This window comes from Topomyia yanbarensis, chromosome 3, assembly GCF_030247195.1.
Source record: "Topomyia yanbarensis strain Yona2022 chromosome 3, ASM3024719v1, whole genome shotgun sequence".
NCBI classification, from domain to species: Eukaryota; Metazoa; Arthropoda; class Insecta; order Diptera; family Culicidae; genus Topomyia; species Topomyia yanbarensis.
The window spans coordinates 4,320,647-4,380,767 of NC_080672.1; the positions used below are offsets into that span (position 1 = coordinate 4,320,647).

A 60,121-nucleotide genomic window follows, 5' to 3' on the forward strand; every position below is an offset into this window, starting at 1 on the left:
CTGTGGATGTGTTAATATGAGCCAACCGGAGAATAATAGAAACCACGGACCCACGAGTTTCTCATAGCTGACGAGGTACTAACTCATGCTAAACTAGAGGGCTTCGATTTAAAAGGGCCCGGCAGTAATACAAGGCTTGGGGCCCGACGCAGCTCTCGACGGCCCTGTGACTGAGTTGTGATTAAGTCTATCCTCGCTGTCTCCCTCTTAAAAGGCACGAAGGCCTCTTCCACTGCTCTACGATCGATTCCGATTACATCAATATCGTCCGCAAAACCAAGGAGCATATGCGACCCTTGTGATGATAGTTCCGTTCCTGTGCACGCCAGCTCTCCTGATAGCTTCTTCAAGTGCAATATTGAACAACAAATTTGCATCGCCTTGCTTCAGTCCATCTAAGGTCACAAATGAGGTGGAGATCTCATCTACAATCCGAATATTTGATTTTGAACCGTCGAACGCCGCACGTATCAGTCTAATCGATTTCGCCGGAAACCCATGTTCTGACATAATCTGCTACAGCTCATTTCTTTTCACTGAGTCGTACGCCGCCTTAAAATCAATGAACAGATGGTGGGTCTGCAAGTTGTACTCCCGGAATTTGTCTAGGATCTGATCCGTCGTTGATCGGCCCTCACGAAAACCAGCCTGGAATTCACCGACAAAAGACTCCTCAGGCGATCTTTGTCTGCTAAACAAGATACGCGACAGTATTTTGTACGCTGAGTTCAGGTGAGATATCCCCTTGTTATTAGCGCACTCCAGTCTGTGCCTTTTCTTGGAGATAGGGCAAATTAATCCACCGCTCTTCGTCGCCGATGTTTAGGTTTTTCTCTTCCTTCGTTGTCTGTTTCAGGTCGGCCATGACCGTAGCGGAGTTCGATATCCCGTTTCGAGTTCCAAACCCAGCTTGCTCGTGAATCTTCAGTGTTTTTTCCTCTGTTTTCCTTCTCATGAGCATATCATTAACCTTCCGGTAGTCGCGCTTTTGCACTCAGTGCACGCTGCTTTGAAAATCTAGCCTAATCGTCTTAGGGCCGATTTCTTCATCCTCACTTAACTTTTAAACCAGGTTCACCAGTTCGTTTAAACCTGGCTTAAGCGTTTAGCGAGGGTGATGAAATCGGCCCTTAGGGCATCATCGGGTGCTCACTCAGCAAGCCATTTGCGCGACTTCCGGAGGGTTAACGTAGTGTTGCTTGATTATTGCGTCGACCACCTCTTGATGGTCCTGCTCGAAACGTCTTGCGTTGCGTTCTTGGCGTGTTATGCAGTGCTCGGTGAACAACATGCACTGAACGTCATCACCTGAACGACGTAGATACTGGGCTCCGTCTCGTTAGTACCTTTCCAGAAGAAGTGCTGGCAATGTTGGTCTTCGTCTCTCATCCGCACTTGGTGAAACATCTCTCCGCATACCGCCACTCGGCACACACGGAAACGGATCAGCACCGACAACAGGGATGTTAGCTGATCGGGGCCTTTCAGGAGGACTGGGTTTAAAGAAACACCATAGACGGTGGCAGCTGCGTCCCACACTAGGCGAAACTTGCCCGGCTTATTTGGGTTCACCACAACGAATATAGGTAAGTACTAAATACGCGCACGCTTTTCTAGAAGTTCTTCGAGAGTCAGCTTTCTCACGTAACTCTTCTTGACATGTTCTTGGATTTTCTGCTCAAGAGCTTCAGCTAGTACTTGATCCTTGCTCAAACGGTTTTCGAGGCATTTCTATCGGTTGAAAGTAACTGTCCGGAAGTCGAACGTAATCGTGGCTCCACAGCCGGCTGGATTCGAAATACTATTGCCGTAAATCGTCCACCCCAAGCGGATCTTGACTGCGATCGGGTCGTTTCGCCTTCCTTCATGACTTTTGATTCCGTGCCCGAGATTGGTGTAGACCAGGCCAATTAGAAGTCTTGGACTGATATCGCGGCGATTTTCGAGTGGTAGTCCAGCCAGGTACTTATTCGTCTCCTGCAAACTAGAAACCAGTAAAGTTTGTGGTCGCATATGATGCGAAGAGGTAGTGTGGAGGTCCCCGAAAGTTTGTACTTTTTTTAGCTTTGTACTCCGGCGATACGAACGCTGATCTGCTGCGACCTTCCGCGTGTCACAAGTTCACTTTAAGCACAAGGGCTTCCTACATCCTTCGACGCCAAGTTCATCAGGGTTAGTTCGGACTCATCGTCGATAAAGACATAGGTCTTCACTTCTTTCTACGGTCCATGTAGAGCTACTGGCACAATCCGGAATAGCACTGCCGACTGCCCTTGATGTAAATTGCAGCTTCGTTCCGGGTGATTTGGTACTCAGAAGAAGAGGAAACGGTAGGTTTCGATGTCGATGGCTTAGTGTGTTGGGAGTCAGGGTTGTAAAGTAGAGGATGATGCAGGACATGTACTGCCCATAAACGCATAAGAGTCCCATGTGGATTTATGTCGAAAATGAGTTATCCGTTGGATTGTATTCTGCATCACCACTGAATAACACTGCACAAATAAGATTACCGGGTTTGTTCAGAAAATATCAAAAAAAATACCAAAACATGGTTGTCCCATCCATTTGGCTCAATGGATGGGACAATCTTGAACAGCGTTTTTCTCGGCTTGCTGTTTTTCAACATGGGACTCTTATGCTGTTATGGGCAGTGTACACCCGTTTATTCCACAGGGTCTTTGCTGCTCACAGGTTTGTGTTTGCGTATAGACATTTGCGGAATAGCTAACACACTTTTACTGCGGTCCACTTCGAGACATAGCTAAGAAAAAGGAAGCGTAGGGATACTAAACGTAAGTTAGTAACTAACTACACACTACGCATTGTACTTACTGAAACACTTATACAGGAAGTTTTAATCGCGTCCAATATACGGATTATATACTCGAAAACTCCTCTTATTACTCATTGATTTTTGTCAACATTTATATTATTCTTGGATAAATATATCAAATATGCAAATTAGTGGTGGGTATAGCATAGTTCATACCCATTTCACTTGTGTTTTAATTCCAACCCAAGGTTAGAGAGGCGAATGACACAAAGGTTAAAACCTATATTATCGAAACATAAAAAACAATTTGAATTGGCATCCAAAATTGTATTTTCACTGTTTAACGTAATTAAAATTATTGTCATTGTAAGAAACTAGCGAAGTATGTAATTTGTAATTTTATTAGTATTCATGATAACCGAAGTGTACATTAGTATGCTACTATGCCACTGTTAGGTGAGGCTTATTGTAAATGAATATTTCTTTAGACTATTATTGACGTATATACCGAAAATCCATCGAAATAATTTTGGCCACATTTTTACATAGCATATGTGCATCGACAAAATAACGCGCCCGGCTACTTCGATCAGCGCGCGCGTTTGGTTGGATGACGTTCGTTCGTACGTACAAGAAAAAACCGGCCGCACGCGTGGGTGTCCGCGGCAAAGAAATACAGATATTAAATTTTGTTCAAGGACAATTTGGCTGAGGACGGTGGTTCTGCGGGAAATCTTGACACTTTTGATTCGACTGCGACGTCCCGGTGTCTGTCAGGTTCGAATGAAGATGAATGGTTGCCGGTGACGACAAACACAAGCAACCGACTACAGAGGGAAAGGCTTCATGAAATTGTGAATATATATGAGAATTTCCTGTGATCGCATGTATTCTAATGATGAATCCACAAATTTCACATTAGTTTCAGAAGTGTCCTGCCATAATTCATAATCATTGACTAGCTCGAAAGTCAAATGAAATCAATCGGTCATTGCTATGGGACCAACCTTCTAAAACACTTTGGGCGTCGAGTCCCCCATTTTCGGAGGTTGGTCGGCATTCCTTGCTCTCATATCAAACAGAAATTAGCTCGGTCGCAGAAGACAGCGATTCAGAACGACAATATGACCTATAATTCGCTGCGATCCGTAAAAACACAACCGCTTAATTCAATGGTTTCTCTTGTCAAAACTCATTTTCTTCAAAGCGACAACTGACAAGAGCTGAAACGTTTTACGCAGAAATTTTCAAAATAACCAAGACGCGAAAACAACAGAACTGTGACAGAGTTTGATCTGTGAACGAAAACGTCTTCTCTAACTGCGACAAACCGTGTGAGGTCCCAGTTGCGACATCCGACAAAAAATTGAGCCGATCATATTAAACACAAAACACAATTTTTTTTGCGCTATTGCGCTCATGCTATCGGACACAGACAAGAAAATATAACGTAGTTATCATTTGAAATTGTTACATATCTTGTATTTTTTTTCTTCTCCCCTTGGGAATATTTCACTTTTTTATATAAAAAGATACTGATGTGCTAAATTTAGTTTGTGGCTATGTGGTAGCACTGATTTCTTAACAAGGAAAAGACTATTTTTAAACAAATAGAACAAAATTGAGATAAACTACCCTCTCATTCAATATTAATGAACTGCAGCGTAAGGAAACATCTAGTCACACCTCATAAACGCCCTTTTTGTTCACTCCGTTGCTTGTTTTTTTGTCATTCGAAAACACATCCTGCACCTCACTCCGGCATCTTTTGCTAAACGATAGCTTTACCAAAACAATTACCCTTTATCACAGATCGCGGCATCGGATGAAACTGTTCATCCTCCATGAAGGGTGGAAATAAACAGAACATGATCCCCGGGTTGCAGAATGTAATCGGTTTCACCCTGTCGGAAAGTAGAAAATAAGGACAACATTAACAAAGGTTTGCTTTTGTTGAATAAACAATCGTATAACAACTGACCATGAGATCCCAATCGGTGTCGTTTATCATCACCAGTATGCCGGGCCTTACGGTGTTATCCTGGAGGAACAGGGCAGGATCGCCGGTTAATAAATTGTCTCGCAGCCATCGAAGCATTTCCTCAAGTAGCACTGCAAAGAAAGTTCAAAATAACGATTTAGTCATTGAGAAAAGTTGTTTTCATGTATAAATTTAAAATTTTACTCGCGTTGTTGTGCAAGTTGTTTATGGAGGAATGACAAAATCAAAGGTTGCTGTGATTGTCGTAGTAACAAAAACATTACTTCGGAGAAGGTTCTCGAGTAACATATGATTAGGGCGTTAAAGCCAACTGTTGAAACAAGTTTCAAGCAAAAATTCCTATAAAAATATTTCAATAGTTTTTATGCGATATGGAAAAATTCCTATAAACCTCATTATATATGTTATTTCTTAAAGTCGTTTGGAAGATTGCATTTAGATGTTTTCTTTTTAAAACAAAATCGTTAGATCAATTGAATTATATGCGAATATTATAATTCTTTCACCCCCTGAGCTCAAACTGTGTCAATTAACGAACGGATTATGCATTTTTTCGATATAAACGAAGCAGAAATTAATGGAAAAATAGTGTAATTTGAAATACTTGTTTTCCAAGGATGAAAACATAACATTCGAATCACATCAATTAAGTAAAGCGGATTGTCCTATACCTAGCAACTTTGACAGACATTAAATAAAAATCTCGACAAAACTCACCAATCTTCGAACCATCCAATGGGACCTCGTGTTCCTTTACTCCGCCAAACAGCATCTCGGCGCCACCGCTACATAGCGCCAACCACAAAACATTCAGAACAAAAGGTAGTTTAGATTAAAATAGAAAAAAGGTTTTTCATTTCACAACCACACTCCAGCCTACTATTGCAGTCACACATTAATTATGTATTTTTGTACTTTTCGTAAAAAACGCCTACTTGTCTTTTTCTTCAAAATATGCATCCCGAACGACAGCGCATTCACTCTCTCGCACGAAATTACGCGAGACACACACACGCACACGGTAGTGATAAAAATGGCTCACCTAAACTCCACCGTGATGGTTGCGCCGGCCGAGATCACTTCCTCGTCGAACGAATCATCCATGGTGTTGTTGCTGCTGCTGCTGCTGCGGTAACGATTCACTAGGACAGCCAGGGTGATAGAGCAGAAAAAAAACGGACTGTTGATATAATGTTAATATGATGACTGAACAACGGTTGATTTTTCTCGCGTCGATCCGGTTCCTCCCTTCGTCTGTTGCGAGGAGGCCAAGAATCACTTTGCACGTTTCGAGAAAGACTGTGGATCAAAGTGTGGCTAAGGTGCTTTTTAAGTTTTCACGATCACGTTCACGAGTTTTGCCGAAGGTGGTACAGTTCGTGTTCTCTCTATTTCTCGCTATACGCAATGATGCGGTCGAATCGTGCCGCGATCGGTGTCGGTTTGGTTCGCGTATCCATAAGACGTGTATTTAAATTTAGGATTGTTTACAATTTACTCCATGGATCTTTTATCGGGTCGATTCGGTATCCTAATTCGAGTGTGTAGTATGTAAGCACATCTTATTGTATCATTAGAGGAGCCGGTAATTACAGTGCTTCATAAAAATTAACATCAAAATATCGCGAAACATTTTTTAATTCTATATTTAGACCAATATCCTCCAAAACAGTCCTGGTTTAGTTTGAGTTTTACATGTTATTGGCCAAATTGCTTCAGATGATCTAAGAACACATTGTATGCTAGCCGCAGGTGCTCTACTGAAATGTAATTTAATTAATTGAGGACATTTTTCAAAGCTTCGGCGCTCTCAAGTTTGTCCAAAAAAAATTCATACACAACAATTCGTCAAATTATGATAAATTCAAAACAAAAATTGTTAACCACTATTACACTACATAGTCCTTTCCCTAAATGAAGCAATCGTTGTACAACGTCTTTTGTTTTGTATACAATTTGTATACAAAACCTATGTAGTTAACCTGGTGCAGTAGTCGAGTGCCATGGTTCTGAAGAGATGAAGTCGAAATACACCCCTAGACTTATGTAGTTAAACAGAACTTCTTTTCCTACTACAGGACATCGTAAATTAGGAGTCGTTTAGTGAGTTCACAAGTAGTTTTTCCAATATCGGACCAGCGTCAGCCTGATGCAGTAATCAAGTGCTATGGTTCTGAAGAGATGAAGTCGAAACGCAAACCCCTGGACGGCCTTATTCTGTTTGATTTTGTTGTCGTTATTGAGAATACAAATCAAATTCGTTCCAGAAAGCGATCCGTTGTAACGGACTTGTGCAATTAATTAAAAAATAAACGAGAAGGGAATGACCCACCCTGTTGGATTTTGTGTTAAATATTAATAAATATTTAAACGGTTAGCGCCCTCTAGTAATTAACGTTTTGTATCGCAATCGAAATTACGAAACGAAGATTGATGTGCGGGGGCGTTTAGTCAGCTGCTTCGACCTACAATTTGAAGTTAGTAAGTTCGGTAAACAGTGATGTTTGTCTTCAAATCAATGCAATCTGATGATTTGGCATTGGAAACCGCTTACTTAGATTTTTTTTCGAAGTGCAATGTCTGTTTGCCTGTGGATATTATTCATCAATATAAACCAGATAAAATGCTTCTAGTCTGCTTGTTTTTCTAAGGTGACGCAAAATGTACCTGTAACACTACTTCAAAGTTTACCTTTTTTCCAATCGATAATTAACTTTCACGTGAAACTAAGAACAGAAATACAACAGAAAAAAACGCTTTTAGTTCTAACAAAAGGAGCTAATCGCTGATCCGGAATGTGCCATTCCAACTGTCAGTTAATAATCAGCTGTGCATCGAGGGGTCTACACAAGTATGGCTGACAACGCGGTGCCGGTAATAAATTTTACACTGGATTAAATCAACGTTATTTAAACCGATTCTCTTCTGGAGAATATCCCGGATAGAATTTTACAATAGCATTTACCCTACAAACAATCATAAAACAATAATTTTTTATTTTTTTTCATAAAACGTTTATTTGACACGGCATTTGCAAAAGCTAGGTTACGCCAGGTTTTTTTACATAACATGTTACAAAAGTACTTAAGACTATCACGTTATAATAAAAATTCACTTTCTAATGCTAACACTGAGGATAATTATCATTTTGAATATTTTTATTCACATTCTATTTTCTTGAATTTCATTGTAAACCTCTTGATGATTTTTCTGTAATCCTTGTTTATTTTTTCTTTCGTTATTTATATCGTTTTATCTAACTTAACTAACTGCGAAGAAATCTAAATTGTTTGTGGGTAGCAAGGGAAAAAAAACTAGAAACATTGTGGGGATAATTATATTTGAATATTTATTGTTTCCAGGAAATAATAAATATGGCCCATGTATGTAAGATCTCGTAAAGCGAGGATATCACGAACAGGTACATAGGGTGGTTTTCTTCTGGCTCGTAAGGAGTCTATTAATTGGGATCTGGCTTCACGATATTCAGTGCAAGACCAAACAACTTGTTCAATGTCTTCGTAACCCTCTCCGCAAGCACATTGATTATCTTCTGCGATCCCAATACGGCGAAGATGCGCATTCAAGGTATAATGGTTGGACATGAGCCCAGACATCACACGAATGAAGTTTCAACTTACCTCCAACCCTTTGAACCATGCCTTCGTTGATACTTTAGGGATAATTGAGTGCAACCACCGTCCCAGATCTCCATTGTCCCATGATGATTGCCAACTAGTAAGCGTCCTCTGACGAGAAGCGATATAAAATTCATTGAAGGCAATAGGTCTTTCATAGATGTCACCGTCCAGCGCCCCTATTTTGGCTAAATTGTCCGCTCTCTCATTACCCGGTATGGAGCAATGAGCGGGAATGCACACTAAGGTAATTTGATAAGATTTATTTGTTAATTTAGTTAAGTATTCTCGTATCTTCAAAAAGAACGGAGCGTGATTATCAAGCTTCAATGAGCGTAGTGCCTTAATTGTGCTGAGACTATCTGTGAGGATGAAATAATTGCTCGGAAGTAAAGTATCAATGATTTCCAGACTGTAGTGAACTGCTGCTAGTTCTGATGTGTAAACAGAGGCAGGTTCTGCAAGCTTGAAAGAGATCGAGGTGTTATTGTTGAAAATACCGAAGCCAGTGGCCTCATTGATTCGTGACCCACCAGTGTAGAACATTTTATGGCAGTCAATGTGTTGGTATTTACTTATGAATATTTTAGGGATCTCCAGAGAGCGCAGGTGATCCGGGATTCCACGAGTTTCCTCTTGCATGGACGTATCGAAAAATAAAGTGGAATCGAGAGTATCTAGTATATTAACACATGTCATAACATAACTAGAAGGCGCTATTTCTTGTGACATGTGATTGAAGTACACTGTCATGAATCTGGTTTGAGATTGAAGCTCGACAAGTCTTTAAAAATTTTCAATTACCAGTGGATTCATAACCTCACATCGTATAAGTAAACGAGAGGAGATATCCCAGAATCGATCTTTTAAGGGAAGAACTCCCGCTAGTACTTCAAGACTCATCGTATGTGTCGATTGCATGGAACCTAAGGTGATTCGTAAACAACGATACTGTATTCGTTCCAATTTAATAATGTGAGTGCAGCTGAACCGAAACCATATTCCATTACTGAAAGTATCGTTGTTTGATACAATCTTATCACGTCACTTGGACGAGCACCCCACCAAGATCCGGTTATTGTTCGGAGAAAATTTATCCTTTGTTGCCACTTCTTTATCAGATACCTAATGTAGCCTCCCCATGTACCTTTAGAATCGAACCAAATTCCGAGATATTTAAAGGTTATGACTTGGGCTATCGTTCTACCAACCAACTGAAGCTGAGCTGGATCACGCTTCCTTGAAAAAACAACCAACTCTGTTTTCTCCGTAGAGAAATCGATGCCTAGCTTCAAAGCCCAACTTGATAAATTATCCAAACTATCTTGCAGTGGTTGTTGTAAATTTATGGCTTTTGGTCCTGTAACAGAAACCACGCCATCATCTGCAAGTTGCCTTAGAGTGCATGGGCTGACAATACAATTATCAATGTCATTCACGTAAAAATTGTAGAGAAGGGGGCTTAAACAAGAACCTTGTGGAAGGCCATGTAACTTATTCTGAATATTGCCAAATCGCCATATGAAAAATGCATGTGCTTTTCTGACAATAAGTTGTATAAATAATTATTTAATATTGGTGAAAGACCACATTGATGTAGTTTCTCTGAGAGAACATCAATGGAAACAGAGTCGAATGCTCCTTTTATGTCTAAGAACACAGACGCCATTTGTTCTTTAACAATAAATATTAGTTATTACTGTTTCAACATTGTTCGATGCCAAGTTCTCACAGTAGATTTACAATAAAATTTCATGTAACAATAAATTTCACTGTTCAGCAAAAAACTGATACAGTGCATTCACATTAAATTTTACTGTTTTCGAGAAAAAAAAATGTATGGAGAAAAATTGATTTTTTAATGTTAAGATACATAACCACGCCCCTTTTTCACTGTAAAAGTCTATTTTAAATTGAAATTTACTGTAAAATCGTTAAAGTTTATTGTTTTTGTATTGTAGCATAACACTAAAACTTACTGTAAATTATTGTAAAATTACTGTACTGTCACAGTGAAAATCATGGTTTTGTTACTGTACATTTCTATTCAGGATGGTAAAAGAGGTATTTTGGCTCACTTTAGGATATAGTTTTAAAAGTTTGCGAATAAGGGCCGATTGGCAGGAGAATCGGTGAAATCAATTGTTTTAAATGTGGAAATGCACTACATCTTTTTCATACGAAAGTCATGGGGAAAGTTCATACTTTACAATTCAATAGCATGGCAATGAACATTCAATGGATAAATATTCTGGTTGCACTTGAAAATTGAAATATTGAACTTGCGCCTTTCGCTTTTTTTCCCTATTTGCAGAGTGGGCAACTAATGCGCATCTTGTGTACATGTTAGAGAATCAACTTGCGCATCATCTACACCAGTTGCGCTTTAGTTGTACAAGCTGAAAATAGGAGAAAAACTGAAAGGCGCAAGTTTACTATTTCGATTTTCAACTGAAACTAGAATATGTCGTACTTACGTGAAGTTCGTTTTAATTTTATTTGGAATACCACATGAAATGCTTTTTAATGGATTTTCATGTAAAATTCAAAGGGTAAGTAAAATTTTCAATGTGTGCAAGAAATGAAACTGTCGTTTTGAAATGACACCAGCAATTAGCACTAGTCGGCGCTACGATCGGTCAGCAAACGCTATAAGGGCGTTGCGTGCAAACTTGGATACAATAGTGGTTCATGTATGTGAACCTGTACGCGATGCTGATTTTCAACGTATTTTCATTTAAATGTTCACACAGGTTTTACGGGAATGTTTGTTCTAGCTTATATATCTGTTCTCTGTGTTGTTAACAAGCAAAGCGATTTTAGCTTCCGATCCGATCGAGATGAAAAAGTAAGCTGATTAGGTATTGAATTGACCCTGAAGATGTACCATTACCACCAGCTCGAGAGAGCGCTCAACGAAGCTAGAGCTGTTTCGCAATTTTCTTTTTAATGGAATTTATTTCTAGTAAATCGAAAAAAATGCCACTAGGAAGAGAAGAAGCAGAGTCACCAAAACGATGATGTGTCTTCTCAGAGGTACCAAAAGGAATTCTTCGGGTCCCGCACGCAGAAAAAATTAGTAAAAATAAACAAATTTTGGTTGTAGATAACAATTTTCCCGTTTGATATAGTGATAAACAAGATTCGGGTTCAATTCAATCAATGCTGTTGCTTCAAATTATCACCAAATTCAATTGTTGGCTTTTCAATAGTTTCAACAAATATTTCGATTGGAACAACAAAATCATGATAAGTTTAACCAAATACAAATTAAATACGCCAAGGTTCCATACAAAAGGGTGATCATTTTTTGACTCACCGAAAACTAGATTTAAAGAACCCTATGCATGATTTTTGGTTGACAAGTCGCAAATACTGAAGAACGCAACGAAATGGCAACACGTTTTGATAGATCCGATCAAAGCATGTCGTTGTTAGGTCTATTTTTTGACAACACATGTTTACATTTTTGTGAAAAATTTGGTTCCATTCTATGAAACTGCTGCCGGCAACCAGCATAAGTTGTAGGTGAACTCGATGCAAGTCATAAGATAACAAATATTTTCTGTGAAATTTCCAGCAAAACTTGATAGCAATAACATAACCGTACTCTTATTCCAGTAGATATTGATGGGGCAGCTAGGCCGACCACTCCACTTTGCATTAATAGGCATACCAAAACCATTTTGCTACTGGGACCGTTATTCCTTCGCCCTAGCGAATGCTGCTCAAAAAGTTCAATGCTGTGTTCACAGATTATCCCGTTGAACTTGGGTTCATTGATTTGCAAAATATCGCGTATTCATCGACATTCTATTTAATCTGGTACATGGAATCTGGCTTATTTGAGAAAAAATATGGACGATAAATTGAGAACACAGCGATAACTTACATTAATGATTAGGCTACTGGACAAGTCGATCAAGAATTGTGCTGTCGAATGGATGTTTACCCGTTTGTCATGATGATCGAAGCTTCGGAGTAGTGGCTCTTAAGAGGATATTCCAAGTTGAAATCGAACACGTGAATCCAGTGTCTGTCTAAATAAACGAACGCGTCGAATTGTCGTTGGAATTACGCACAAAGTATCTGTGCTGGTAGTTACTTCGTTCAATCCGGCTTTCATTTTATTTTATTTTAGAGATTTTTGTCTATTTTACAGCATAAAGAATTTAGAGTTCGTTGACAGATTATTGTGAAGAAAATCAGTTTATAAGATGGTAGCTGAACGAACTTCCTTTTCAGACGTGTCTAGTCCGAGACACCGACAGAACACGTCTGATAAGTACGATCTTACGAAAATACCTTTAACGAGCACCTCATTTCGTCCTGTGCACAGCCCAGTATAGTCTACAAAAGTAAGAATCAATAATTGTAGTTGCTAGTAATACTCAGAATAGTTGTCTCACTATTACATATGATAGTTATCTAAATTTGACTTTGATTGCCGTGGGAACACTCATTCAAAGTATTGCACTGCAATCTGGTTAAGTGAGATAAACTTTAAAATAAGTGGAACAGCAGCCCTTTACATATTCTAAAGACCATCTTCTATATCCACAGATGTGCATTCAGCTTGTTGATTGCTTGATTTTTTTTTGCTTGCCGAGATAGTCCTATTAACATTTCCATTGTAAATATGACTCCAAGAATGACAGTCAGTCTAGGTGTCAGTATACTATGTGTAAGAACCATTCCAATTATTTTCAAACTACGAGCACATTTGACCGGTTCACCGGCAAAATGTAAAAAAATGCAAAAATCTCGACCCGAGCGTTTAGGTATTAATGATTAATGAATACAGCGTCATATTGTAAATTTATACAAGGAAACTTATTCTTATATGACACTCTCCAACCCGGAGAAGAAAATAAAGTACTAAAAGATACAAATGCAAATTTATCAGTAAATGCTATAGGTCAGGTCCACTATAGTTCAGAGACATTCAAGGTCACTAGCAGCCAAATAACTGCAAACAGCCGCGTTGGATAATACTCTGCGCTTCCTGAGGTTCTTTATGAAGTTCCGCTTTGTTGCTCAGGTACGTTAGATGGTGGGTTAGACGATTAATTGTCTATACTAGTTCTATTATTCCCGAAGATGGATCATCTACCATAGGTAAGGTAGGGCATCAAATCAAGACTGAGGTGGTTATCGACTCCAGTATCTGCCCGGAAACTCATCGACAAAACGATAACCTGCAACCTGTTTTTATAGTATAGTATAGTTACGGGATCAGTCGAACGAAGTAGTAAGACAATACCATTCACCAAAATCATTAATGGATAGCTCTAGCAGTCGAAAGAATGCCCACTAACTAATTAAACTCTTTTCGGTAGAATACCCTTCATTTGGTTTCGGTTATGACTTGGCATGTGGTTGATGTGATGCGGTAGTTTGAGGCATATCGGGAAATTGCACACTTGCACAAGAGGTACCGTACTTTGATTCCGACCTCGCCATAGATCTCCCTCACCAGAATGCAAAGCTAATACAATTTCGATTATCTATCTTATCCGTTTTACTTACTTCAAGTTCACATTCGATTCCGTTGCATTTTTTTTCTGATTACCAAAACAATAAACAGTTTCCATGGTTTTCCCAGTTTTCAGCAATGCCAGTTTTCTAGAAAATTCATCAAGGTACACTGTCACTTTGACACTGTACCTTTCAAGGTACAGGGTTGCGTAAAACGTGTCCTCGAAAAATTGCAAGAGCATTCCGTATTAACATATTTGTATTTGGTTTAACCGAACAAACAAGTTCGAAGAAACAAAAACAAATCTTTTGTATTAACCAAAGGAGAAAACAACTCAAATTTAGTTGAAATCAAACAAAGATTCGGTTGGTTTTTAACAAAGGGATCAGTAGGATCTAACAAATTTTATTTTGATTCAACAATGTTTCTATTTGAAATGCAAATAGAACTGTTTGTTAAACTAAACCATGCTTTCGAAAAACGCCTATTTCAGTTTGAAACAGTCATTTGTCACGTTTTAGATTCAAGAAAACGTTTTGTTGATTCAAAAAGGCCTGATTTTTCTGCGTGCGGGTTGAAAATTGATTTAAGCTATGGTAAACAGCGTTCCCTCGACATCTATTGCGACCAGAGTTTGGTCCACAACTGGAATTGGTTCGATTGGTTCTGTTGCTGAATTTCCTTACAAATGGACTACAGTACATTGATATGCTACGTACATACGGACACCTCTTTCTCTTTTCAATTTCCATGTAAGAAAAGGAAGGGGAACCAGGCTGTACGCTCACCCTATGGAACAAATAAACACAAGAGATTTGATGATGTAATCAAGTTTATGGGATAAAACTGCATTAAGTTTGCTGTTGTATCGTAACAAAAATTGAATCAATTGGGCTATTAAACCATATACTGTTTTTGATTTTTTCTTTAGCAGCTGAAGTTGAAGAAGTCGAGATTTTTTTTACGCAAAATAACAAATATTATTATTAAATAAAATATATTCAATTATTACGACCACACCTTCCATTGAACTATCTTGATCCCTATCCTTTTGCTGGTATGGCTGTCAAAAATGCTAATCCATGTGACTAAATTCACTGTCGAGGAAGACTGATAGTGTCAAATAAGGATTTGTTCAACTAAAATTATTCTAAGGTTTTAAGGGTAGAGCATATATGCTGTTATATTTAGAAAGTTGAGTTCTATCGGTTTATGTAACAAAAGAGGAATTCTATTCTTCATCTAATGACCCAATTGGGATCTGTTTGCGATAACTGCCACAATATCGCATCCCAGTAAATGAAAATGCGACCAGGCAGGTTTAAATAGACGGTGGCGACCGGTAGGCTATTGAAACTTTACTCTAACCCGGTCAAATCAATCGGAATTTGATTCGAAATTCTGGATGGAGTCAGTTTGGAATCAAGTTGAAATGCAACGACCGATTGTGTGGGAATCGATTGCATTTGAACTGGACTCCATACTATATCCATTCAGAATTCCGAAATGGGTTTTACTAGGAAGCTGCATGCCCTAACTTAACGTATGCTGTAAAAATGGTGTGCGATGCTTGAGGCAAATCTAGGGCAGATCACTTCAACGGCCAATTTCTTCACTTTTTCGGATTACTGGTGGCCAATTAGCCGAAAACCGGTTTTCAATGAAAACCGGTTTTCAAGCAAGTGAAGAAATTGGCCGTAAGAATGTGTAACAACTTTGCAATTATTTTGAAAAAATGCATTTAATTTCCATTTTTGCAGTAATTGCACTCTCTCCCATAAAATTTTGTTCAACAAAGGATCCACTTCGTTCGCTGTATAGTTGGATGTAGTGCTAATGCTTCTTGCAGGGTTTTGACGTCTTAAACGCAAAATACATTATAAATTTCAATTTTGATGAAAAGAAAATACATTTAATTTTGTTGATTTCGAAAAATGCATCACAAGTGATCTGCGCCTTGGTGCGATGGCTTCGAAACTCCGCATAAAACAGATTTCAGAGTACATTGGAAACATGTTAATATTACTCAATTACAGAGTATTTGACGCGTGTGTGTAGTCCTGTGTATGAAATTGCTGAAGGGCTGTGACGTAAACAAAAACAAACGTGCAGTTGGATGGCTGGTTTCTTGTAATCTATTAATTTTTAATTATTTATTGTAATTGTAATTAATGCAGAAATTTTCAATCAATTTGTTATAAATAAAAGTATTTTGTTAAGAATAAAATCATGGCATTTATCATAAGGTTTGCCAAAGGCGTTCGAAATAATTGGAAAAAGTCGACGTTTTTGGTTGGCGCTGCAGCATACGGTATTTCCTACTCCCGGGAAAAGTATGAGTAAGTACCGGTCTCCCATCATTCGTAAAAATTGAAAGAATTTCCACGTTTTCTGTTAAAGAATCAAGCAGTTGATGCGACACTACTCCACCGAAGCATCGAAATACGGTGATATTCAGATTGCTGCTAATCAACGGCTACAAAAAGTGCTGGTTCTACTCAATCCAGCCGCCAATAGAAAATCGTCCGAGGAAGATGTGAGATTTCGATTCAATTGTTAATATTTTGCTAAAGTAATTTTCAATTATTTTTATTAACAGTTCCACGATTATTGCGAACCAATTCTGCACTTGGCTGGCTTCGAGGTGGATATTGTCAAAACCGATTCCGAAGGTCACGCACGTCGGTATGTCGAGGAGTTGGCATCGCTCCCGGACGCTATTCTGGTAGCCGGTGGTGACGGCACCGTTTCGGAAACCATTTCCGGATTGAAAAGGCGTCCCGATGGGGCTCAGTGTCCCATTGGAGTGCTACCGGTAGGAAGGACAAATAACCTGGCCAGCGCGCTGTTCCGAAACAGTCCAGAACGTACGACGCTGGAAGATGTTCGAGCAATGGCAAATGCTGCCTATGCGGTAGTGGCAGGAAAGAAGCAAAAAATGGACGTTATGAGGATTGAGGTGCTGCCCAACGAGGTGGATGAAAAGGTTCCGGAGAAACCGGTTTATGCCGTTGGTAGTTTGCATTGGGGAGCGTTTCGAGATATTTTGACACTTAGAGATAAGTACTGGTATACTGGATCGCTGCGAGAGTACGTAGCGTTTCTGTTCTATGCTTTTGATCGAGAGCCCACGTGGAGTTGTAAGGCAAAGGTGACAATTACGGAACCTTGCTCCGGTTGTAGTAAGTGCTACCAAGATAGTCAACAAAAGCAGCCGAAACAGGAGCAATCAAGCAGATGGTGGTCGGTATTTTTACCGAAGGCCAAGGCGATCACACAAACAGTCAACTATTCCAAAATAGTGAATGATAAGTGTTCTGTTCCGATTGAGATAGAAGTTGATCCATCGGAACTGATACTGCAAACTTCTAACGCTGATCAGGAAAGAGAACAAGATAAACCGAAGTTGTCCCTAACGATCAGTCCGTCTGTAGATTCTGGCTTTAGTTTTCTAAAGGAGAGTTGGTCGCGATTATGGAACAGACGATACGTCGAATGTCCCGCTGAGAAGCACATTGAAGTTCGAACGGTAGAATTGATTCCTGCAAGGCTGAAGACATCGGAGAACGACAAAGAACTGTTTTATTCCATCGATAACGAAGCTTATGAAGTAAGGCCAGTGCGAGTTACGCTTGTTCCCAAGGCTGTCGAAGTTTATACGTTTTGAACCTGTTAATAGTTGGTAATAAAAGTTGAAATTTCAAAATAAGTCTCTTTACTACTATGTCAAATGATGGCAGCAAATACAATGTTATAACTTTATGCGCACAAAACGATTCTTTGGTAAATTAAACTCCATACTCCGGTCCTGAAATCTTTTCATCGGTCATGTATGAGATTAGCCAAATACAGCTCTCCTGATCAAACCAAATTAAGGAAATTAAAAACGCATTAAACAGTCCCACTGCGATTCCCGCTAGAACATCCAGAATGTGGTGTCTGAATAACAGCAAACGGGATAGGCACAACGCCACGCACCAAGCCAGCAATGGAGGCCAAAGAAGAAAGCTAACTGGATCCAACCAGGTCAGAAAGGTTACGATGAACACACCCCTGGAAACGTGTCCCGACGGGAAGCTGAACTTGTCCGGTCCGATGCAGAATGGATCATCATTGACAGCTGGACGACGGCGTCTTGTGGCAGCTTTGATTAGGGCCACCATGACAATATCAGTGATGAGTCCTATAAACAGATTGACTTGCATCTGATACCATGACGGCTTATCAATCATCCAGCAGAACGCAAGCCAACCAGACAGCCAGGCAATTCCATGGCAAGAGTACTAGAATAAAGAACTTTTATAAACTGCTATTTGTAACGACGGTAGCATCTACTTACCTCCAAAACTTTACAGTGAGTGCGTAATGAACGGAAAGGAACAAAATTCAGCATAAAACTAACGAATCGTTTCGTGATAAGAACATCCCACTCTAAAAGTTGCTTCAATGCCGGTGGAAGAACTCGGTCCTCTTCCATTCGTGTTTTGGAGTCGATCTATTGAAAAAAATGTCATCTAATCATATCATGACGCATCAGAAAATTCTCTGATCAACTTACATTCTCCTGTTGCTGTCGATTGCGCTTCATCGTTGCTTGCGAAAGTGATATGACGTTATAAATCAAACTTCCTATCGATTGCTGGAAGGCGCTTATCTACAAGCAAATAAATTAGCGACATTTATCAATTTTCCTGCAGCACGTTGTGGAATTCGGCAATTATATTCAACCTCTATTTTGAAGAAAAATCCAGAGCTCACCACATGAAAGTTGGGTAATAAAAATTACTAAACCTCCATGAGCAAAATCGCGACCTTAAAAATGTTCCGACACGGACAACAACAGAATCATTCAAAACTTTGCTGCTGATATGTTGACATTGACAGCTCGTCGATAGTGATCCCTTTGGAAATATAGATTGAGGGGTGAGCAAATGTTCATACGTGTATTCTTTGGTAATTTGCATATTTTTCGTTTTCGAACGAGAACGTTTGACACTATTTTTCTAATGAATAAAAATACTGTTAAAGTATAAAAAAATACAAATTTGGAAAGAAGTTTGGAATACATTGCTCTTTGAACATTGATTTTTTTAAATTTCTCATTGTTATTGCGATTATTGTCGACATTTTCCAAACACTCAACCGATAAGTCATTTGTAGCAAGCCCTCGAAGATGGCAACACTTTCTCGTTTGACGTTTTGTTTTTTTTACAGCATTCCTTGTCATCGACGAACTGCGGCGAAGTACATCGCCAAAGGGAACACACAAAAATCTGATCGCCATCTTCGCATTCACTTGTTCAGGCGTTCTTCTTGTGTTGATCGGTGCATTTTTTCCCGTTTTGTTCCGGTTAATAGTCCGTTAATGGTTCAATTTTTGAGGTGTGCTGTTGCTTTTCTGTTAGTGCGTTTTATTGATTAGGATTTTCCGGAAAAAGTTTTCTGTTTAGTGGAAGTACAAGTAAAAACAAGTCGAGTCTGGGTGTGTGTCGAACAAAGTGAAGTTGGAGCAGTGCCTTATCTTATTGGAGATAAAATTTAAATATTCCGATTCATAAATCAAATCATTGTGCAATTTTAATATGTGCTATATTTAAGTGTTGTTAAGCAAAATTCTTCGTGGTTCCTAGTTCCAGCGAAAGAAAAAAAAAAACCAAAATTAATCAGCCTTACCCAGGATATAACACAAAGCAGAGAGAACTCCCAGAAGATTTTTCATTTTCCAATGCCTCAGTAGGCTGATTCTCGCTGAGTAGGGAACAACCCGCAAGCTGCTACTATAGGGTGAAGCGGCAGGAAGTGAGGAACAAACAAGCGCAAAGAAAGAGATAACAGAGCCCCAACAAAAACAGCATCAGCAGCAACAACTGCAGCACCAGCCGCAAACCAGATGACGACGAATAAGGAGGTCTATCACGAAGGTTGGCTGATCAAATCGCCTCCGACGAAGCGAATCTGGCGAGCGGTGAGTCACTGTTTTTTTTCAGCATTTTGTTAATATTATGTGTTTTCTGCTGATGTTATACATATTTGCTCGGTGGAAAAATTTCGGTCCAGGCGAGGCAACACTACACTTTGTTGGTTTTTGTAGGTTCAGCATTCTTAGTTTTCAAAATTAAATTAGTTATAAGTATTCAGAAACGTTTCTTAAGGCTTGCAAAACCAACAATGGGAATCCAAACTTCGAATTCAATTATTCATCTTATACTTATATTAACAAATTCTATGTGACGGATTTAAAAATGTAGAATGCTGGATAAATTTGTAATTTATTAAATAATCACGCGGTAACCTTTTGGTTTTGCCAATACTCAGGTCAAGAATAAAATAAATTGGAGTTCAGAATAGCGACATAGTCGAAAAAGGATTTGTGGTAGCAAATTTAAAAAGAAATGCCCAGAATATTGCAAAAAATAGCTGTCAGATAATTATAAACTTTTTCAAATTAAATTAGTTCAGCAGAATGTTTTAGCGTTTTTGTTTTTTCTTAGTGCTACACCGGTTTAGTGCAAAGAAATTCCTTCGAGGGGAACTCAGCCGCCGCTTCGAGCGACATGGCTGCTTCATAGAAGAAGAAGGGGAAGGCCCCTGTCTGGGTACCTATGTCGGTCTTCTCTCTTCCCTCCCTCTTGGAGGCCACTGTCTGGGTTCCTCTGTCGGACTTCTCCCGACATTCCACCTTCTTGGCATAAGCCTGCTGTTCCTGTCTTGCGACACGAACAGCCTTCCAGAGCACCAGCAGGCTCTGTTTCAGCTCCTTGCTGATATTTTGCTTTGCGTTAGTGAACTCGATTATTGCTTCGAGCTGCTCCACCACTTTACGCATCGCGGTTAGTCGCCCGTCCAGCGCATTGGTAGGATTATTTTCTACCACTGCTGGGGGGTCACTGGTGCTGTCGAATGCAGCCCCCGTCGCTCCACTACTCTCCCCACTGGGGGGAGACCTCATCAAACCACCTCTAGCAAAGGGGTTCGGCACCTCCGTTTTTTGATTTTTGTTATTTTTCACGTCGCTCATTAATCTCACGAGTAGCGCGAGAAAGAAAAGTCCGCCACGCTCCGCAGTAATGTGATAAGGGACACTTACTGTGGGGGTTGCCCAGGTACCCCACAGGCTCTGTTAACGATCGAGCATCTTTTTCACCCCCTCGATCACTCATCCCTCGGCACGGGTCGCTTCACGCCTTGGAATTGGGGTTATGACCTATTTTGCTTTACGTGGTGACCGCGGCCCAGATCATCACAATCATCCTCCTTTACCAGGGCTTTTGACCGATAGATCTGGTTCTCAATAGTTCCAAGTACGTAGGTTATTACAGACATGCACAGACATTGAGATCCGTCATTCGCTAGCGGAGTTATGATCAGGGGGTGGGAGGTTTAAGATGTATACTGTATGCTTGACGAATAATTGCGCTGCAGAATGGGATGAAAAGGCGATTTGAACAGTACTACTGTTACCTGTTCAGAAATAAGATAACGTGTTTCTCCATACGATTTGATATACCATACGGATCAAATAATTGTATTTTTGGATTATGTGATGTAAATTTAAAAGTGTTAAAAATTTACTTTATCAGTGGAGTGTTTATAAGGTCGCAAGCGTAGATGTGCATAGATGATCGCGAAGGGCTCAAGTGTTTGTATGTTAATGTGTTTGTTATGTGTGTCAGCACATATGTGACTTCGCGTGTATAAACTTGATTTAGTAACCGCGCGGATCGCGAATATGGTACTCACCTTCCGGTGCGCGTTTCAGATGCTAGGAAGAGAGTGAGTTCTTCTATATCACTATAGAGTTCCCGATCATGTCGTCATGGAACGTGTTATTATTTTGGTCGAACTGAATGTACGGACCTAGGTTGCCAGGACCGAGAGTAGAGACTTTCGGACGTGACCGATCCATGATCACGCGAACACGGACGTTTGTAGATTCACTTTTAAGACCGCGTTTGTAAATTTATAAATCCCTGGCGGTTCACTTTATCGCTGGGCTGTTATCATATTTGGGAGATCGCGGGCGTAGATATGCATAGATGATCGCGTAAGGCAACCAAAAATCAACTGGTCATCTTCGAGAAGCCAAATTTATTAAATCCACTTTTTACTTTATTTCGACCATGGCATAAGTGGGTAATAAAGGTCGCCAATTTAAGTACTAAATTTGATCACAATGTAACTTAACTATTAATAAAGTAGTCGTACTCAAAGCTTCTATGTGATATAATAATTGTAATACTGTTTTGGTGGAAAAGCCATCCTGTGTCAAGGTACAGTATCATGTCGTGGTTCAGGATTGTCTTCGGGATATAAATCAACAAGACGAAGTCATGTACCAAAGATTCTATCTCGCTTACTACTGATCATTTGTTGCTCTTTAACTCCTGCAGAAGTTTATACTTTTGTTTCAGGAACTTTGTCTGACATAGTATCTCTTCGAGTTTCACTAGCCTTAGTTTAATTTTTCCCTCGTCTTACTACGCTTGCTCGTATTACCGGGTGATTTAGCCGAACTGACATAATTGTGGGTGTAATTGGTTGCTTATCGGCGATTACTTTCGAGACGGTCCCATTGACTGGTCTACTAATTGTACTGGGGGTATGTACGTACGTTTCTGTCATTCTTGTTGGGTTCATCACATAACCCACAACTACCGGAATTATTCGTAACCTTTGCAATTCCAATAAGTTTATCATCAGAAGTCTAAAAAGGAAAAAGGACATTGCTCCTTTTTTCTGACTTCCTGTTCCAGCGGCTGGTTGGTTTAGGCGAGTCATACCTGCGACCGTTGAATGACGCCAGATTGGGCTGGATTATCTGCTACGGTGCCGTCTTGATCAGAACTATTATTCGGATGCACATCACCAACATGGGTCAAACTCATTGGCGTGCGCAAGGGGGGGCTAGGAGGGGCTATAGCCCCCCCCCCCTAATGCGCTGGAATAAAAAAAATTGGTATTATTATACTGTTGAAAAGACATGGCAATTTACTGCATATCTCATTTTGTTTAAGCAAGCCATGTTATCTTAGTTGGCGCAAGTTTGTTGAAATCAGGAATCTCTATTGATAATAAGATAAGGTTGCTAAGAGGAAGCGGTAACTGCAGCAAAGATTCGGTTACCGGCTTAAAAATACAAGAGTGTTGGTGATCAATTTCATTTTTTGCTTTGACTAAAAATTATAAACTTTTTATTGCAAATGATTAATGCAGTCGGTAAAGGCATATATGTCGATTCCAGGAGGTATTACATGGAAAGCGAGAACAAGAGAAACTTTCAACGTTCTTCTAAAATTTAACAGTAATATAGTCTTAGAAGAACTATATAGATGTTATTTATTTGGATAGCAACTTATTCTACTTCAATCTTCTTTTCATTTTAATGACATTAAATTAGCTAGAAATTACTAAGTAGGAAAAGTTTTAAAAAATTAGTTATGAAAGGATTTGGAATATACGGATAGGAAAGCTGTCGGTTCTCATGGTAAAGAGGGACGACTCTGCTGTTGCCGTGAAACATGATAGATTTAAGCAATTCGTAGTAACTCTGCCTAAGCGCGACTCCTACCAGCAGAAGATAAAAAATTAGTCCGGAAGTTTCTAAGCCTGTTCCTACCCAAGTAACAATTGAAGTTTTATAGCACGCTACAAGTGCAATCTTAGTTTAATAGTAAATACCAAAAATATATGTTTAAATATCTTATTTCATGGAAAGCATGAAACATAATTCCGCCTTTAGGACAAAAGGTTTTGGGGAACGATCAACAAGAAATTGCCTGATCACAACGTAGCAGCAAGTTCATAAGGTGATCAGCTCAGCAGTCACATGTCTATCGGATAACACACGAGGAAACTGGTTCGATGTGGATTGCCAACGAGCAACAGATGAGAAAAATCAGACCAGGAGCTTATTGCTCGCACTGGTTATATGTTAGAACAGTGTAGTGAGCTGAAAGCCGCTGAAAAGGACGATCACGACAGGGGCGCATAAGGCTTGATAATTATGGACTAGCATGTTAGAGATAGTTTAAAATAATATTCAGTTTTGGGCATGTAGAGGAGACTCGTTAAAGTGATTAGTAGACAACCTATAAGGCGTCGTCGACTTTTGGGTAAAGAGTTGCTGTCATCGGAGGTATGCAATCGAGGAAAATATGTGTGTGGGCGAGACTGGAAAGTGGCTCCCTGGAAAGTGGCTCAAATACCCAGTCGCTATAAATAGCATAGGTTTACGAAAAAAAATTGATTTCTTTCCTAAATATGTTTTCTAAACGCATTTTGGAGCACACAAAAAACCTCGAAAAGTGTTATTAAATGTTTTCCTACAGAAAGAAAATTTTCCATTTTCTACTTGATTCTCGGAGTTGCTCAGAAGTTATTCAGAAGTTTTTGTTTATGTTTATGTTTATTACCTTCACCAACAGGCCCCATGGCCCCAATGGTGGTTGCTTAAACTAATTACACTTTAAAACTGCCAACATTTTCGCTTTTATCGCATTCCGCGTCCTGTTGAAGTCAAAGGCCGTCGCCACACTGTTAAAAAATCGTTGGAGTCCGGTAACAGCGCTCTGGCAACCATAGTTGGTTCTCCTGAACGGAACTCGCAGAAGAGAGTTACACAGAAAAAAATATTTTGTAATTTTAAGTTTATTTTCATGCACATATTTGGAGCATGAATAAAAATGTAAAATTAAGTTCCACCAAAAATCCACACGACTTGTCTTGCTTTCTTCAACGAATTTTATTACAATTCTACACGTGGATTGAAAATTACAGTTTCTTTAAACGGAAAACCAATGTACTTCAATATATTTTTTACACGCATATTACCGTAAAATGACTGACATGTAATATTACACGAATGAAGGTGTAAAATTGTATGCTTTTTGATGCTCCATTTGAGTGCATTGATTTTAACGTAATTTTCAATCAAAGTTTTGATTCAATCTTGGTATGTTTACATTCGTATTGATTTACATGTCGTTTAAATTTCATTATTTTTTTGTGTGTATTACGTAGAGCTCGAACGCGGACTCGAAGATCCAGACGTCCGAGGATCGTAGGGCATTCCACTCTGGCAGAGAGTAAGTCCGAGACGAACAGGGCTCGAGAGCAGTCCCTCCGAATGCTGAGTGTATCGAGGTGTATAAGCTGGCAACGGTTTTCATAGCTCGGCAGCTGAAATCTGTTTCGCCATGGGAGATAACGAAGGGCGAAGCGTACGAACCTGCGTTGGACAGCCTCGATTCTGTCAATCCCGTTTTGGTAGTACGGATTCCAAACAGCTGAACAATATTCTAACGTTGAGCGAACCAACGCGCAGTAAAGCGATTTAAGACAATATACGTCCCTGAAGTTTTTCGCTATTCGGAAGATGAACCCAAGCTGTCGTGATGCCTTATCCACGATGTATGACGTATGTGGTTTGAACGTTAGTGCCGAATCCATGATGACTCCGAGATCTTTGATGTGAGAGTATCTTGGAATGCTCGAGCCGAAGAAATGGTCGTTAAACTGAGTCGGTTGGCGTTTCCGCGTGAACGTAAGGATTGAGCATTTGCTCGGGTTTAAAACCATTCTGTTTAGATCACATCACGTACTAAAGCTGTCCAGTTCCCTCTGAAGAAGCTCGGCATCGGTTTTATCCCGTATTTGTTGAAAAATTTTCTTGTCGTCGGCGAAAGAAAGGCGGGGTCCTTGTAATGTGAAATTGACGTCATTAAAGTAGAGTAGGAATATTACTGGACCGAGATGGCTTCCTTGTGGGATGCCGGATGTAGCGAAGAATGGTGCAGATAGACAGTCCTTCATGCTGATTTGGAGTTGCCTTCCATCGAGGTAGGAACGAAACCAGCGCAGAAGTTGTCCATGAATGCCGAGTTTGTCCAGCTTCGCTATTGCGATATCATGGTTGATTTTGTCGAAGGCCGCAGATAGATCCATATAAATAGCATCGGTTTGCAATCCGTCAGCGAATCCATCCATTACATATGTTGTGAACGAGAGCAGGTTTGTCGTTGTCGATCGTTTAGGCATGAAACCGTGTTGGTCATCTGCAATGTAGTGTTTGCAGTGAAAGAAAATAGGATCTAATACAACCAGCTCGAACAGTTTTGATACAGCACTTAAATACGAGATTCCCCGATAATTGTCAATGTTCGATTTGTTTCCTTCTTTATGAACTGGAAACATGTGCGCTGCTTTCCAGCAGGAAGGGAATGTACCAGTAGTGAGTGATAGCTCGAAGACTCGCCGAAGTGGTTCAAGAATCCCGTTGATGCACTTTTTGACAAAAATCGAGGGAACACCAACTGGACCCGGAAACAAGATGCTTTCAGTTTGGCATTTGCTGCAAGAATGGCAGTATTATCGACACAAATTCGGTTGATGGTTCGTCCTTAGCGGCGGCAGCGACTTGTTGTGGTGGCAGGTGCTCGTTGAAAAAAAAACGCTTGAAAATTTGTCGGAGAACAGTTGGTAAATTTCCTTAGTGTCGGTGCCTAAAACTCCATTAAACGACATACAAGATGGCAAACCGGATTCTTTTCGCTGCTCGTTAACATACTTCCAAAACGAGGCTTGGATTTCAGTTGACGCTCGACGTTTCGCTGGTGTCTAAAAAAGGCGCGTCTGCTTTGCTGTTTGTATTCGTGGTTGAGTTGAAAGTAGTGATTTCGTAATGCAAGTGTCTTATGCTTCGAGAATTTTTTAAGTACAGCTCGTTTGGCAGATTTTAATCGTCTAAGGATGGTTGATTGCCAGGGAGGGTGTTCATCGGTACTAATTATTCGTTTTGGCACATGGCGGTCGATAAGTTAGTTAATAATACTAGAAAACGACATCGCTGCTTCGTTCCCGTCGTCATTGTTAATATTTTCGTCCCAGTCCGTATACAACAGCGTGCTAACGATGCCGTCGTAGTCAGCGTTTTTAAAATCGTAGACGATAGAGCTTTTATTTTTTGCTTTAACATTTTTTAGAATATCAAATAGTACATTTTTTGATACGCTTGCAAAAAAAGCATGATTTTTTATTGAAAAATCTTGAAACTGCAACTTTTGTGCTTGAACGCCAATATTTTGATATCGTTTCCAGTGAACATGATATCTCGTGAACCAAATCACAGACCAATCTTCAATTCTGGAATGTTGTTCGTGATTATAATAGCAAGCTTATTACAAAATTTCAAAATTAATTGTGAATGTTTCCCTAAAAAAATTTAAGAATATAACGTGTTTTAACCACCGTAAAAATAAAGCTTTTCGCATAAATAAAAAATATTCTCATTATGATACCAATAATTTTAAAATAGAGCAACAGTTCATGTCTTCAAATTTATTTGTGAATTGGAACTACTGATATGGTATGAATCGTAACGGACTTTCTCAAAAAATCCGCATTCGAGATCATCGTTGTGGTACGAAGTAGAGTGAGCCGTACATCGAATATTCCATTCTGACATGTGTTTCAAAATGTACCGTCCAATATATAATTCAATAACAAAATAAAATAACTGTTTTGCAATCGAACCTTTACCAGAAATCTACCTGATAATGGAGGTTCAACATAAATGAATGTTTTTAAGCCGTTAGCCCCCCCCCCCCCCTAATGGAAAAAGCTGCGCACGCCTATGGTCAAACTACTTTCTGTTCGTGAAATATAACATTTAATTCATGCGTACACAGGCTACTACGATGCGAAAAAACATGTAGGGGAACATGGGGAGACTTGACCAAGCGCAAAATTCAATTTTTGGCTATGGTGTCTTCTATTCGGTTCTTAAAAAATTTTCAAAAATATTTTTATGCTTGTTTCGAACCCTTAAGGTAATTTTAAAAGTTTGGAATGTAAAATCCTTTCCTTACAGAAAATATTACGTGATTAATAAATTTGTATTAAATGATGTAATTTTTTATCAAACTTTGTATGGACATATCTTTTACTATTAATGTTCTTATATTAATGTACTAATTTAGCATCTTAATCCCCTCTCGCAGGTTGATGGGATTGACGGTATTGTAAACATCATCAAGCCACAATAGATTCAATAGAGTTATCTAAATATAAGGACCTTCGCTCTTTTTAGTTTTTATTTGCACCAAGTTCTACTACTAAAGGTTAATTAGTTCTCATGTTAATAATCCACCAAACTTTATGACTACTGAGGATTTGATTTATATAAGAAGCCCGCTTCAAGATGTTGATTACAATACGCCTCGATAGTGGTGTGTCGAGGAGGCCGGAAGGGCTGATATGAGCCTTTTTTCTGTTCTATACCTTTCCTCTATTTACCAGCTCATAAACAACAATCAACTAGTAACAAATAGATAATTGAGAAAGGATTTGCTATGTGTGGTGGTTGGGTATTCAAGTATTAGTAGTGTTTGAAGTACTAATGTATGTCTTTCATGTTATGATCATAACTTTAGCTGTATCTTGTACCTGTTTTATCTATTGCGTCTCTCATATATTGTCTTTTATTTCTTCTTTTCGAGTCCTATACTGCCATTATACACCCGCCTTCAGCTGGGTCAACAAAGATGGTGATAGTGAACGTCTTAACACTCACACATTCTCAAACGCGGTCTCAAGCGTGAACCTATAAAAAAGCCCTCGCGCACGCGGTTACGTATCGATCACGTCCGAAAGTCTACCCTTGATCCTAGAAGTCTAGGTACATGCCTTCAGCTGGACCAATTAAGAAAATACGCTCATATCTATTAGACAACACGTCTCATGGCGACATGACTGGGAACCCTATCGATATAAACGATCCCACTCTCTGCCAGAATTCTAACCGCGCACCGAAAATTCAATATCAGACTCACGGTTCGCGCGACCATTCAAGAACACACGTTACAAACTCACGTCAGCGCACAAACGTTAGAGCCCCTCGCGACTTTCCAAGCAACCTACGTCCACGAACTCGCAAACGTGATTGCACCCCGGTGATAAGGTGGAAATCTCAGCACTTATAAACTTACCAACGCGATCTCAAGCGTCAACCTACAAACTCCCGCGCTCGCGCCATCATGAATCGGGATCGTCCGGAAGTCTCTACCCTCGGTACAAACAATCTAGGTCCTTGTTAATTAATAAAAATAATAAAATTGAAAAATAACTCCCATATCCACTAGACAAAACGTTCCATGGCGACATGACCGGAAACTCTAGTGATATGGGGTAACTCTCTCCCTGTCAGAATGTGATCCGTACACCGAAAACTAAAGATCAGAATGACGGTCCGCGAATATATGAATGGCCGCAAGGTTTCAGAATCGAATTTATACACGCGAAGTCACATACACGCGACAAACACGTCAACATACGAACGCTTAAGCCCTTCGCGATCATCTACGTACACCTATACCCGCGATCGCGTAAACTTGATAACACTCCGGCAATTGTGTGAACGTTTTAGTACGTACGAAGTTACAAACGCGGTCCCAATCGCGATCCCGCAAACGCGCGCTATCATGAATCGGTCACGTCCGGAAATCTTTAGCCTTCATTCTAGCAATTTAGGTCCATACATTCAGTTGGACCAATAAAAAAAATAAAGCTCATATCCACTAGACCACGCGTTCTACGGCGACATGATTGGGAACTCTAATGATATGGAAGAACCAACTTTCTTCTGGAATCTGAACCGTACACAAAAAATTAAGTATCGGATTCACGGTCCGCGCTCGATCATTCTAGAACACACGCGAATATGCGAAAGGCACACGGTTATGAAATAGAATTTATACACGTGAAGTTATATACACGTTAGCACACGCGACATACAAACGCACACGCGATCGAGCACGTTAACGTACAAATGTTCGAGCCCTTCGCGATGATACACGCGATCGCGAGTCCCTGCGCCCACACAGACCTGAACCGTACAATGAATATCACATTCAGAATCACGGCCCACTACAATTGGCCTAATGCAGCGTTTTAGTGGGCGACATTGCCTGTCTCGTCTGCAAATTGTAGTATGTGATTCTGACGGGGAGCCCTTCCGAGAACCTAGCTCTACAGCTCCAGTAGGACAACTCTCGAAAAAAAAATAAACAAAGTTAGCAATAGTAGGGCTGATTTCGTGACGTGTGAACATGCAATGTAAGCAGTACAGTTAATTCTTAAAAAGAAATGCATTAAAAAAACGAAATTTATTAAATGCAACCCTTTTATACTACCTAAGGAACTCGAGAATATGGAAAAAATAATTCCAGTATGTTTATGTCATTATTTTTTGTTACGATTTTTTAAAATTCTCTAAACGATCACAGAAAAACTTTTGTAACTTTTCAAAAATTAAATCAAAAAAATTCTGCGAACAATCATGAGCACGCACAATAACTTTGCACATTATATCTCATTGACTTTTGAGGGATTGAAGGCTTTTTTAGAGATTTATGCAGGTTTAGCTCCCCATGTTCCCCTACCCTGGCAAAATGTCAAGTTGTGCAATATGAGGTTTTCGCTGAAATCGAACGCGATTTCATCGTATTCAATTTCCTGCACCGCCAGCGGACTCGTGGTCAGCTGAGGTTTCCCACATCAGCAGTATCAATTTATAATCACACCTCTTCTTCCTTCACGGTGACAGACTACAAAAGAAAACATAATTCAATATCGTTAAATGTGCCTCCAAGAAGACACCACCCTTAATTGCATTGTGTAATTCTATACCGTACGGTAAACATAAAGCTGGCGTTTTGTTGATTGAAGAACCTTCGCTAGACTTATTTTAAAATAGAAAAAAAGTTCACATTATTACCGCTGTCAAATATGCTAAAATTCCCCATTATATGAAAACTGTCATACTACCGGTGTTCAGGCCAGCAGCGTTGGTTAAATAGTAAATGCATTCATTCAACATTGGGTGTAATAATTCTATCTCTTTTTCGCGCTTCACCGGTGTAGAACAAGCTAAAAACGAAAACGCTATGAGAGTCAAAAAATAACACAGCTTCATTTTATTCATTTTCTACGATAGCATATTGGTGGGTAGTGATAAGAAGCGAAAATTTTCGTTAGACAGTGAATGAAAAGGCAGTCGGAGGACACCACGGATTCATTTCATTGCAGCAGACACTGTTCTAAAAAGTTTGAGAATTGACAATTGGAACCTAATTTGTCAGATATGATCCAAATTTGTTGATGCTTAGTTAAGTTTAGAACTGTAACAATTTGAAAAAAAAAAACAACTAACCTAAGAAAAGCTATTAAAAACTACGATTGATCTTGCCGAGCGTAAAGAAGACCACCTGGCGTGCATTGTTTTTCTGTGACCCTGGTTGCAACCAATAATTACAAGATCATCTTATCCGGATCAAACATGAAACACATTGAAGCAATCGCCAACCTACAATCTTGACGCTGACTCAGTTGGTGGTTCGTGGAAGTGAATCACCATATTAATATAAATGAATGAGGTTTTTGTTGTTCGTCTTGGAAGATGCGAGAAGAAGCAAACCAGAAGTTTACGCCTAACTGAATTGAAACGTTCTTGATTTGGAGGATCACAACATCTATACGTTAAAAATTATTTCCGGACGCCACCCACAAGTCTACAATCGTATTCATCAATATTGGCAAATTAAATCGTATATTGGCGTTTGAATGTTGATAAAACGAAACCGTTTAATCGGAGATTTTTGAGGCAAGCAAATGACTTCTAGACGTGTAAAAACGCGATATTACAGGCACCACTAATCTAAACAAATCATATTTGTTTTGCTAACGGAGCACATTGCTTTGTTCGGTGAAATTAAATCATTCAGTAACATGGCAATGCTGTAGCACAGCTCAGCAAGTCCAAATTATAAACAACTCAAGGCAAAGCAAACGTACTTACTGATGTTGCCTTTTCGAAAAGATACCGAGAGCCACTCGGACTGTGCACAGAAAGCCCCACCCCATCGAGTTTTCGTGATTTCTCTCAGCTGCCTCTGATCATGAGTAAGCTTTCCAATCGGCTATGTTTGGTTTCTGCATATCAGCGCGTAAGCAAAAGTTACCCCACTACTCACAACGTACTTCGGCTGCGTTGTTTTGTTTTGATTTCAATCGCCACCTCTCCCCTGAAACTGGAGTTTTAAAATCGGTGCAGGTATAAATAATATGTTTCTGCTATTTCGAAGCTACTATCAGCTGGCTTATATTGCCGTTTCAAAGCTACTTAAACAAGTCACCTTCGATAGCTCAGTTGGTAGAGCGGTGGACTGTAGTTGGACAACAAAGAGTGTCTTCGGACAGCTTGACTCGCAGTAATCCATAGGTCACTGGTTCAAATCCGGTTCGAAGGATTGATTTTTTTTTTCTCTAAGCAGTTTATGTTTTGGGTGTTGATTAATCTTTTATCTTTAGTAGGTACCGTAAACCGGGGTGATATTGATCACTTTTTGAAGTAATCATTACATATTTTTAGACGCAACACATTTTTTTCAAGTTTAATATTTTTAAACCATGTACTGATGTATTAAGAACAAGATTGGATGGTGTTTCCTAACATTCTCCGCTTCCAGCTATTTTTCCAAAAATTATTTCAAATTGAAGTCCGTTTTCGTATTCCGGGGTGACTTTGATAACCTGCATGTTCACCCACATTAAGTTATTGATGTCAATGTTGTTCATTCAAATGTTTGTTTAAACTAATTCTGGAAAGATACTCATTGTTAAATAGATGTTAATTGGTATTAAACAAAGTGTTTCAATATACTGTAAAATTCGAGAAAGCAAAATTCGTATAATTTGTGTCCAACTAGAATAAAAGATTCTGAAAACCTTTAAAACTGCTAAAATTGTTCAATTCAGTGCTTTATCAATGTACAAAAAATTTCCCTCCATTTTAACACGTTAGACTATTGAACAATAAAAAATATTGCGAATTTTAGCTTAAAATAATTTTAAATAATTGCCAACTAGTTGCACAAAAAATTGTATTTAAAATAAGCAAACTCTTAAAAATAAATTTGGCACATCCCCCTCTAAAGGAAAATAAAAACTCGCTTGTAATTTATTATATTATTTTAGACACTTTACAAAGCTTCATAAAAATAACGTAAAGTCAAATTTCGATTTTTTGTAGTTTTTGTGTCCAAAAAACAGTATACTCAAAAAGTATAACAAATCAGTATTTTATAAGTTTAGAGTAAAAATCATTTCAAATTCATATGATTCTGTAGACTATTCTGGTTTTCATAAGCGATCTACGAAAAAAGTTCCAAGTGATCAAAGTCACCCCGATGATCAAAGTCACCCCGGTTTACGGTATTTCATTTTCATGCAGAATAAAACTGATTCAGATTGTGAGAGACGCAAAATAAAGCAATTACAGTGGTGGACACATAATTAGTCTCCAACCGGATAACATAATAAAATCAATTATATCATTAACTATTTGTTTACTAAAGTGTACTGTTAGTAGGAACATGGAAATTATTCATATTGCATGGTATTTATGTAATTACCAAGGGAGTTCTATGAGACTTAAACACAAATTTAGCAAATATTTAAAAATAGCTGTTAATTTGTATCTAGGCGAAGAACAATAGTTCATAGCTAATAAGTAATAAGTTGGGAAACCTTTTTGCTTCATTAAAATCTCTGAACAACGAAGAACGCTTTCATCCAACTTCATCAGAATTAACAGCAACTCGAAAGCTGTTGGATTGGATCGTTGGGCAGATGTGGAAAATTCTCAAACAGTGAGTTTTTTTTTGGTATCAGTAATTGGCGAACCAGATCGAAGAAAATATTTTAATTTTGAGCTTTACTGGCAATTCGAGAGAAGGTTACAGCAAAACGTAATATAATCGTCGATCGTTTGGATTTTCTCCGCATCCCAGTTTTCCAGAGAAACCATCGACGATTACGCCACTCGCTTGAAGTTACTGGCTAAAAAGGGCAAAACTTGGAATATTAGAAACGGAATTGGTTACGTATAAGGTTGTGACGGCTAACGAGTGGTCACACCTGCGCACCAAACAGGCACTGGATCACCCCTGACGGCGCTCACAGAAACCATCCATCGAGCGGTTGAAGACGGACTGCACGTAGACATACTCACCATTGACATCGCCAAGGCATTCAACACCGTCTGGAGAGGCGGCGTTCTGAGGCAACTGGCCGACTGGGGGATCACCGGAAATATGGGAGCATTTCTACAAAATTACCTGCACGACCGGACTTTCCGTGTCTGCATCGGTGGCTTAACATCAAACATCTTCACAGAAGCCGACGGGTCCCCCAGGGCTCTGTCCTTGCAGTGACGCTTTTCCTCATAAGCATGAACTCAGTCTTCCAAAAATTTCCCAAAAGCATCTACATCTACGTGTTCGCAGATGACATAGTCATCGTCGTTGCTGGCAGAAGTATCAAACTTACTCGACGAAAAGCACAAGCAGCGGCCAACGCCATCGAAAAATAAGCTCCGTTGGATTCACTCTCTCACCCACCAAATGCTCTATTACGCACTGCTGCAATGGCTCCTACCGACCAACCGGGACCCCCGTCTCTCTTTCCGGCACCATCATAACCTACGCGAAGGAACCCAGGATCCTTGGCGTCACGTTCGACAACAAACTAAAATTTCTCCCCCACTTTCGCAATGTAAAAAGTGACTTCGAAAGTCGGTTAAGACTGATACGAACGATCAGCAACGACCACCCCAAGTGGAATAGATCTACAGCAATTAGCGTCAGCAAGGCACTAATATGGAGCAGAATATATTACGGTATCGAAGCCACCGGACTCCGCCGTAACAACCTCATTACCACCCTGGCCCCAACATATAACAGCTCCATAAGGATAGCATCGAACCACCTGCCCAGCACCCTTGCCAACGCGGCATGTGTGGAAGCAGGTCAGCTCCCCTTCCGCTGGCAAACCGCTATTGTGATCTTTCGTCGAACCCTTGGCTACCTAGAGAAAACATCCGGCCAAGACTGCATGCTTCTTGACCTAGCTAAAGAACTCCACCAACTCTACACCGGCAAAGAACTGCCCCAGCTGGCCCGGCTCCACTCCGCGAGAAATAAGCCGTGGTATAACACCAACATACCAGCAATTGATACCAGCCTTCACCTGGTAGACCACCCACCCGTCGCTGCCAGAGCCAGGTTCCACGATAGCACCAACAGCAAGTGCAAAAACCACTACCATCTCTACACCGACGGCTCCAAGACAGCCACTGTAGTTGGCATCGGTATATCAGGTCCAGAACCAGCAACAAATACATAGCTACAGTTACCAGCCACCTGCTCCATTTTCTCTGCCGAAGCAGCAGCGATCGCGCGGAGCCTAATCACCAAACCGTCCAACCAACCAACGGTGGTTTTCTCAGACTCACTTTCAGTCATCATCGCCCTCCAATCCGGCAACTGCCGCCACCCTTTCATCCAGGCAATAGAAAACCACAGCAACGAGGGAGTCACCATCTACTGGGTACCCGCCCACTGTGGCATCCAAGGAAACGAAACAGCAGACCTTCTGGCAGCACTGGGACGATCCAGCGCGCTAATACAACACCCAGAAACACCAGCTGCTGACATAACAAAGTCTTTCACCAACCAATTAGCCACCCACTTCACTAGGCACTGGAGATCATCTTGGGGACACACCCAAAAAATCAAGGGCGACACCACCAAGTGCACCGATCGGAGCTCCAGAGCTGAACAAAGAATACTATCACGCCTAAGAGTCGGTCACACCAAAACAACCCACACGCACACCATCTCCAGAGCAGATCCACCAACATGCGAGACATGCAACACCAGAAAGACAGTGGAACATCTACTGGGAAACTGCCTCGAGCTTGCTGATCTCCGGAGACAGCACGACCTTCCACCATCCCTGAGGGACATTCTCTGCAACGACCCAGTAAGTGAGGAGGTCCTACTGTCCTTCCTAAAGGATACCGACTTGTTCCAGGAAGTATAATAAGAAGACAGCGGGCCCCTCGCCACACTCGGACTGGGTGATGGGAGGGTTCCCCGCGGCCCCCACGTAAAAGCCATCAACCACCGACAACGCCTTCAACAGCGGAATACAACCAACAGACTACCCATCCACAACTGCAGGCCCCTCGCCACATCCGAACAGGATGCCGGGAGGGCTCACCGCGGCCCATCCAACATCACACCAGCAACTGCGGGCCCCTTGCCACACCCGGAATGGGTGATGGAAGGGTACCCCGCCGCCCCCACGACAACAGCATCCAGCCCCAAACCTATCTACCGCTCACAACCGCGGCCCATCCAGATCAGCTGGCTCCCGCCACTAAGAAGAGTCATACCAAATATAAATCCAACCCAAATTCCAGTAACTTGAAATGAAATGTAATTAAATTTTTTACCTGGCGAATGACATAAAACGGTTAAAGCCACAAATAAACAAAACAACGCACCAAGATGCTAACTGGCACTGACATAACGCTAACGAAAGCAGTTGACATGTGCCGAGCTGAGGAAACTGCAGCAAAACGTTCACTAGAGCGGGCAATCCCTTCGGGTTCGGAAGTAAAAAAGTCAACGCAAAGCAAAATTGCAAGTTTTGCGGCAATCACCATGAATTTTCAAAGGGTTCGTGCCCAGCACTTGGTAAGCGGTGCCATCGCTGCAAAGGCAAGAGCCATCTTGAGAAAGTTTGACAAAACGACATCCGAAGTCTAAGAAAAAACAGACAAAGCGAGGACGAATACGAAATCGGGAAGATTTACGATAATACTGCAAAAGGTGGAAGTGTTCTAGCAAAGCTCGATTTAAAATTCCCGAATGGTTGGAGGTCAGTGAAGTGTGAACTAGACACTGGTGCTAACGCCAGCTTGATTGATAGTGGGTGTTTAGTCAAGCTTTATGACTAAGTGAATCCACCACTGCTTCCATCTAAACTTCGCCTACAAAGTTTTGGAGGAAACCCGATTAAAGCTATTGAAGGATCGAAATTATTCGCTTGTACTACAAGTGGTGGAAGGCGATCACTGCCCCTTGCTATCAGCAAAAGTTTGTCGTATCCTCAGTTTGCAAGACGGTTTCATTCGGAGAGACGAAGTCATCCGAGTCAGCACAGAAGCTTCTGAACGTGTACCGTATCGAAGCCCAAAGAATTTTGGATGCTCACGCGAACATTTTCATCGGATATGGAAAATTGCCCGGAATGGTTTCCTTGGATATCGATCACAGTATTTCTCCAACTATAGCCTCCTCGACGAGTAGCAATTGCAAAGCGAGATAGGCTAAGGAAGGAATTGGAAACTCTGGAGAGTGAGGGAATGATCGTAAAGGAACCCAAACATACCGACTGGGTGAGTAACATAGTAATAGTTCAGCGTGGCAGTACAGATTCGCCTAGTATCAGAATCTGTTTAGACCTAATTCCGCTTAATAAAGCTCAGCGAAGGCCGAATTTGCAGTTCGTCACTTTAGACGAGGTCCTCCCTGAGTTGGGTCGTGCAAAAATATTTTCATCGGTGGATGCTAAAAAAGGATTTTGGCATGGCGTTCTTGGTGAGCCGAGCAGCAAGCTTACTACATTCTGGACGCCCTTCGGACGCTACCGGTGGTTCCGTTTACCATTTGGTATCGCTCCTGCCCAGAAATATCTCAAATGAAGTTACAGGAAGTCATCCAAGGTCTTAAAGGCGTCGAATGTATTGCAGATGATTTACTAGTATACGGAGTCGAGTTTGAAGCAGCGCTTCTCGATCACAACCAGTGTTTGGAGAAGTTGTTAGCTCGTCTGGAAAAGTACAATGTAAAAATGAATAAAATCAAACTAAAGCTATGTCAGACGTCTGTCAAATTCTACGGGCACGTGTTGACAGATCAGGGCATTAAAGCAGACGAAAGCAATATTTCGACGATTCGTAATTTTCCCACACCAGCAAATCGCACGCAAGTTCACCGATTCATTGGAATGGTTAATTACCTGAGTATATTCATAAAAAAATCTCAGCGCAAACTTGACGAATCTCCGCAAAGACCATAAATGACGTAGCATTGCCATGTAAGCCACAATGGAATAGAGTCGACTCTGAAGTTAGCTAGGGCCAATCTTTTTTGGCCATGAATGTCTTCTCAAATTAAGGATATTGTAAAAGAGTGTAAAACATGCTCCAAGTATGCAGCTTCGCAGCCAAATCCACCCATGATGAGCCAATGCTTTCCCGTCTATCCTTTCCAGCTTGTTTCGATGGATGTCTTCGAGGCGAGTGAGTATCACAGCGTAACACGAAAGTTTTTGGTGACGGTTGACAAACTACTCGGATTACTTTGAGATTGATATTTTAAAAGATTTGACTCCCGAATCCATCATTGACATTTGCATAATAAATTTTGCTCGTCATGGAAAGTCACAGAGGGTGATCAGCAACAACGCCATTAATTTTTCCAATATAAAAATGGCTCGATTCGCGGGCGACGAGATGGTTTCGTCAGCGCCCCACCATCAACAGTCGAACGGGAAATCGGAGGCAACTGTAAAAATTGCGATAAGATTAATTAAGAAATCGGAGGAAACAGGTACTGATTTTTGGTACCAACATCTGCAGCCAATCTCTTCCCAAGAGTGATTGAAGGGGTGCATTTGAAGCCACGTAAGGAACCCAACTGCCGTCTTCGGTTCTACAAAATTTACAGTTGAACGCGCAACTCCACCAACTGCTACCACTGGAGAAGAAAACTTGAGTAATTGTCAGCATGAAAATGTAACTAATCCAAAGCCTGCTGCGATGGATGCACCAGAAATTTTGCTTCCTGCGGTACCAGCCGTACCGCGTGTCAGCACACCTGCATATAAGAGTCCCTCACAGAAGACTACTATTACAAATTCTAGACCTAACAGACAAATTCGTATTCCAGATAGACTTAAAAATTTCGATGTAACTTTTGAATAGTTTTCTTATTGTAAAGTGGAGGGGATGTTGCATTATTTAGTAACAGCCTGTTATACTCATATAAGATGGCACCCTATGTGTCACCTTGTCAAATATCCCGCGATTATATACAGTTTGAGTCATTCGTTGTCGAGTTAAGATCGTTGAATAAATGAATTATTTACAGTTATGTGTCTAACGCGGTACCCGGGTACCTTTTTGGGTTTCAATTAATGAAATTCCTATGTTTTATCCATAGCTGGAAATTGAAATTTTGTGACATCTTAGAACTTCACTAAGTCAAGCTTTTGGGTTAATAATATTGTTGATATAGTAAGGAGTGGAGTTAGGAGGGGTTCCCGAATTTTTTGACCAAGGTGGCTCATTTTGAATGAAAGCACTGTTGATGAATCACTTAATAAAAATAGGTAATAAGGGACGCGAACAAAAATAGCTGACCACCCCCGTGAATGAAATGATTCATTTTAAATAATAAACTCAAATAATAATAGAAAAATCTACCGTTTCAAGCAACGCTCTGAAGAGTTACAAATATTCAAGAGTATCTTTTTTGAACACAGGCGTTAGTATGGATTTAAACCCATCCTCAGTGCGGGGCCCCCAAAATCCCATGTTCAGAGTGGTGCTGCAGAAGTGCGTAGATAAAGGCAGTTTCCCCGAAAAGTGGAAGATGCGGAAGCTGGTGTAGCTACCAAAGCTAGGGAAGCCACTGGACGGTCAGACCTCTTATAAGCCTATACATCTGCTGGATACACTAGGAAAGCTCATGGAAAAAATCATCCTTAACAGGCAGACGAAATGGAAAATTGATGTGTCGAGGATTGGTGCTGTAACCCTACTAACTAATTGACGAATTTCGCGCAAACTCGTATTCAGAGTTGGCAGCACCCTCTCAAATTTTGATGAAACTTTCTGTGCATGAAGACTTTGTCACAAAAAGCCACTTTGCATACATTAATTTTCCAATAATGATCTAGACCAGCGGTTCTCTACCTTTTTCGTCCACGGACCCTTTAGAAATCACACTGAAATGCTGCGGACCCCCACTCCCAATTTTGTATTCTATCGTCATAATATTTTCAGTTTTTTAGGAAACAAGACTTGAAATTTCAATATGCACTCAGAAAATACATTTTTCTTCGCGGACCCCCAGCAACGACTTCACGCCCCCAGGGGTCTGCAGACCCCAGGTTGAGAATCACTGATCTGTCAAACTTGTTTTACCAATTTCTTTCAAATGGCTATAGTCTAAAAAGGAAGGAAAAAAAGTTTATTTGAAAAAAACTTTTCCTTGTCCAAACCGGATTTTTTTTTCAGTGTGTTTTTATACAGGGTCTATAGCCCAGATTCCATAGTCCAGAGTCCCGAGTAGAGAGACCAGAATACAGAGTCGCGAGTAGAGAGACCAGAATCCAGAGTCTCGAGTCCTTAACCTAAAATCAGTATCAGGCGAGTCTAGAGTCTAGAATCCAGAGTTCAGCGTCGAGAATGCAGAGTCCAGAGTCCATTGCGCAGCGATCAGAATCCAGAGTTCCGAAAACAGAGCTCACCGTCCAGAATCCAGAATTGCGCGTGCAGAGTTCAGAGTCTAGAGCCAAGAGTTCAAAACCTAGAATCAAGAGCCCAGAGACCAAAAACTAGAGTCTGGAGTTCTTATCTCAAAATACTGAGTCTAGGGTCCTCAGCACATAATCCAGAGCGAGAAGTCCAGAGCCCCTAACCCAAAATAGTGAGACCAGAGTTTAGAATCCAGATTCCAGAGTTCCGAGTCCAGAATTCAGAATTCAGATACGATAATCCAGAGTTTAGATTCCATAGTCTAGTGACCAGAACACAGAGTCCCGAGGAGAGAGCCCAGAGTCCGGAATCCACAATCCAGAGTCCCGAATGCAGAGTACATAGTGCAGAGTTTAGAGTCCAGAGTCCACAGTTCAGAGTCAAAAGCCCAGAATCAAGACCCAGGGCCCATAGTTCAGAGACAATTGTCTATAGTCCATAGCACTGAATCTCAAGGCGAGAGTTCATAGTCCAGTGTTAAGAATACAGAGTTCAGAGTGCAGAGAACAGAGTCGAGAATCCTGGGCCAAGAGTCCAGAGTTCTCAACCCAAATTGCTGTGGCCACAGTCCAGTGCTCTGAGACCAGAATCCAAAGCCAGAAGTATTTAAGCCAAATTACTGAGACAAGAGTTCAAACTCGAGAGCACAGAGCCCAGAACCCAAAGCCCAGAATCCAGATTCCATAACACAGAATCTCGAAGCGAGAGCCCAGAGCTCAGAACCCAGTGCGAAGAGTGCAGCATCCAGAGTTCAAAGTCCAGATTCTAGAGCTCAGAGACGAGAATCCTGAGACCAGAGTCCTCAACCCAAAATACTAAGCCCAGTGTCCCGAGTTTAGAGCCCAGAGCGCAGAGCCCAGAAACCAGAGTCCATAGCCCGATGAGAGAGCGCATAGTCCAAAATTCAGAGACCCAAATTCAGAGCCTGAAGTTCAGAGTCCAGAGTTCAGTTTCCAGAGTGAAGGATCAATACGCTAGATACCAGAGCTCATGGTTCAATATCCAGAGTTTATAGTACAGAAATTCGAGACTAGCGCCAAGAGTCCATCATCCAGCGATGAGAGTGAACAGTCCAGAATTTAAAGTTCAGTGTCCGTAGTCCAGAGACCAGAACCTAGAGTCCAGAGTCCCGAGGGGAGAGCCAAGAATCCGGAATCCACAGTCCCGAGTGCAAATTCCAGAGTTCAGAGTCCAGAGTCTATAGCACAGAATATCGAGGCCAGAACCCGGTGTCCAGAACAAAGCGTGAAGAGTGCCAAGTCTAGAGTTCACAGTCTAGAATCGAGACTGACTGGGTATTTTTGAAATGGTCTTGACGAGTAGGTGCCAGAAATTTATGTTTGACACCATGCTGAAATCCGCAATGGCGACTTCCGGACGTAAATTATTACGATTACACTTCGGATTGTTTGTCCCTCCCCTAGGTTGACGGTATTGCAAACATCATCAAGCAGCACCTGACAGACAATTGCTTTAAGATGGTTATTGCATTACGCCTCGATAGTGGTGCATCTAGGAGACCGAGAGGGCTTATGGGCCTTTTTTATGTTTTGTGTTTTTTCATACTCCGCACCAGCCCAAACTAACAGCCAGCCAACAGCATGTGCACATTGGCGGGGCGGGCTGGTGGATAGCCGTGGATTGGTCTTTTCTGTGGGCTGTGTTTGCAAACATTGTTCAACCGCTTAATGGTGGGGTTTGTGGACACAGCTCGCAGTGGGGGTCATTGCGTGTCGATTTATTGGTCAGCTTCGTCATCGTGCACAGGCCAATAAAATAAATAAAGAAATGTAGAAGTAGAAATCTATTAGTTAATTTTTAGTACTAGTGTACAATGGTTATGTGCTAGCCGTTTGTCTGTCTGTGTGTGTTCGTCGGAGAATTTGTGACAGTTGGATCAGGGAATGGATGTAGAACTGGCGCATATGATAGAATAGTTGGTAAATCCAGTGTTCAATGTGTACATTCGATTCTATTCATTCGGGAAGATTACATTGGTAAATTAAAGCTACAATTAGTTTACCGACGCACGTGAATCATCCATTCCCGGTCAGCATAGCATGATGAAATCCTGTTTTTGTTGAAGTTTTATTAGTGTGCTTTTCCACTACTGATGTATACCAAAAATAATATAATAACATCTTCTTTCTTTATTCGGCATGTTGTGAGCCCTTTTATTACTATATCCTAAATTAGATTCATACTAACACTCACTAACACAATTAATTGCATATTCTCTCATATACACTCACAATCTCTCCCATTCCAAACGTACGAACGCTCGTTTCCTTCGCGATAACAGAAACCTGGCCACAAACGCGAACGTGCAATTGCAATCATCTACGCGTATTCAAGAATCGGTTACGTCCGGAAGTCTACCCACGGTTGTAGAAGCCTAGACTCAAACCTACAGTTGGACCAATCAAACAATGACTCTCAGACTCACTAGACAAAACGTTCCACGGCGACATGTCCAGGAACTCTAGTGATATGGGGAAACTGACTTTTCTAGCATCCAGCACTAAAAATTAAGCATCTGACTCACGTTCCGTGCGCAATCATTCAAGAATACATGCGAATGCCCACACGATTATAACCTCAAATTTATGCACGCGAAGTTACACACACGCTAGCGCAAGCGACAAACACGTTAACATACAAATGCTCGAGCCCTTCGCGATCACACTATCCACGCCAACAGACAGATATGCATCCCTGGACTTGAACGCCAAAACTCACACCTTCCACGCACACACCACCACAGAACTCATAATTAGACTTTATATACAATGACACACGTAATAATTACTGGTTTTCGTCTGTCTACCGGGGATAGTACATCTCAAACGCAGAACTTATCATTTCAATGATGGACTTGTATCTGCGTTGCCTGTGTTCAAGGCACCATAGCTTCGTCCGTCAGGTCAAGGATGTATGAAACCCGCTAGCCACCACCCTCGGCCCTAGTTGCCCATAAAGGGATAAAAAAAGATTACGCTTCGGATTGTTTATCTTCGCATAGCTTGATACTGTTTAACTTTGATTTATGCGATTGAAACATAATAATTTTACTAGAACTGCTTTTCACAATTGTTGTTACTAGACTGCTTCAAGGCCTCAGTTTTATAGTACTGTAAAGCATTTGGTAAAATGAGTATTGGGCAACTAGCAGTTGGGAAATTGAATTCTTAGATTATTATGATATTCATTGGATTAGTTTTCGACAAAAATACACTAAAAAAATTCAGTTTGGGCAAGGAAAAGTTTTTTTCAAATAACTTTTTTTTCCTTAAAAGTGCCCAACTTTAATTTTTGACGGTAGGTAGGGAACATAAGTACCTATCTTGGAGCGAAATTTCATCCAAATCACAGATGTTTTTTGTAAAATAACTTTAAATTTATGGAATCGATTTTTTTCAGTGTAGGAGTCGATGAAAAGTATTTTTCAATATTTCTATTCAAAAATTTGACTAATTTTGTGAAAATCATTCCCACAACATTTTTTTTTATATGATTTGTGATTTTTAGACCACAGCAATTTGAAAAAAAAAATGGCTTGAGCTTGTGCGACCACCCCTGGCTGCTACTCCGTTATCGATCTGGACTAGCTGAAGTTGCACAGAGAATAAGTAGATAATTATGCTTGGGAGTAGCGAAACATCTTTTCAATGTGCAACTCCTGGTAATCCTACAGTATTGATCAATACCGGCGCCGGTCAGGCCCGAACGTAGATCGCGGAAGGAAGGTGAAAGAATGGTTAGTCCGACACTTGTTTTTGCTAGAGGCCGTATATACTACTGCGCACTCCACAAGTATCACAGGAGGAGGATATTTTTGTTAGTAATGGGATTTTCGATTGATTGACACCGGTGTAGTGGTGTAGTGCACTGGAACTGCACCATTTTTGCACTTTCTAGCAGAAGTGCAGAAACTGGGTTTGTTCCATTGACACTTCTGTTAGAAAGTGCAAAACCAGTACACTCCACTACACCGGTGCACATCAATTGAAAATCCCATAAGAGTATGGAAGTGGGATCTCTTCTTTACCGACGCCAGAAAGGTGACTTCACTATCAGGGACTAGATATCGATCCACCAAACTCATAGACCAGGGACCAATGGCTTTACTTCCTTTCTGAAGGAAGACGTGACCACAGTTTTTTTCACCTCAGAATAATCTCAACGACCTCGGCTGGAATTGAGCCCAGGCAAATTGGAATGAGTGGCGGTCACGCTTACCACTCAACCACCAGCGCCGTCATAGCAATTTGAAAAAAAAAATTGGTTAAAAAAAAGTTTGACCCTTTTCAAAAGACAGTCCGGATCATTTTTGGAAAAAGTGGCTTTTTGTGACATATATTTCTCAGATACAGAAAGTTCCATTAAAATCTGAGAGTGTACTGCCAACATTTGTTCGAGTTGGCCCGAAATTCGTCAATTACTAAGCAGTTAGTTTGGAGTGGGTGCTATGCATATAAATAACTCCTCGAAATAATGCTCGAAGGTAGTGCCTGAGAGGAATCTGGTTCCGGGTAAGAGTAGTTGTTTTAGCGGGCCGTGTGCTGCCCAAACCCAAGTTGTTGGTTTTTGTATTTTTTTCCTGCTCAGGGTCTTTTGACATTATTTCAGCTCTCTTAAAAAGTAAGGAAAGACACATACACCTATGGCCACGATCTCGCAAACGTGCGAACGCCCCGCACTTATTTACAAACGGGGTCTAAAACGCGAACATATAAACGCTCGTTACCACGCGATCATGCAATCTCCACGTCCCTACATCTAAGTCATAAACTCACTCTCACAATCAGAATCATGGCCCGCTGTAATTGGCTTTAATCATTGTCTTAGTAGGTGACATTTCCCGTCCCATCTGCAATTGTGAGTGATTCTGACACGGAACCCTTCCGAGAACCAAGATCTACAGCTCCAATTGAACCACTCTCAAAATAAGAAAATTAAGCCATGCTAAATTTCAATGTTTAATAAATTGTTGGTCACATGCCTTTACTCTACTATGCATGCCAATCGAATAAAGAGGAGCAAGCTCATTACTGTATACTATATTTTATTTACGAATAAAAGATACCGATACCGCGTTAAACACAATCCATTGATTGTAGGCCGATTAATCGTAGAAAGCTCTGTGTAGTCTACGTGTAGAGTACATCCCAGTATTATTACCCAGTTCAGAAGCTAATCACATTTATGCGATCGAACAAATCAAAACTACTGGCAGCTACTTTACATACAGTTGGTAGTGATTAAACACACGCTTCTTTAATTTATTCAATCCACGGCGACCCACCGCCGCCGCAATGCGTCAAGTCAGGTTTCGGCTGGACTTCCTTTTGCGGATCTTAAATTATGGCATTCAGTTGACGAACAGCCCGTGTCCTCCTTCCAGCGCTGACTTTAGCCTATTTATTATAATTTGATGTTCCACCACCCGCTGCTTCCCGTTGCACTTAATTAAAACTGTTCCTCTTCCCGTTGGGTTTCTTTTCATTTTGTAGCGATGGCGACGACGTTGGTTCACGCTCAAGCAGGGCGAATTGCCGGGGCAGTTTTTTCTCGAGTACTACACGGATCGCAAGTGCCGGAAGTTGAAGGGGATAATTGACCTGGATCAGTGTGAGCAAGTTGACGCTGGATTGCGGCTGGACAGGCAGAAGGAGAAATACGCTCACATGTTTGATGTGAAAACGCCAACGAGGACGTACTATCTGGCAGCGGACACCGAAGACGATATGCGAGGATGGGTTAATTGTATCTGCCAGGTTTGCAATCTGCAGGAAACACAGACAGCTGATGAGCAGCGACCGTATTACAACATCGGTGCGATTAATATGGCAGATGCTGTAAATATGGCGGATCAAGTGAACGTTATTGCACCGACTGTAAATTCCTCCGCTACGGAGCAGCAGGACATTTCAAATGAGACGGAAATTTCACTGCTGCATCATTCGATGCAAGGGGATCCCCAGGAACATAGCATTCAGCAAGTGCAGCCACAGCCAAGACAATCTTTGACGACAGTCTATAATCCGTACGGAACTTATCAGAACGAGGAGGCAATGAACTTTCGTGGATCGGAATATACCAACAGAGAGACCATTATCTGCGAGGCGAAACTAAGTCAGAGTCAAACGTTTAGGTAAACATTTTCAAATTCTTCGAATATTTTTACTTTTATTTGTTTTTTGCAGAAACAATCATATGGACGGACTCATGAACGCGGCAACAATCGAACGATCTCAATCGCTCCGTGGAAAACCATCCTCACCGGAGAAAGGCACCGCCGGACATGCAACGATGGTCAACCACACCCGTACTCAGTCGCTCAGCACGGATAACACAATTGTCTCCTCAGCAGCTGCCGCCAGCGCAGGAAAGAAAATACCCGAAAACTTAAAACTAAACGAACGCACACTCGGTTACAAAAACGGTTCCGAACAACCATCTCCCGCGCTGAGCAATTCCTCCGGACCGTACATTCCGATCAGCGAGTGTTTCTCCGGAAGTCCTATGCTGCATTCTCCGATCACTCCGCTGAACTCGTTGGATCCCCGGTTTTACGACACCCCGCGTAGTCACACCAACATCGGGTTCAATCTGATTAACAACGAACAACCGTACTCGCCGAAACGGAACAACGTAAGCGGTACGGTGCAACCGAATAGTACGACATGTGCGAAACCGCCTCGTAGTGGAAAATCAAGTCCATCGGATTCGGAGAGTGTTTTCACCGATGACGAATGGACGGCACCGGCTACGGAGGGTACCGGTGCCAGAGATCGTAATACCAGACCGTCGGACAGTTCGATCGAGAATGATGCTATCGGTTGGACGTACGTTCAGCGTTTTGCCAAAGTTTCCCAGGATGACCAAAAAGTTGGTGGCGTTGTTGCTGCACCACCGCGTCCCCCCAAGCGGACAAGTCTTATTTTGGACAGTATCGAAAAGTAAGTGAACGTGTTATTTGTGGCATTGTTTAACTTTAAACTGTGGTTCTTTTAGACACAAGGATATTCAATCGTCGGATACAGAAAATGCATCTCCGGCGATAGGACCAAAGGATGCCAGTTCGGTAAGTAGTAGCGTTTGAGATGTACCCAAATTAACAGGAATTGATAATTTTGTAATTGTAGTGCGTCGAACAGTTCTACGATATCCCCCGGTCGCACCAACCCGGTCAGTACACTGGCAGTAGCATGCATTTGTCGGATGCTGAAATACTTTCGCCACTGAATCAATGCGATCTGGTAGCTTCCAGTACTCCAAATCTGGCCAGTGAAGTGAGCAGTCTGCACGGAACGTTGGGTCGTATTAGACCGCACTGTTACAGCAATGCTGCTCCGCAACGGGTAGAGGGAAATGTGTTCCGGTTTGATTTCAGCGAACAGGTTCGAAATGATGGTGAGCATATCTTTGGAAAGTTCATGAATGTATGCGTTTTGTAGGGAGATGCTCCAGCTATCAATCGCAATCTGAAACCGAAGTCAAGTGCGGATATAACGAAATCGATCGAAAGCATTTCGCTTAGTACGAAACAAGGTAACTTGAGGGAAGGAGGTTTCAATGCTCCTGCTACGCCTGCGACCTTGAAAAATCCACCTCCGTCGGTGGATAGAACGAGAAAGCCTGCAACACCACAGGTATTATTTTGTTGGATTTTGTTTTATTGAAGTCAACTGAGGCGTTTTCTTTTCAAGATTGGCACGAATTCTATGCGGCGCAAAGGCGGACCAGTTTCATTGAATCTTCAGAATCACAGCGAAAATGTTTACGGCAACACGCAGGAGCATGGCACACAGGTGAATAATCGGTTATTTGTTAGAACATTTCCTGTTGAACTGGTTTGTTAATGGAACAGAGGTTTCTTTAAATTATTAAAAGGTAGCAGGTGGAATGAGTATGGTTTGCTGTAAAATAACTGCAATAGGCACATTTTTTCGTAACGTGAAGCATCTTCAGTAATCTTACTGTAACTTTTTTAATCATTTTGATGAATATTACATATTCGAAAAATATATATCATTTTTAATGAGATTCAATAGACAATATTTTAAATTGCCTGATTAAGTTTTTGGATATGATGTGATAATGTATGACAAATTTGTATATTCAACTTAAGTTTATAAAAGTTTGAAAATCTACTCTATACGTTTTATCAGTAACCGCGGTAAAACAACATGATATGCGTGCTAGCCATAGAAGTTTTTGATACCACATGGCAGCGTCTACACGTCAGGACGAATACCATGAGCTGAGAATAGTTGAGAATGAATTTTTTTACCGTAAGAAATGTGAACACGACGAAATGGTACTCGTTGGAGCAGACCGAGACGGGAATGTGTTGTCATATCGTACAGAAGTGACTGCAAGGTGGAAGCAGCACTTTGTGAGGCTGTTGAGCGGATAAAAGAGAAGAACACAAACAAAATGTGGACTGGGGATGGTAGAAGTCGTTGGGAAGTAAGGAACTCGGACCGAATTGCTGGAAGACGAATGAAGCAATCCACTTGAACTGGTTAGATGGGGTTATATACCCTATCTACAAGAAGGATGGATCTATCTGTGGCCTTCGACGAAATCAACCATGATATTTCAATAGCGAAGCTGGAATTCATGAACAACTTTTGCCATAGTTTCGTTCCAACCTCGATGGAAGGCAATTCAAAATCAGCATTAAGGACTGTCTATCTGCACCATTCCTTGCTACATCTGGCATCCCTCAAGGAAGTCATCTCGGCCCAGTAATATTTCTTCTCTACTTTAATGACGTCTAGAGATGCACCGAATAGTACTATTCGGCTTTCAGCCGAATAACGAATATTTAATGTTTAATTATTTGGCGTACCGTATATTTGACTTTAATCAAAATCGGCTGGTATTCGGCCCGAATATTCGGTCGACCGAATATTCGGTGCATCTCTAATGACGTCAACATCAAATTACAAGGACTCCACCTTTTTTCGACGGCGACATGAAATTTTTTCGACAAATACCGAATAAAACCGACACCGAGATTCTTCACAGTGAACTGGAGACCTTTAGTACGTTATGAAATATAAACAGAATGGTTTAACACTCGAGTAAAGACTCGAGCATTCCAAGGCATTCTCACATCAAGGATCTCGGAGTCATTGTGGATTCGGCACTATGGAACGTTCAAACCACGCACCATACATCGTGGATAAGGCATCAAGATAGCTTGGGTTCATCACCTGAATAGCGAAAACTTAAGGGACGTATACTGCCTAAAATCGCTCTATTGCGCCGTTGATTCACTCAATACCAGAATATTATTGTTGTCTGGAATTCGTACTACCAGGACGGCGTTGACAGAATCGAGGCTATCCAAGGCAGGTTCATATGCTTTGATCTTCGATATCTCCTATGGTGGAACAGATTTCAACAGCTGTGCTACGAAAACCGTTGCTGGTTGATACATCTTGAAACACGCTGCATCCGGAGGCACTGCTCTCGAGCCCTACTCGTCTCGGACTTACACCTAAGAATAGAACCTACCACGGTCGTCATAGCGCAGTCACCGGACTTCAGCGGGTTTTGCTAAGTTCAATAGAATAGCTAAGATTTTGTCTATCAAAAAGTGCAACTAGCTCAATTAACCACCAAGGGGTCAGTTAGTGCAGATATAACAAATTAAATCTAATGAAATAATTATGGATGTATAATGTCTACAAAATGCTTTCCCCTGCTTTGTTTAGTATATTGCGCCCATTGGCCTAATCTTTTGTCGACGAATGTCAAAGCGGATTTCGTGGACAATAAATTATCAATTGTAGACTCCCCATCTGTTTGTGGACTTCAAAGCGGCGTACGATTTAGTGAAACGAAATGAACTTTGGCAGATGATGTAAAACTGATCAAGCCGATTCAATTGAAACTTATACAGCGGTGAAATCAATGGATTGAAGCATAAGAAATAAGTAAATGAATAACGAAAAGAATCCGGCTTATCATCTAGTATGTTATTCAATATAGTTTTAAGAACCTACACTAAGGAAACCTCCCTCGGCATGATACTGTACCTTGATGTGGTCCGGGGGTTTTTCCACCAAAGCAGTATTACAGTGATGATATCACATAAACTTGGGATACGATTATTTTCTTTTTAGTTAAGCTACATTGTGATCAATTTTAGTACTTAACTTGGCGACCTTTATTATCCACTGCCATGGTCAAATAATATACAATGTGGGTTTAGGGCCCAATTCTCTCTGCAGGCACCTCATTCCAAACGTACAAACGTGGCCTACGCGATAACACAAACCTGGTCACAAATACGAACGCCCGCGATCTCGCCAATATTCGAACACCCCGATTGATTAGGTGAACGTTGGAACCTAAGAACCTAAGCTCGCGCAATCATGAATCGGTCGCGTCCGGAAGTCTCCGCCCTTGATCATAGTAGCTCAAATTCATGCCTTTAGTTGGACCAATAGAAATAAAAACTAGACAAGACGTCCACGTGCGATCGTTGAAGAATGCGCGAACATGCGAATGGCCGCACGCTTATAAAAATGGTGTGTCCACGCGAAGTTACATACTAGCACACGCGACAAAAACGTCCACATACAAACGCTCGAGTCCTTCGCGATCATCCACGCACGACCACACCCACGATCTCGTAAAAAGTATAACACCCTGGTGACTAAGTGAACGGTTTAGCACTTATAAATTAACAATCCCGGTCTCGAGAGTGAACCTCCAAATGCCCGTGTTCGCGCGAAACTACATAAAAATCGAATGCAAAGTCACATACACGCGACAAACAAATATAAAAATGCTGGAGCCCTTCGCGACCATCCACGCAACCTATACTCGCGCTCTTCCAGACATTATAACATCCCGGTGATAATGTGAACGTCTCAGCACTTGTAATCACTCAAACGCGGTCTCAAACGTGAACCTACAGTCCCCCGCACTCGCGCATTCATGAGTCGTTCGCGTCCGGAGGTCTCTATCCTCGATTCCAGAAGTCTAGGTCCATGCCTTAATTAAATCAATTAGCTCTACAGTTCCAGTAGGACAACTCTCGAAAAAAATCGGCATATTATTAATACTCAATAACAATACTAACTCTTCTCTTTATTTTTTTATTTATTTTCGGTCTCATGCGTTTATATTCTTGTGATGACCTTTTCGAGCTCACACATCCAAGAAGAGCAACATTGCTGCCCACAATGATTCTTCTCTGCCATCGGACGTCGGCAGGTTTTAGAACAATGGAGATGTATTCTCATACTCGATGGAATCAGATAAGTAGGAACGATCAACAAACTGCAAGTAGTATATTACACATTTCTTGTTTTGAAGTATAAAATATTATTCGTATTAAAATATTATTTACAGGCTCCACACATATCTCAACACACACAAATAACAAATGCTTGACAGGTGACTGGGCCAAGTGCATTCACTCGTAGGATCTATCATTTCGATGATCGCCTCGATTCTACGAAACCAGTGCACAAGTAAGCTGACATAAGCTAGTCTCATCTGGTGAATGCATGTAACCTGGAAACCCCAGACACGACAGGACGAGACGGACAGACTGGACTCGATGGGGCCTAGTTCAGAGTTTTTGAGCATTTTTCACTGCACGGTTATTGACCTAAAAAAAGAAACATTCGGCATGTTATTTTTCCTTTTATTACTGTATCTTGAGTTGGATTCATACTGATATTCACTAGCACAGTCAATTGCATATTCTCCCATATACATTCACATCCAAAACGTCCAAACGCCGCTAACTTTCGCGATAACACAAACCTGGTCAAAAACGCGAACTTACATTACAATTTCAATCATCCGCACACACCTACGCTCGCAATTTCGCCAACACCCCTTTACTTAAGTGAACTTTTCAGCACCTATAACTTTACAACCGCGGTCTCAAGCATTAACCCACCACTCGCGCGATCATAGACTGGCTACGTTCGGAATTCTCTACTCTCGATCAGCCTAGACTCATGCCTTCAGTTGGACCGATTCACTGGACAACACGTTTCTCTACCATACACTGAAAATTAATTATTAGATTCACGGTCCGCGCGCGATCGTTCGAGAATACACGTGAATGTGCGAATGGCAACACGGATCTAAAATCGGATTTATGCACGCAAAGTTGGAGACACGCTGGCATTCATATGCTCGAGCCTTTAGCGATCACACTATTACACAATTAGTAAACGCCCACGCTAACCCAGACAGATATGCACTCCTTGACTCGAACGCTAAAAACCACACCTTCCACGCATACACCACCCAGGACTGAACATTAGATTCATACATACATACGTCTGGCAACCGGGGGAAGTACATCTCAAACGCAGAACTTATCATTTCAATGATGGCCTTGGATCTGCGTTGCCTGTGTTCAAGGCACCATAGCTTTGTCCGTCAGGTCAAGGATGTATGAAACCTGTTAGCCACCACCCTCGGCCCTAGCTGCCCATAAAGGGATAAAAAAAAAAAAAAAAGAACCTACACTAAGGAAACCTGCCAACTATTCTCAGCCAAAGTTTCAAGTGCGATCAGCGCATTACATCACATCCATCAACCGAATTTGCGTCGATGATGCTGCTGTCCTTGCAGCTAACTTCAGGCTAGATTTTTGTAATGAAGTGCTGTAATGGTTTGTTCAGATCGCCTTTTTCCTACTCAGTCTTGCAAATTCATCAACGATAAACATTTTTGTGCACCCGATAGGTAGAAAGTTTGTGGTTACGGTGGTACCTATAAAAGAGGCAAGTTGCGCATGTCATCATGGCATCACATCCAGTCATGAGTTTGTATGTGACTCGCTCCGAGAGTAGACACGTTTTTAAAAGTTTAAATGCTAGTTGTTTTCGGTTGTTTCGCGTTGTTCGAAAGTGTCGGTTCGTCCCAAGTAATGGGGTAAACGTGCCCTGGTGTAGAAGTTACTGCTGTGTCCAAGCGACTGCTGGATTCGAACGTCGACGGAGATGAGGCTGCAAAGAAACGGCTGCTAGCCAAAAATAAATTCGCTACTTTGTCGAACCAGGTCCGAGAAAAAGGAGAAATTGCCCCCTTGATCAGCCATGGCCTCAAAGCAACCATTCGCCTGTGTTCTAACGGATATAAAATCATGGTTCCCACCAGGCCGCACTACAATGCTGCCGAGAATTATCTCAAACAGGTGAAGTTCGAGTACTTCACGCATTACATCGCATCGAGCAAACAGCTCAAGGTTGCGCCACGCGGACTGCCTGATATGCTGACAGGAGAGCTTCAGCAAGCATTAAAAGAACACAAGCTGAAGCCGTTAGCTGTGTATAAAATAAAAGTTTGAAGAACGGCCTTCAGAAGCTTACTTATCGCCGTTCCAAATTCGTTCTGGCTTGGGATCTGAACGCTCGCTTCGTTTCCTGGGGCTGTATCACTTCCAACAACAACGGCAGAATTCTCGCTGATGATGCTCAACACGGACACTACACTTCTCGCCGGCTGGAATTGGCTCGATACTGGATTTGTACCTAACCAACATAACAGGAAACCTGTCTGTTCCTGAAACTATAATTGCTCTTTCCTCGGCCGGTAGGGCTGGAGATTGGCGCTGAGACGACATCGTAGAACTGTTTCATACAACTTGTGAAGGAATCGGAAGAGTTGCACGATACTGTCGTCCCGGTTACATGTAAGTTTACACAATTTGACAGTACTACGGCTCGTTTAGTGGCATTGAAAAACTCCGTCCGAAGACAATATCAACGCACGTTGAACGTTGCCGGAAAGTTCCCCTACAAAAAACTAACCACCATCATCAAAATCAGGTTGGACGTTTAAGAAATAATAATTTCGACAGAGATATAAAAAAATTATTCCCGGCCCTTCTGGCGGCTAGCGAAAATTCTAAAAGAGCAACCAAACCTATTCTTCCATTAAAGGAGGGCGATAACGTGTCAGTGCACGGTGCGCTATCTGATGTCTACGATGTGGCAGCTGGAGTGCCCCTGGGTAGCATTCTTGGGCCAATTCTTTATAATATCTTTACTTCTGATGTTCCAATCCTCCCGGGTGGCGTTAAACTGTCGTTCTTTGCTGACGACTCAGCAAATTTCTTGCAGTGGAAGAGTTGTCAACCATCTCATCAATAACTTACAGAAAGGTCTAGATTGCTACGTCAGCTACCTCACGGACTGGACGATATGCGTCAACGCTGCTAAAACCCAAGTAATATTATTTCCTCATCGAAATACCCAACGATTGCTCAATCCACCAAACCAAGTGCATGTTCGTGGTGTGGATATACCACGGTCGGAGGTAGTTCGATACCTGGGACTAAATCTGCTTTACCGTCATCCTATGGACGGAATCGTGCAAAAGAGCCTGGGCATGCTAAAGAAGCTGTACCCTCTGATAAACCGTAAATCAAAGCTGTCAGAAACAAATCGTCTAGCTGTGTATAAACAGATTGTTCAAACTATTCTGCTTAATGCATCCCGAATATGGATGAACGACGTACCGACGTAAGGTCCAAATCCCGCAAAATAAGTATCTCAAAATGATACTGAAATTGCTAATATCGGCACACACCGCCGATGTTCACGAACTGGCTAACATAGTCAAAGTAAATGTCCGGATTCAGGGAATCTTCGAAACCGCCAAGCAACAGTCTCATCTGAGCATCGGCACATACGTGAGCTATTCTCCAAGACTTCTTTTAATTGTTAGGTTGGAAGTAGGTTATCAAATTAAAATCACTAAACTTGTAAAGTTACACTACAATTATGATCATACCGCTCTCATACCTAACAAACAATTTCTGGAGTTGAAAAACAAAAAGTTGAATCCCTCAACAACAACAACCCCCGGCAACAAAAGGAAGCTGAGAAAGGAAGACGATCACCCGACCGTCTAGCCACAACACAGTCGTCAATCAGCAGCACGTTACACCGCTGCTATCGAGAGACAGTTGGCTTCAGACGCGTTCCGTCGGTTCGGTTTTTCCGGACCGATAATTTCGACAGCAACGTGCGACATCTGCAGCGAAGGCAGGCGGGTGGCCCGCCGAGAATGCACTCTAAAAAATTAAGTTCCCTGAAGAATTGTTGTTGAACATTAGGTTTCCATCGGGAGAACGATACAGTGCATCAGCGGGTTTCTTGAACCACTTTGATGAGTCTTCAAGCTATCTCACTACATCGCGACCGCCAACATGGCTGTATGTTTAAACGATCGACAATGACCAACTCGTTCCCATTTACAAGCATTTACATGGATCCATTCGAATGTTTTCAACAAAATCATACAATAGCTAAGTTAGATTAACTCGGTATTCACGGACATCTTTTCTGGTTTCTTTATCGCCATGAGAGGCAACTCCAAAACGACATTATTATTTTATTTCTCGCGAGAGACAAACGGAAAAGCAATAATTTTTTCCAGCCTTTTTGTGATTACGACATAATAGTTGAACGAATAGTGATTATTATACATCAAAAGCAACTTATTCTATGCTCTCTTCATGAAGTACATGAAGTACAAGAACTAGTTCAAATACGTACAAGTAAGATATTACGATAAAATTGCACAAATCATGTCTGGTGATATTATATGGCATCACACGTTGGGAATGAATTAAGGATTATCTTTCTGCAGCATTTCTCGCTACATCCGGTATCGCGCAAGGAAGTCACCTCAGCCCAGTAATATGAACCATCTATTTTAATGAAATCTATATCAGACTCGCTGACGATATGAAGATTCGTCGACGGAGACGGGACCGATGCCGATTTTTTTCAAAGTCAACTAGACAGCTTCAGTTTGTGGTGTGATTTAAACAATTTGATGGTGTGGACTTATCTGTTTGTTACTGATGAGGAGAATTCAAAATAATCGAACTTTTAAGATATCCAAATTGTGTTCTTATGCGCAAAATTTGACCTCAAACAATAATTCTACCCATTTGGGAAATTTTTGCATAAACAGAATGGTTCTAAACCTGACCAAATGACCAATCGTCTCATTTGCGCGGTAACTTCAGCAGAACGACTCGACTCGAGCACACTTCGACACTTGCGTCAAAGATCTTGGATTCGGGTCAACGTATAAAGCACATTCTCCATACATTGAGAAAAAGGCCTCATTTCCGGAAAAAATTGGGACGTATACTGTCTTAAACCGCTTTATTGCGTGTTATAGAAATTGGGTGAAACCATTGTTGCACGTGAAAAACCTAAGACTAAATTAGTTATGCAATTTTCGTCTCGACTTCGTTCCATCAAAATCCTTCGCTAGCTTAGTTCTATCACTAATTTAGTGTCGGATTCCGATGGAACGAAGTGAAACGCAAATTCCATAATTAATTTAGCTATTGGTTTTGTGTCTTTCACGTGCAAAAATGGTTTTACCCAATTTTCTCCTTAATGGAGGAAAGTTGGTTTCTACCCAAACTTTTCTCCTTAGTAAGATATATACTATTAAGCATATTTGTCCCATGTTCTATGGGTAGTATAGCATAGTTGCAAAATCTTGTTCCTCTGTTTGGGATCCGTACTACCAGAACAGGTTTAACAGAATCAAGGCTGTCCAACGCTTGTTTCAACTGCCGTGCTACGAGAACCGTTGTCATTTATTACTCCTCGATGCTTTCAGCGTCCGCATTTGATTTCCATTTGACTAGAAATACAATTATAACTATGCGACATACAATATACTACTAGCAAAGACAGCTTCTTGGCCCGGATGCCAACAAATGCCTGAATTGTCAGGGTAATTCCAAAATATGCCTAGTCAGTCTACCAGATAGAAAACAAGATAACGGACGAACGTGCCCGGAACCATGAACTCTTGTCAACCCGAGTTCGACAAACCATTTCCACGCAGAAATACTAAAAGACAGGCTAAATTTAGAACGTTGAAAAGTTGCGTTGTGAGGAAAGTGTAAACCCGAGAACAATAGCGAAGATGCAACGATCGCTGGAGGGAAAAGAACCAAGGTGCTTAGAGTTCTAAGGTGATTAGTCTTCGGCAGTAACTAGGTGAGGAGTGAGGTAATCATGCAGCAGACTGCGGGGAAGAAAAATGACAGCGAACAACTTTGTTTACCCACTGAAATCAAAAAAACTCCTTGGAAAGAACAATTATTGGGGAAAAAACCTTGGACAAGAAATTGCGAAATGAAACGGTTACCCGCCAGTCGTTTGATAATTTGGTATATCGGTCCTTTCTAGGATACAAATTTGTTATACATTCCCAGACTTATCTGCCCCTAAATTCGTGTACTATTTTAACCATACATCAAATAGTAGTGGCCAATACTTTTCGAACATGAAATCATAAAAACCTTTCTCCCAATTGCAGCTCATATCGGGCATTTCACCCCGTACACCCGGTAAGAACGAGGACCGCCTGCAGTATCTTGATTTGGACCACTCGAATAGCCCGCAAAAAACCCCGGGCCTTGCTGCTGCCTATGGCGGAGGAGCGGTGGGAATCACAGCGCCGCACCAACTCGGTAACAACAGTGCTAGCACTTCGAACGTCGGTAACCACAGTCTGGCACCACCGGTAGTCGCTCGTACACCTTACACTACGGTAGATTTTGTCAAAACGGATGCATTCAATCGAATCCGTGCCGATACCGAGATGAGCCGGAATCAGTCGCGAGTGAAGGATCAGTCATGAATTTCGGATATTCCTGTTTAGTGATAACTGCATGCTGTTACGGCTCTACGTTAACATTCAATTTATTCAAGTGCAATTAAAGATATGCCTTATTACGTAATCAATCGTTAATGTTTGTGGCCAAAAATGTTCGTTTTGGATAGTAAGAATTAACACACAAAAAAACATTTCACTATCTGTATTTTAATTTAGAGCTGTGATTACGAAAAGGATTGAGTTTCCCAGCGAAACACAAACGCACAGATTCCACACGCATTGAATGGATTTTTTACCATGCATGTATGCATTGCAAAAATTCAGTGTAACTTATCCAACTCCAAAAGTGTCAATAGGTTTTCTAATCTTATTGCACAGTATTAGGATAATGAATAATAAGCATGTTTCCGTTATTTTATTTTTAAAAAGATAATCAACTAGATGTTAACATTTTTGGCAAATAAAAACAGTTTATGTACTCCGTATTAGAACGCTTCGTACAATATTTCAATTAGAGTAAACGTCATTTTTTTACGAAATAGATCTAGTTAAAAGTTTATCTGTTAACAGTATGTAGACTAGCTGGCTTTTAAAAATATGTATAATAAAAGTTTTTATGGTAAATCATATAATTATTAATCACATCCGATCAATTCCTTTCGCTAGGAGTGCAATCTATCTCATTTCTAAGTTGACGAAGTAGGGTTAGAAGATGGACACCCTAAAGATATCGGCTGATATAAAAAAGAAACACATTTACACTACACATTAATGGAAACTAATTTGGTATACACCACTTGACTTAACCGGAAGTTATAATAATAAGCAGAGTTTTATGAGTTTGTTTTTGTTGACATGACCTGAAACATATGTAGGTGAATGAACAACAGTGAGTCTAACATATGCTAGGTTGGATGGAGGATCCAAGTAAATATTGGATCATATAAATTAGGAGCAACAACAATTATCACTCCATTAGCACTGTGCTGAGAATTGGTAGTCAGCTTCGGATGTTTGATGAAATAAGGACTTTTCTGTATAGTAGATTATAATTTTTTTACCGCTTCAAATACTAACGTATTAGTATTAAAAAAATAATAAAAATAAGTTTAATGTTGCATAAATAATTACAGGTAGTACAGTTGGTGATAACCTTCTACTGACATGTTCCATGCTCATTTGTTCGGACGTCTTTGTGGCTGGTTGAAAGACATGTGTTGTTACTTAGAAGTGATTGAGCTTAAGTGGGGGACCATGTGTATCCTACTAGCTGTTGATTCTTTTGGCCGTGGCCATGAGACTAGTTCAGAAAAGGAGTACGGGACTGGCACCTGTGAGATAGCTTATTACGCGGAATTGTTATGGTTATTTAGCTCGACCAATCACTCTGGCTCTTCGAAATGTGAGACCTACTCTCGGGTCAGTTTGATCTGTTCGAGCCGAGCCAGATGGACATTCGGTTTTAGCAGACTACCTGGGGATTCATCGATACATCTTTTCCACATTCTTTATGGACAGAGATGCTTTTTGTGGAATTTTAAAATGCTATCACACGTCTAGTTACTTAGCATAATGATTTTGGCAAAAAACACTGAGGATTGCCAGGTATAGGTATAAACTTGAGCAGGGATTGTCGAATTAGGATCAAGTAGAAACTGTACAGTTGCAGGAAAAAGTATTCGTGAGGAAGCAGTAACAACACTGCTAGTGTTTTTACAGTATTTATTAATAATCGATTGAATGTGATTTTTTACGAAGACTCTGTGGGCTCCAGTCTACATTTTTTCACTCATGAACTTTGCTTGATTCCAGGTCTAGCTGGTCGTGCAAGTTCGCTGGTCTCAACCGCCATATCAGTCATGCACGGCATGATATTCTACATGCGCTCCTCTTTGCGTTGACCAGTTGGATGCCGCCGACGATCCAGTTCGTAATTTGTGTAGTTAGTGTCAAGAAAATAAATGTAAGATCTTACGGTAAGCAGCCCACCCAACACCCACGTAGCACGTAGCCATCCACAACATGCAATAGTTTCCACCACCCACCACTGGTAGCGCATATCGAAGGAAGTAGACGGCCATGGAGGGTGGCGATAACCACACACCTATAGGGGCAGAATGGGGCGGAA

The 60,121-nt window shown here is 41.1% G+C and overlaps 4 protein-coding genes and 1 non-coding gene across 8 annotated transcripts; 3 read left to right on the forward strand and 2 right to left on the reverse strand.

Annotated features, from left to right (window-relative positions):
• Positions 1–4,227: 4,227 nt before the first annotated feature.
• LOC131691626 (ubiquitin-related modifier 1 homolog) lies at positions 4,228–7,601 on the reverse strand. 3 transcript variants are annotated; one of them, XM_058978163.1, is made up of 5 exons: positions 7,467–7,601; positions 5,818–5,917; positions 5,493–5,560; positions 4,755–4,885; positions 4,228–4,677 (listed from the first exon to the last, which is right to left on the reverse strand). In XM_058978163.1, the coding sequence occupies exons 2-5, from the start codon at positions 5,877–5,879 to the stop codon at positions 4,609–4,611; spliced, it is 330 nt and encodes a 109-aa protein (XP_058834146.1). In that variant the 5' UTR covers positions 5,880–5,917; positions 7,467–7,601; the 3' UTR covers positions 4,228–4,608. The 3 variants fall into 3 exon arrangements, with proteins under 3 accessions (XP_058834146.1, XP_058834145.1, XP_058834144.1); XM_058978162.1 differs by having other exon boundaries at positions 5,818–5,955; positions 7,467–7,593; XM_058978161.1 differs by having other exon boundaries at positions 5,818–6,535; positions 7,467–7,585.
• Positions 7,602–15,978: 8,377 nt separating this feature from the next.
• On the forward strand, positions 15,979–17,601 carry LOC131691444 (acylglycerol kinase, mitochondrial). The gene is made up of 3 exons (XM_058977835.1): positions 15,979–16,231; positions 16,293–16,428; positions 16,492–17,601. Exons 1-3 carry the CDS (start codon positions 16,122–16,124, stop codon positions 17,557–17,559), a joined length of 1,314 nt encoding a protein of 437 aa, XP_058833818.1. The 5' UTR covers positions 15,979–16,121; the 3' UTR covers positions 17,560–17,601.
• Positions 17,591–18,775, reverse strand: LOC131691445 (polyisoprenoid diphosphate/phosphate phosphohydrolase PLPP6). 2 transcript variants are annotated; one of them, XM_058977836.1, is made up of 4 exons: positions 18,621–18,775; positions 18,451–18,546; positions 18,232–18,387; positions 17,591–18,175 (listed from the first exon to the last, which is right to left on the reverse strand). In XM_058977836.1, the coding sequence occupies exons 2-4, from the start codon at positions 18,478–18,480 to the stop codon at positions 17,681–17,683; spliced, it is 681 nt and encodes a 226-aa protein (XP_058833819.1). In that variant the 5' UTR covers positions 18,481–18,546; positions 18,621–18,775; the 3' UTR covers positions 17,591–17,680. The 2 variants fall into 2 exon arrangements, with proteins under 2 accessions (XP_058833819.1, XP_058833820.1); XM_058977837.1 differs by having other exon boundaries at positions 18,651–18,772.
• A 353-nt stretch (positions 18,776–19,128) lies between these two features.
• Positions 19,129–58,606, forward strand: LOC131694130 (protein daughter of sevenless). Its single transcript, XM_058982573.1, has 8 exons — positions 19,129–19,857; positions 45,852–46,492; positions 46,545–47,300; positions 47,356–47,425; positions 47,487–47,741; positions 47,799–47,993; positions 48,051–48,152; positions 57,694–58,606. The coding sequence occupies exons 1-8, from the start codon at positions 19,783–19,785 to the stop codon at positions 58,015–58,017; spliced, it is 2,418 nt and encodes an 805-aa protein (XP_058838556.1). The 5' UTR covers positions 19,129–19,782; the 3' UTR covers positions 58,018–58,606.
• Positions 32,080–32,194, forward strand: Trnay-gua (transfer RNA tyrosine (anticodon GUA)). Its single transcript has 2 exons — positions 32,080–32,116; positions 32,159–32,194. It is a non-coding gene; the product is annotated as a tRNA-Tyr (tRNA).
• Positions 58,607–60,121: the final 1,515 nt, after the last annotated feature.

Excerpts from the sequence above, each read along its gene's own strand:
- LOC131691626 (XM_058978163.1), bottom strand. The coding sequence starts at position 5,879 with ATGGATGATTCGTTCGACGAGGAAGTGATCTCGGCCGGCGCAACCATC. Across the intron at positions 4,886-5,492 it reads ATTGGATGGTTCGAAGATTG|TGCTACTTGAGGAAATGCTT; the intron begins GTGAGTTTTGTC and ends CTTTCTTTGCAG. Across the intron at positions 4,678-4,754 it reads ACACCGATTGGGATCTCATG|GGTGAAACCGATTACATTCT; the intron begins GTCAGTTGTTAT and ends ACTTTCCGACAG.
- LOC131691444 (XM_058977835.1), top strand. The coding sequence starts at position 16,122 with ATGGCATTTATCATAAGGTTTGCCAAAGGCGTTCGAAATAATTGGAAA. Across the intron at positions 16,232-16,292 it reads TACTCCCGGGAAAAGTATGA|AATCAAGCAGTTGATGCGAC; the intron begins GTAAGTACCGGT and ends TTTCTGTTAAAG. Across the intron at positions 16,429-16,491 it reads GAAAATCGTCCGAGGAAGAT|TTCCACGATTATTGCGAACC; the intron begins GTGAGATTTCGA and ends TTTTATTAACAG.
- LOC131691445 (XM_058977836.1), bottom strand. The coding sequence starts at position 18,480 with ATGAAGCGCAATCGACAGCAACAGGAGAAT. Across the intron at positions 18,388-18,450 it reads ATCGACAGCAACAGGAGAAT|ATCGACTCCAAAACACGAAT; the intron begins GTAAGTTGATCA and ends TTTTTTCAATAG. Across the intron at positions 18,176-18,231 it reads CTCACTGTAAAGTTTTGGAG|TACTCTTGCCATGGAATTGC; the intron begins GTAAGTAGATGC and ends TCTTTATTCTAG.
- LOC131694130 (XM_058982573.1), top strand. The coding sequence starts at position 19,783 with ATGACGACGAATAAGGAGGTCTATCACGAAGGTTGGCTGATCAAATCG. Across the intron at positions 46,493-46,544 it reads AGTCAGAGTCAAACGTTTAG|AAACAATCATATGGACGGAC; the intron begins GTAAACATTTTC and ends TGTTTTTTGCAG. Across the intron at positions 47,301-47,355 it reads ATTTTGGACAGTATCGAAAA|ACACAAGGATATTCAATCGT; the intron begins GTAAGTGAACGT and ends TGGTTCTTTTAG.